The sequence below is a fragment of the Camellia sinensis genome, chromosome 5, assembly GCF_055761805.1.
Source record: "Camellia sinensis isolate YWXY chromosome 5, ASM5576180v1, whole genome shotgun sequence".
Lineage (NCBI taxonomy): Eukaryota > Viridiplantae > Streptophyta > Magnoliopsida > Ericales > Theaceae > Camellia > Camellia sinensis.
In genome coordinates, this window is record NC_138965.1 from 220,159,637 (window position 1) to 220,220,725 (window position 61,089).

At 38.0% G+C, this 61,089-nt stretch overlaps 5 protein-coding genes across 8 annotated transcripts; 4 read left to right on the forward strand and 1 right to left on the reverse strand.

Annotated features, from left to right (window-relative positions):
- The first annotated feature begins 7,923 nt into the window (after positions 1-7,923).
- Positions 7,924-10,743, forward strand: LOC114261521 (cytochrome b-c1 complex subunit Rieske-4, mitochondrial). The gene is made up of 2 exons (XM_028201788.2): positions 7,924-8,410; positions 9,860-10,743. Exons 1-2 carry the CDS (start codon positions 8,215-8,217, stop codon positions 10,501-10,503), a joined length of 840 nt encoding a protein of 279 aa, XP_028057589.2. The 5' UTR covers positions 7,924-8,214; the 3' UTR covers positions 10,504-10,743.
- Positions 10,744-11,798: 1,055 nt separating this feature from the next.
- Positions 11,799-15,951, forward strand: LOC114261520 (putative beta-1,4-xylosyltransferase IRX10). The gene is made up of 4 exons (XM_028201787.2): positions 11,799-12,098; positions 13,977-14,365; positions 14,550-14,791; positions 15,023-15,951. Exons 1-4 carry the CDS (start codon positions 11,987-11,989, stop codon positions 15,534-15,536), a joined length of 1,257 nt encoding a protein of 418 aa, XP_028057588.2. The 5' UTR covers positions 11,799-11,986; the 3' UTR covers positions 15,537-15,951.
- Positions 15,952-25,163: 9,212 nt separating this feature from the next.
- On the forward strand, positions 25,164-38,375 carry LOC114261519 (uncharacterized). The gene is made up of 7 exons (XM_028201785.2): positions 25,164-25,550; positions 35,197-35,368; positions 35,547-35,596; positions 36,161-36,461; positions 37,314-37,502; positions 37,587-37,769; positions 37,964-38,375. Exons 1-7 carry the CDS (start codon positions 25,369-25,371, stop codon positions 38,207-38,209), a joined length of 1,323 nt encoding a protein of 440 aa, XP_028057586.1. The 5' UTR covers positions 25,164-25,368; the 3' UTR covers positions 38,210-38,375.
- An 815-nt stretch (positions 38,376-39,190) lies between these two features.
- Positions 39,191-44,378, forward strand: LOC114261518 (FKBP-like peptidyl-prolyl cis-trans isomerase family protein). Of its 2 annotated transcripts, none has more exons than XM_082871522.1 (10): positions 39,191-39,428; positions 39,609-39,702; positions 39,782-39,940; positions 42,002-42,087; positions 42,195-42,245; positions 42,683-42,763; positions 42,848-42,892; positions 43,183-43,238; positions 43,774-43,849; positions 43,941-44,378. In XM_082871522.1, the coding sequence occupies exons 1-10, from the start codon at positions 39,366-39,368 to the stop codon at positions 44,034-44,036; spliced, it is 807 nt and encodes a 268-aa protein (XP_082727648.1). In that variant the 5' UTR covers positions 39,191-39,365; the 3' UTR covers positions 44,037-44,378. The 2 variants fall into 2 exon arrangements, with proteins under 2 accessions (XP_082727648.1, XP_082727647.1); XM_082871521.1 differs by having other exon boundaries at positions 39,241-39,428; positions 39,803-39,940.
- A 402-nt stretch (positions 44,379-44,780) lies between these two features.
- On the reverse strand, positions 44,781-47,986 carry CYP51G1 (CYTOCHROME P450 51G1). 3 transcript variants are annotated; one of them, XM_028201782.2, is made up of 3 exons: positions 47,819-47,986; positions 46,977-47,558; positions 44,781-46,045 (listed from the first exon to the last, which is right to left on the reverse strand). In XM_028201782.2, exons 2-3 carry the CDS (start codon positions 47,445-47,447, stop codon positions 45,047-45,049), a joined length of 1,470 nt encoding a protein of 489 aa, XP_028057583.1. In that variant the 5' UTR covers positions 47,448-47,558; positions 47,819-47,986; the 3' UTR covers positions 44,781-45,046. The 3 variants fall into 3 exon arrangements, with proteins under 3 accessions (XP_028057583.1, XP_082727644.1, XP_082727643.1); XM_082871518.1 differs by lacking the exon at positions 47,819-47,986 and adding an exon at positions 47,732-47,800; XM_082871517.1 differs by lacking the exon at positions 47,819-47,986 and having other exon boundaries at positions 46,977-47,720.
- Positions 47,987-61,089: the final 13,103 nt, after the last annotated feature.

The following is a 61,089-nucleotide window of genomic DNA, read 5'->3' on the forward strand; positions in this document are numbered from 1 at the left end:
AGGGTTTCACAACGCACACAGCGGTTTCAAACAACCTATAATCGGGTAAGCAACCTGTCCTAGCTTTGGAATGGTCACTATGGATTCCGAATATGCACTAGGTCGAATGGTCAAAAGGGTGCCCCGGTAAAATCGAGGTTTGTGTTCCCGTCGTGGCAGAGCCCGCAACCGGTCAGCCTTATGGCATGCTTCTCGAAGCGAGCCTCCGGCAAGCCGTTCAGGAATAGCATACGGCAAACACGATGTCCTAGGCGCACCAATGCAAATGCAATGCAAAGAAACACACAAGTGTAGTCAAAACCAGATATCATGAGTTCGAGTCAAGTTCTCTAAATCCCCAGCAGAGTTGCCAAAAACTGTAGACGTCCCCGAACGTCCCAAGAGGGAAATCCCGTTTTGTTCGTATGGGCTCACTACAGTTCAGGACTCAAATGTCCCGGTCCTGTATCTAAGCTCGCAGAGTGCAATGCAAGACCAATGAATCATCAAAGAGTCCAAATCCGGTAAATCGTTTTTGAAAACAAATTTTTTTTTAAAGAAGTGTCAAACATGGACTGCTTTGCCAGATACAGAGTCGCCACCTAAATATTTTATTTTGGAGGAATTTAGGAAACCCTGACTCGTTTGCCTAAGGCCACGTGTCCGTCATCACCAAAGTTGCCTCGGCTCGGGAACTTAGGTACGATTGGGGAAGGTCACTTCGTGAGCACCCCCGCTCGCCCGATCAAAGATCGGCCTCTACTAACCATGATATCTAGTTTTAAAAATATTATGCGTTCTTATTCCGGTTATTAGCCTAGATTTACTACGTGATGCGCACAGCATACAAGTACAGACTGGATCGCCTGAATTGGAACAAAACATTTCATGTTTGTTTTTTAAAGCGGTTTGCTACTCGCAAGTAGGCTAAAAAAATGCAGATTTTACCACCCTCGGGTGGGCTTAGAAAAGACGGTTTTGCCACTGGCTAGTGGGCTTAAAACTCACAGTCAATGCATTATTCCAATTCAGATAATCCAACCTTCACCCACAGGCATTCAGGCAGATATATCACATAAGCAAATAGCCTCATGGTAAGCATGCTATCATGGCAGTCACTCACACGCATGCAAGGATGCTAAAGCATAAAACTTACCGAGTACTCCAAGCCAAAACAAAAGCTATGTTAGAAATCCATGCATGATCCTAATTATACAGAAATGTCTAATGCAACACATGTAAAATGCAACTATAGTAGGCTCGACTATTCTAAAGATGGCATGTGAAATGCTACAACTAATAAGTATTCAACTCGGAATTGTAATACAATGCAGTTAGTATGATGCGCCGAGTCCGGTGCATGCAAGACAGATGAATGATGCAAACATGCAAGCATAAGTATGCTAATTGAAACATGCCCTAATCTAACCATCATAAGCTGATAAATAAAAGGGAGAAAGACATGGGGTTGGAAGACATACATCACACACACACACACTTATTACAATTGTGCCCTCGCTCGGAGGGTCCGAATAAATAACAGCTAGAGCTAATTATTACACAACATTAACTAATTAACAAACTAGCTAAGTAAGCATGTAAACTACATGAATATGACTGCCTCGGCTCTGTTTTGGGTGACGATGGATGCATGCATGCTCGAGTCGCCTCATCGGGAAATTTCATCGCGATGCCTTGTCTCGCCTTTGTTTGCAACTGATTTTAGAAACTTGCACAAAGCTCCAGAAGGCTGAAACTCCACCTTGGGAAGGCTGCCCACCAGGTATTGGCTTGGGAGACACCTGCCGACCACCCTTTGTAGTGGAAACCAAAAAAGGTGGTTGGCCCGCTAGAAAACCTGGTCGACCGACCACTTTCTGCCCTTGGATCCTGGTTTTTCTACAACAAAGGCAAGAGGGAGAGAAAGCAACGTATTTTCAACATATGTGTGTATGACCACTCTCCTCGTCCTTGCATAAGCTCAAGGGAGTGTAGACCTCGATCCTCGTGCCACCAATCACGCATCTCAATGCATGATGGCCGAGGAGTCGAATTGCACGACTCAATGGAATGAATGCACATATGAACACAACAAGGCCTAAACTCCATCATGGATAATCCGGAGTGTCGACGACTGGGAATCGAGGCACGTTTCGTCACTTGGAGTGCGAAACGTCCCTCGTTTCCCGTGTTTGGACTAAACCCTACTCCAAACACAATGCAATATGGATGATATGCATGAATGCAATTCTAATATGCAATCCTAGATGCAATGCCACTAAATGATGCAAACATGCAAGGGATGAAATGCAAACATGCACCTAGCATATACAATGCTAACACTACATGGCATGCATAATGCTCATGAACTAAATGCGACTAACAACCTATGGCATACTCAATGCGACTAACAACCTAGCATACACAATGCGAGGAATGACATGGCATACACAATGCTAATAACATAACATGCACAATACATTGCAACATGGCATACACAATGCAAGGTGGACTTAAACCAATATGAGTGGACCTCAGCCACACTCAAATCAGTGGCCATATGATGGAAATGAGACAACCGAAATACATGCAAACATGCACTGATGCAAAGGACCGATCCTAAGGCACAACATGCAACTCTAACTAAGCATGGCAAAAGATGAAGTATGGCATAAAAAACACACATTCTCCAGCTCTGAAACATGATAAACAATGGTCCCGAAACATGCAAACATGGCACACAATACAAGCTAGGGGGGGCCCGGGTACCGAAACTAGTGAAGTGCGTTACACTAAAGATACCCAAACCAATGCACTAATGGAAAAACCAACCCCAAACAGACCCTAGGCAGGTTTGAAAGAATGGGGAAATGGCCTAAAATGATGGCTGAGAATGCAACGAAATGGAGCTCATTCAATGGTCCGAAAACAAGGCATGCAAGTCCGACTCTCAAACACATTTAAAGAGTACAAAACATGGCAATATGGCATTCAAACAAGCTCTAAAATATGATGTATAATGAGTCCAAAACATGAACACACCTCAGTATATGCATGGAATGAACCTTGAAACTCAAAGTTAAGCATGGGTATTGAACTACAAGCATGCAAAACCAACATTATTCAACCATGAGACCTAAAAACAGAGCTAGGGCAGTCCAAAATAAGTACAATATCAGTTTAAGGCATGGCCAAAAAGTGTTAAAATCAAGGGTCAACAAAGCATGCAAAGAAAGCTAGTGAACCATGAGTTACATTACAACTATATGGAGCATATGAAGGCTCACCAAACTAGCCAAAAACAGAAATATGTCATGCCAAAATATGCCCAAATAACCACTGAAACTCAGTCAATGCATGCAAGAATGATGGGCTCATTTGAAAGGCCAATAAGGGGGTTGTTCTACACATGCATGATAGACACACACAATGGCAAAACAACCTCTAGACAAAGGTTCTGAGGGTCCTAAGACCCACTAAAAAGAGCCTGAAATGGGTCTAGGAAACATGCAAATAAAGGTCCCTTTGAAAGGCCTTGAATGGGGTTGTTCTACACATGCATCAAAGACACAAAATATGGCCAAAAAGGCTCTGGACAGAGTCAAGGCAGACCTTGAAACTCACAAATAATGGCTTGAAACAAGACTTCTCAACATGCAAAATGGAGCTCCTTTGGAAGGCCAACAAAGCTAGTAAAGAGAACAAGGGGTGAGAAGGTCACCCCTCTCTGATTTTAGGGCTCAAAAACACATTAAAAGGCCAAACCAAGGCCAACACAAATGCTCTAATGCATAGCTCAAAACATGAGGAAATGAAGCATGCAAAGGGGAAGATGACCCCAAACAGAAAAAAAGTATCTTAAACAAATATGTTTATAAGCTCAAAAAGAAACTTTTTCCATTTTATGTCGAGGTCCAAAAATGCTTGCAAGTATGGCTAAGCAATGAAGCAAAATAATGCAAAAAAAGGAAAAATAGAGGCTTACCCTTGTAGAGCCGACCCTCAGCAACTTCAGGACCAAGGTAATGAGCCTTCAGCCTCAGCAAATCAGTTCCAAGGTGCTTGGATGGATGGTGGAGGTGTTGTGTTAGGAGGTGTAGTGCAAATGGCCAAGAATAATGGAGTTTTGGAGCTTGGAAGAGAGAGATATGGAGGGAAGTGTATGTATGCCCTGACCAAAAGGTTTAACACTAGCAATGGAAGAGAAGGCCTCCCTTTATAGAGAAGAGAGGCCAAAGCTTCTCTAAGAAGCTTCAAACCAAGCTCAAAGATCCTCCATACACGTGTATGGAGGATCACTTTTGAGGCTTCCAGCTGGCACAGCTGGCTTACACTCAAAGAGACCAAAAAGCAGGAAGCAGGCCGAGCAGTTAAGGTGGTCGGCCGGCCACTCCCCCTGGTCGGCCGACCAGGGGTCAAAAAGGTCAAGTTGAAAAGGTGGTCAGCCATACCAGAAAGGTGGCCTCCCAGATGAGTAGAATACAGCTGTATGGTGGGAGACTAGAAAATGTGACCCAAGAGAGAGAAAAACCAGCTTTCTAGCAAGGTTCAAAAGGGTCAGGAAGAAAAGCTGGTCGGCCTACCCATATTGGTGGCCTCCCAGATGAATACAACACAATGGTGGTATGGGAGACCAGAAATTAATGTCTAAAAGTAAGAAAAACCAGCTTTCTGTCAAGAAAACCGGCTGGCGGAGAGAGAAAATGATTTTCAAAATAATTGCTGGTCTCCCACCATCCTACCACCTTCCAAACAATGAAAATAGGGTCCATACCAAAAATGAACCCTAACTGATGCAAAACGAGGGTTCGGGGGCCAAAACACGCGGCCCGGGGCCTCGAAAACAGGCTGTTAGGTACCGGAAGTGGCGTGCAACCACGAAGGTGGTCTCTCGGGCCACAATGTCCCTCAAAAGAGAGGAAACAAGGTGTGTACCAAAAACTGGAGCAAACAGAGATAATTAAGCACTCCCGAACCGAGGCATACGGCCGACGGCTCCAAAAATCAGAAACTGGGCTCCAAACTGGAAGAATGGCCTACGACCACGAAACGTAGCCTAAGGCCACTTAGAGATGGTTTACGAGACCTCTCCCTCCCGTCGGAAAGGGAAAACAGAGAAAACAGGACTTGGTTTGCAAACCGAGGCAAAGCACAAAAAAGCCCCGAAGTCTGGAAGCAAGGCTCGCAACCGAGACTCTGAAACCTCAGAACGAGCACAATATGCATCATCACCGAGCGCTCAATTGGTGACGTCTGAGTCTTAAGGTCGGTTAAAAATGAGGTGTCTACACCTGTCCCCGATCCCCGATGGTCAAATTTCCCCCGGCCCCGGCCCCGATCCCTGACGGTAAAGCCATCACCGCCACCGCCCCCGCCCTCGTCCCCGTCCCCTAACGGGGATCAGGTTTCCCCGACCCCGAACATTCCCCGGCCAAAAAAAAAAAAAACCTTTGAAAAATACAACAACAACTGTGTAAATCAGATCTGAAATTTGTGTAGAGTCCACCAAATCAAATCCAATAGAGAGAATATAATCAATGGAATATTCAAGAAATTAACAAAGAATAGAAATTACATTAGTGTGTCTATATGTACACACCATAACACATTTATTTCCTTTGGTGGACCAAAACAAAAAACTGAAAATAGAGCTCCTTCAGTTTTCTTCTTCAGCTTGCTCAACTGCCTCGGCACTACGATCACTGCTGAATGAGACAGATCTGAAACAGATCTGAAATTTGTGAAACAGATCTGAGACAGATCTGAAAACCAAAAAAAAAAAAAATCTGATCAGCAGTGCAAGACGCGGTGGTGATGAGAGACGCTGTGGTGGTGGTGGTGGTGCGAGGTGGAGGCGACGAGAGGAGAAGCCGACTGCATAGCAGTCTGTGGAGTGAAGAGAGAGAGAGTGAGAGAAGAGAGAGAGAGATCATAGATCAGAGATGCGTTTTGGGAACTTTAACAACTATATAATAGATATAAAATAGATAGGGAGGGGGGGTTTATTATCAGAGATAATATAATAGATATATAATAGATTAGAGGGAGGGGGTTTTATTTCGAGGAGAAACAAGGCGGGGAACGGGGCCAGGGACAGGCCGGGTCCGGGGCTGTGAAAGTGATCCCCGTCCCCGGCCCGAATTTAATCGGGGATTCAAATTTAAATACCATCCCCGGCCCGTCGGGGGTACTTTTCAGGGAAAAACTACTCTTATCGGGGACGGGGGGTCGGGTCCCCGTCAGGCTGGTTTCAAATTGCCATCCCTATGTATAACTAAAAATGCAACGGTATATTTTTACATATGAAACTAATTTGAAAAAACAAATGGCAATGCGATGCGTGGGGTCCAGCTAATAAATTTAAAAATAAAAGGGGAAATTACCCACAGGTCCTATGTGAAACATGTGGATACTATTTAATCCAGCAACTTTTTGAGCAGACCCAAAAGTCCTACTTTCTTCTCTCTCTCTCTCTCTCTCTCTCTGCTTTTTGCCTGACTCTTTACGTTTTCCTCTCTCTTTTTTTTTTTGCATTTTTCTCTCATCTTCTTTGTCATGGACGACTACTGGTGATCACGTCTTTCTCCATTGATTGGGGTTCACCGAAAACCACCAACCATCGAAATCAACTCGTGACTTCACCTTCACTGACGGCGAAGATGATATATTTCCGACGAAGAAGATGAGTGGATCTACTCAGATCTGATGTATATTTGTAATAAAAAAAGGTAACCAACTGTATAAAAAGTTATCATTCTAATGAGTTAGAGTATATTATACTGAATTATAGTATAGTAGTTATAAAGTTGAACATTTGTTCAGTAAATTATAAAATAATCGTGAATAATGAGAAATCGTCTCTTGAATCGCCAAATATCTTTACTTTCCATTATGCCAATCAAATCCATTCTAAAAATTAGAAATCAACAAATAAAAGAAGATCTACATCAGATTTGGCTAGATCTAAACAAAAAATAATTGTCGGAGTACAATCCTCTCTCTATATCCGCCTTTCTCCTTTGATCTCTTTTTTTTTTTCTCTACTATACACTTCTGTTTTTCTGTTCTAATGGAGAAAATTTTCAAATTCTGAACAAGTAGTTTTCGAGTTTTAGTTACAGGCGGTGAAAACTATAAAATTTTGCAGTTTCAAATTTTTTTTGGTACTGGAATGAATCATGGTTTAAAACTGTAAAATTTTATAGTTTCAAATTTTTTTGGTGCTGGAATGAATCATGGTATAAAATTGTAAAATTTTGCAGTTTTATAACATTCTTTAGAACTGTAAAATTTTACAGTTTCATAACATGTTTTTCAGTTTGATTAATAAGGATAAATGCTTAATAGATTTTTGCTTTGAAACTGTAACATTTTACAGTTTCAAAACCTACTTTTCAGTTTGATCAATATTGGATATTATTTGCTTGAACCTTACAAAAATTAAAAAATAGCATATATTTTTTCCATTGTTGCTGTTTTTTGTCGTTTTATTTTTTTTTTCCTTTTAGTTTATCAATATTTAGCACGTTTTGCTATGTTTTTTTTGCTCTAATTTCTCCATTTATTCCTTTTTTTTCGGCAATATTCTAGACATTCTGGTGAGTCTCCAGTGATGTTCTTAACGTTCAGTGAACATTCTGAACATTCTGGCGACTTCTATTAACGTTCTTAACACTCCAGTGAACTTCCGGCGAAACTCCGGCGACTTCCCGATGATACTCCAGCAACTTCCCAGCGATGTTGAACATTCCGACAAGTCTCCGGCGACCGCTTGACGGAAGTCCGACAGTAGTAAGTTGTAACAGTGTTTGTAAAAAAAAAATTTTAATAAAAATAAATTTTTTTAATAACAATTAAAAATATATAAAACTAATTGATATAAATATTTTATTTAAAAATTAACGGAGTCTTAAATTTTGTACTTGAGACTTATCATTAAGTTACTCAAAATAAAAATAAAAGTTGAGGTCGGGTGGAATCTGTCTGTCGAAGTTTAGAGTTCAATCACACGTCGTCGTTTCAAAGCGTACACTCATGCGGGGGGCGTCTAATCGTCTCGTCATTTTTCAACTCGTACATTACATTACATAGGATCTGTGTGGCTTCTCATCTCATCTCATGTCATCTCATCTCATCTCTCTCTCTCTCTCTCTCTCTTCCCGAAGCCGAGAAAGCCAGAGAGAGCCTGTCCCATCACCGTAACCCTAACAAAAGGAAGCAAGGGAGGAGAAGGAGATGTTGAGAGTTGCCGGGAGGAGGGTCTCTTCTCTCTCATGGAGGTCCACTCAGGCATCTCCATCCGCCTTCATGGCTAGGAATCCGATCAACGGTGGCTCTGATTCACCCTCCCATGACCTTAGATCCATCTGTCCACCCCACACATTTTCTATTAGCTCCTCCTCCTCCTCCGTGTTCCTGGATCAAATCAGAGGTCAGTGTTAAGAGATTTCCCTTTCTATTTCTTTCTCAAAGCTTTTGTGCTTTCTGATTTATTTAGGGTTTCCCGTTTAACCTTACCTGCGATCGTTGTATCATCTCAATTGATTTCTCATTTGATCCGGTTCAAAGTGTCACAAATTTAGGAAAGAGGGGTAACAATAGTGATTATTATTATTATTATTATTATTATTATTATTAAAAATCTTTGTGTAGTTGTTTGTACATTACATATGATAAGGGATGAACATTGTTTGTTATTTATTTTGTCTTCCTCAATTTGCTCAGTAAGTAACCAAATGATGGATTAGTTTTTATTCAATTTGTTCACATAACATAACATATTGCTCTGAATAATTAGTTGCTGCAGTCCTTGCTCGCTGTTACTTTTTCCACTCTTTTAACTTACATTAGAAATTTGATTTTTGCATATATTGATTACATTAGAAATTTGAATTTCAATTGTTCATCTGCAATCTGTCTGTCTGTCAAGTCAAATATCCATTTGAGTTTCACATGATCAAAGACCAGAGTATTCATTCATCATTATTCTTTCTTCTCTCAACCAGCTTTGCTTTTCTCCCTTACAACTTGGATTTAATCAACAACTGTGGTGCATTGCTTCTATATCAACTTTTGATTAATTATTATAACTTTAAAACTGGTTGTTTTGTTGTCTACTTGGAGTTGGTAGGTAGGTAGGTAGCATATGCAAGGGGTTACTGATGTAATATTTTTTTGTCCTGTGTTAGCTCTCTTTGGGGTAGCCATCATTTCTGCAGATCTGTAAACTTCAATCAAAGATGGAAATGTATTATTGTACAAATGCCATATCCTGATCTGCTTATTATCCTTGGGAGTCAGTGTTAACTATGTCGAAGATAATGGAGTCCACCACACTTCTTTTGCCATGCAATTGTTATGTGGCTTTTCCTTGCTCATTTGTTTTTGTTGTTGTGTTGCTTTTGCTATAATTATTATCATAACATCATTATTACTTTAAGCTTCTATTGTTTTTGTCTAAATCTTTCTATGACTAGAAACTCTTTGTTTGTTTAATACATGTGTTGTCTTATTAAAAGAAAAAAATATTAATAAAAAAAAAAAAAATTCCTGAACATGCAGTTTTCTTTGACCCTGCAGTTTCCAGTCTAATGATTTTTGAGCATTGAGTTATTGTGCTTCTTGTATTAGCAAATATATGCTCCCCCTCCCCTTTTAGCATAACGGTGATGGGAGGAGTTGATATTTCTTTAAATATCATATTATTATTGCCCTGCAGTTTTACCATGGTGGAAATGTTTTTATAACGATTTTCAGTTACTGTTGACTGTTATTTTATTGTGTTTCAATTTGGTAGATGTGCTTCCAGAGAGTCCCAAACAACACCTCCCAAATAAATAACAAAAGAATATTGTCCACAATAATTGATTTATTGTTTCAGGATTTACTTCTGATTCGCTGGCTCCCACACATGACATGGGCATACTCTCAGACCTTCCAGCTACTGTGGCAGCTGTCAAGAATCCCAGCTCAAAAATTTTGTATGATGAGCACAATCATGAGCGTTATCCTCCTGGCGACCCAAGCAAGCGTGCATTCGCATACTTCGTCTTGACTGGTGGCAGGTTTGTGTATGCTTCCTTGATCCGTCTCCTGGTACTCAAGTTTGTTTTGAGCATGTCTGCAAGTAAAGATGTTCTTGCCCTTGCCTCCCTTGAGGTAGACCTCTCCAGCATTGAACCTGGGACTACTGTTACAGTCAAGTGGCGTGGTAAGCCAGTTTTTATCAGGCGTCGAACTGAGGATGATATCAAGTTGGCTAACAGTGTCGATGTTGCCTCCCTTCGGGACCCACAGGAGGATTCTGTCAGAGTTAAGAACCCAGAATGGCTTGTGGTCGTTGGGGTCTGTACCCATCTGGGGTGCATCCCTTTGCCAAATGCTGGTGACTTTGGTGGTTGGTTTTGCCCATGCCATGGCTCTCACTATGACATATCTGGAAGGATCCGCAAGGGGCCAGCACCATTCAATCTGGAGGTACCGACTTACACCTTCTTGGAGGAGAACAAGTTGATGGTTGGATAAGAATTCAGGATGGAGTTAGTCATCAGCAAATTTATTTCTTTCTTTTTGACGTATTCAGTAATGCTTTATGGACTTGTTTTTTGTATCTATTGCCAGTCCTAGGCAGGGCTATATGGCTCTGAATAATGCAACTGGCTTCTTGTTGAGCATTTTTTGCAGTCTTCATGGTGCTTGGAACGTACTTCACTTAATAATTTTTTTTGAGCAATACTTCACTTAATAATAAGATGCCTTTTTTCAGTTGTTGGATTGTACTTATAATGTGGCCTTCTCCAATAATGCTTGGAGTTGGTGCAGAATTTTTTAGGGTTAATGAGGCTCCCTCATCTTGGTTACAATGATGATTTGTTTTGTGTCTTCCTGGACATGGTTTTCCACGGTATGTGACAATTTTTATTTCCATGCTATCAAACAGTTGGGTGTGAGAGATAAGTTTTGCAGCTCTTTTATTGACATAATAAACAATCCAAGGTAGAAACCAAACGAATGCCAGCAGCTTCCTTTTTATTTAACACTTTCTTTTTTTTTTCCTGTTTCTTTTTTTTTTAAATTCAAATTTTGCTTTTCTCTTTCTCTTCTTTTTTTTTTTTTCCGTGAAAATTATCTGTTTGAAACTAAATTAATATGTTTGGATTTGGCCATTTGTTTCAGGGGAAGATTAAGGGATAAGTAATACATGGACTTCATATTTTTTTATACCATATGATCGTTGGATGAAATTAAGGGTTGATTTGGTGCAACTTATTTAAATTGCTTATAAATTATTATTATTATTATTATTATTATTATTAAAGAGAAGTGTTTGAGGGTTTTCTGATTATCAGTTTTCAAAAAATTATACTACATAGGTTTGTATTTATTTTAAGGATGTGTATTTTAAAATGACTCATTATATATCAGGTAAAATTTTGTGAATTATACAGCGTAAGTAATACACTTCAATTTTAATCTTTTAGAGATAATAATAATAATAATAATAATAATAATAATAAAGATTAATATATGACGGAAGAGGGGGAGGGAGGGGGAGCGGGAGTCGGGTAGAAGGTCCATTTGAACAGATAGCTAAGGTCTATCTAGCAGCAGCTTGTCATCAAACTGGCAAAACAAACAAAAACAGCTTTCAGAGTAATTAACTCGCATCAACTATATTCATGCACACGCCAACTTGTTCGTCTTCTTCAAGCAATCCTTTTTTATTTTACAATTCCTCTGTTTTCTCTTCTCTTGAAAACTTCAGTCTCCTTCTCAAAACCTAAACTCGAATAAAACCCTTCAACTACTACATATATGGAGGGGACATCCCAACTGTATTCCCCCCTCCACACACACACACACACACACATAAGTACACAGCTTTTTTGCACTCAATGAGTCCAAAACCCAAACATACCCATTTCTGTTTTACATGGACTCTTCTTGAACTCAGACTCAGAGATTGGGGCTTTAGCTTGAGAAATTCATTTTAAAAATAAAAATAAAAATGAGGGATTGTATTACGTGGGTCTTTGTGGTTGCTCTCTTTCACGGTTGTGTGTGGAGGATTGCCGGTGTTGAGGGGCTTGGTCACAGTGTACGTACAGAGAGAATTTCAGGTGAATTTGTCATTCATCCTTGTTAAGTTTGGTTCCCAACTGTCCTATATATTGTGCAGTAATTCTCTTTTCCGACATACTCTCATCCGCATTTTATGTTATTGAGTTACCTATTCTGTTTATTATCGGGGATTTGCCCATTTGGGGGGAGAGAGAGAGAGAGAGAGAGAGAGAGAGAGAGAACAGCATAATTCAGGATAGGAGAGCAGAGAAGAGAAAATTCATCCTTTCTTGTTTGGAAAAGAAAACAGAGTTTTGTTATACGTTCAAGAGGGGTAAAATTTGGTGTCATAAAATCCGTAACTACTAACTCTCATTCTTTCCTCCGCAATTTAAACTAGTGACTAGGGAGGAGAGAGAGTCCAAGAGTCTATTTTTCTTTTCTTTTTGAAGGGCTCATACTTGAAAATTCTGAGACTAGTAGCTCACGGGATTTGTATTATAAAGTTGAGTGCTACTTTTTCATTTAGTAATTCCAAATCAGATAGTGCTCTCCAAGTTTTTTTTTTGTGTTTTGTGTTTTGTGTTTTGGTGGCAAATATGCTAGTTTGTATCATCACCTTAAAAGACTAGTTTTTGTAGGAAAAATATCGAACCTTCTTAATTTGCAGCTAATCTAACTATTTTTCATCTGAGTTTCAGCTGCATGGTTTTCATTTGCTTGCGTGCAACCCTCGAATTGTCTTTTTTCCGTTGACAAATATTACCTTGAAGAATATAAAGCTGATTAGTTAGGGTTCAACTCCATAAAAATCAGATACGATACACAGACATGGGATGGTGAACTCATTCAACTTGAGCAAGCTTAGGATGTGATGATTGCAGTTCTTCTTTTCATAAATCAATAAAACCAACTTGTGTGAATGAATTTATTTCCTTTCCTATTTTGCATGTTGAGAGGGTAATTTTTGGAAAAAATTGGGCCGAGCTTCGAGTTGGGCTTTAAGGCCCAAAACACGGAGGATTAAGTAAAAAGGCCGTAATGGATACTTCGGCCTAAGGGGCAAGGTTACTCCGGTCTTGAGGAGACAAAGTTACTTCGGCCCAAGGAGGTGAGGTTACTCCGGCTCATGAAGAGATAGATGCTTTGGTCCAAGGAGAAGTAAAGCTACTCCGGTCCGTAGGCAACTCGGAATTAGGCCGGTCTCAGAGTTAGTCCGGCCGCAGTGTGTTCTGGGAAGGCCGGATTTTGGAATTAGTCCGGTCGTGACGTACTATGGTTAGGTCGGTCAGACCTTGCTACTTGGAAGTTTGAGCTCGCCAAGGTTGAACAGGGACAGCCGAAGTAAGGAATTAGAGGAGAAGACCGAGCTATGGACGGTTCGGCCCTCTGTGGCTCGGTATAGCCAATTTACTTCGGTTACATGGAAGTTCGGCCGTGGAGGAAACCATCCCACTTGGTTTAAGCAGTGGGGGAGGGTGTAAAAGGATAAGCATTATCCTTAGGAGATTGAATCCTAGGAGGACTCTGCATGGAGAAATACGAGTCCTACTAGGATTGTGCCATATGAAACTTATAAAAGCTCACAAGCAACACCTTGGAGGAGGTAATTGAACACAATCTTTCTGAGAACTTAGAGCTTTGTCTATTTGTCAAGTTTTCTGACTTAGGCATCGGAGAGGTTTCCGGCACACACCCGCCGGCTAGCTCACGTTTGTGTTTTCAGGTAACAAAGCGACGTCGTACGGAGGAGCGTGGACTTGGTCAACAGGATTATACGAGGAGAATTATTTCCTCCCCGTACACATGTCAAGACTTTGTTCAGTTGAAATTTTCTCAAATAATTGATCTTTACACTTTTGTGAGTTGTTTTCACAAATTTTATGGAAAAACCCGAAGTATGGATAATAAAAATGCTACGGTTTCACTAAATGTAGGAAGTGCCGGTGATGTCTTGGAAGATGATCCAGTGGGAAGGTTGAAAGTTTTTGTATATGAGCTTCCAAGCAAATACAACAAGAAGATCTTGCAGAAGGACCCCAGATGTCTCACCCATATGTTTGCTGCCGAGATCTTCATGCATCATTTCCTTTTGTCCAGCCCAGTTCGAACCCTCAATCCCGAGGAAGCAGATTGGTTTTATACCCCTGTATACACCACTTGTGATCTCACCCCCAAGGGTTTGCCACTGCCATTCAAATCTCCACGAATGATGAGAAGTGCAATACAACTCATCTCCACAAACTGGCCTTACTGGAATCGAACAGAAGGTGCCGATCACTTCTTTGTTGTACCCCACGACTTTGGCGCCTGCTTTCATTATCAAGTAAGACAAATAGTTTTCTTATCATATTTTCGATGACACCAGTTGCTGGATGTTAGGACTAGAGTTTTCTGTCACAACTTTGTTCTCTATTTAATTGCTATTACAGGACTCACATCTAACTATCGAGACTGTAGCGGGAATTTCTGATAATACAGTGGATTCAATTATTGTTGACATTTTGCAGGAAGAGAAAGCGATTGAACGGGGAATTCTTCCATTACTTCAGCGTGCTACCTTGGTTCAGACTTTTGGACAGCGTAACCATGTGTGTTTGAATGAGGGTTCTATCACAATTCCTCCCTATGCGCCTCCACAGAAAATTCTGGCCCACCTGATTCCCCCCGACACTCCTCGGTCCATCTTTGTCTACTTTCGTGGTTTGTTTTATGATGTAAATAATGATCCAGAAGGGGGTTATTATGCAAGGTATGTTTGTGCTTCTTAAAAGAATAGTATGTTTTGTGGAGTTTCTCAATGTGAAAGGGTAGTACAAATACTCTTATTGAGTTTTCATTTGAATGCTGACTTGTTAATATTTTGCTTTTGTTGTGATGTGGATGAAATGGGCGTGAAACTCAATTTCAACCTGTATCTCAAATTGGGTACCTCATGTGGTAGTAGTATGATCCCTTTCTAACATTTCATTTCGATGTGCAGAGGTGCAAGGGCAACAGTTTGGGAGAATTTTAAGAACAATCCACTCTTTGACATTTCCACTGAACACCCAACTACATACTATGAAGACATGCAGCGTGCTGTTTTCTGTTTGTGCCCGCTGGGGTGGGCTCCGTGGAGTCCTAGACTAGTTGAAGGGGTGATATTTGGCTGCATTCCAGTTATCATAGCAGATGACATTGTTTTACCTTTTGCGGATGCCATTCCATGGGAGGAAATAGGAGTGTTTGTAGCAGAGAAAGATGTCCCACATTTGGATACAATCCTTACATCAATACCAACAGAAGTAATTCTAAGGAAACAGAGGTTGCTTGCGAATCCTTCGATGAAACAGGCGATGTTGTTCCCTCAACCTGCCCAACCAGGTGATGCTTTCCATCAGATTCTAAATGGACTAGCTCGGAAATTGCCACATGATGAGAATGTTTATTTGAAGCCAGGTGACAAAATCTTGAATTGGACTGTGGGACCAATGAAGGACCTCAAGCCTTGGTAAGTGATGCTTGACTATGCAATTCTTGGAACATAAGGCAAAGTGGTATTAGTAGGAATGAAACAACACATGGTGCTCAGAATTATGATTGAAAACTTAGTGGAGGACATGATCCATCGCTTCTCCATAAAACCCATCGGATTTTGAGTGAATTTCATTGTTTGAGGGCTTCAATTTCGCATTTTGCTAAAGTTTTCATCAATTAATTATTTGGTGTATGTGAATTCTGTATTATTTTTGGAAAATTTTCTTTCATTAAAACTAAATTTGAGCATGACTCAAATTTGGCTCTTTGGTTCTTATTATTTTGGCAAGCTTAGGATTCAACAGAATTATACAAAAGTTTTACGGTTACAGATTGTGCACTTAAATGTTTCCAGCACAGCAATAAAGGAACATGCATCTTTTCAACAATAAATTCATGATGTAGATCCTCTTTTTCTTTTTTTGGGGTGAAACAATAATTTGAGAGAGTGATAGAGGATTGAGAGAGAGAGAGAAAGAGCCACAGAATTGTTCAGTGAATGTGTATATTACAAAGAGATTTACACTCTCTTTTATAGAGAGGAAAAGTTACATAGGGTGCCAATTAGCACCGAAAGAAGAAAACAATTGGGGAACATTCATTATGACTATCACTAATAATAAACTAACATATAGCACACTAACATGATACAATAATAAACTATACAATAATACTATACAATAATAAACTAACATCCCCCCGCAAACTCAAGGAGGGAAAGCATCAACCAAGTTGAGTTTGGAAACAAGATCATGGAAGCGGCCAGGAGGATGAGCTTTAGTGAAGATATCAGCGGGTTGATCGACTGAAGCAATAGGGAGAAGATGAACAGTACCACAGGTAACATGCTGGCGAATGAAATGACAATCAATCTCAATATGTTTGGTGCGATCATGAAAAACATCATTGTGAGCAATCTGAATGGCACTCTGATTGTCACAATAGAGAGGAGTAGGACCAGAAGCAGAAACACCCATATCAGCAAGTAGCCAGCGAAGCCAGAGAAGTTCCGGAGTAGTATCAGCAAGAGCTCGATATTCAGCTTCGGTGCTAGAGCGGGCAGTGAGGGATTGTTTTTTGCTACGCCAAGCAAGAAGAGAATCCCCTAAGAAGAAGCAGAAACCCGTGGTAGAGCGTCGATCCGTAGGATCCCCAGCCCAATCAGCATCGGAAAAGGCACGCAGATCAAGAGAGGAGGAAGCAGAAAAGTGAAGGCCATGGAACAGAGTGCCTTTGAGGTAGCGAAGGATGCGGAGTAAAGCAGTATAGTGGGGAGTGCGGGGAGCCGACATGTACTGACTAACAATGTGAACGGCATAGGCAATGTCAGGACGAGTGACTGTGAGATAGACAAGACTGCCGACGAGCTGGCGATAAAGAGTAGCATCAGAGAGAAGAGTCCCATCGAGAGGAGTGAGACGAATCTGATGATCAACTGGAGTAGAGGTAGTTTTGCAATCAGTAAGACCAGCACGAGCCAGAAGATCGGATGTATATTTGGCCTGGGACAAATAGGAACCAGTAGAATCATGAGAGACTTCAAGGCCTAAGAAGTAATTAAGAGTACCAAGGTCCTTCATTTCAAACTGTCGGTGGAGAAACTGTTTGAGGTGGAGAATACCAGTTTCATCATTACCAGTGATAATCATATCATCCACATATAAAAGAAGAAGAGTGGTACCATGAGAAGTAGACCGTATAAAAAGAGCAGAGTCATAGGAGCTAGAGGTGAACCCGAAGTCATGAATGGCAGAACTGAACGTAGCAAACCAAGCACGAGGCGCCTGCTTGAGGCCATAGAGAGCACGCTGTAGTTTGCAAACCTGATGAGGTTGAAAAGTGGACCCAGGTGGAGGTTGCATGTAGACCTCCTCAAGAAGATGACCATTGAGGAAAGCATTTTTGACATCCATCTGAAAGAGCCCCCAGTGGCGAGCAGCAGCAACAGCAAGTAAACTGCGAACAGAGGTAAGCCGAGCAACAGGAGAGAATGTCTCCTCATAATCAATACCATATTCCTGGTTGAAACCCTTGGCAACAAGACGAGCTTTGTAGCGTTCAATAGAGCCATCAGAATGTGTTTTGATTTTGTAAACCCATTTGCAGCCAATTGCAGTCTTGCCAGGAGGAAGATCAACAAGATCCCAAGTATGAGCTTTGTCTAAGGCCTGGAGTTCATCAGTCATAGCTTGCTGCCAAAGAGGATTAGTACAAGCCTCACGATAGGAGGTAGGTTCATAAGTAGAGAAGGCAGCAGATCCAACAATATAATCACGAAGATGGAGATGAGGTGGAGGAAGAAAAGATAGTAGAACTGGAGGTCATATGATTACAACAGGCAGAGTCAAAATACTAAGAAGAGTTACCTGGGATTACAGACAAAGCAGTAGGAGGAGTTGTACCAGAGAGAAGTTGTTTGAGCATGGCCTCTACATCCGTCGGAGAAAAGTGAGGGGTAGACAGAGCAGGTGACTCAGAGAACCCCGCAGAGGCAGAAGCATCAGTGTGAGGAGATTGATTCCTGGAAGCAGCAGCAGCAGTGTGATGAGACTGATTCCCGGAAGCAGCAGTAGCAGTGTGATGAGACTGAGGCCCGGAACGATGAAAGCTTCCCCGGGAAGAGCCACCGCGAGAGGAGTGGCTATTGGAGGATGATCGAGAAGGATTGCGAAAACAATCCTGTTGCAGATGACCAGGACCAAGTTTGTTGCAGTAGCGGCAGGATCTGACGGGGCAGTTGACCAGGAGATGTGTTGAAGGAAGGCCCCGATTCTGACAATAGAGGCAAGCAGTGGTCCGCTGGGGAAATGATGGCCGGGACGGAGGAGTGGCAAGAACAGAGTCCACATGATGAGTTTGAAGTGTACCAAGACGAGTCTCCTCTGATAGCAACTCAGAAATTGCTTGTTCAAGAGTGGGCAATGGATGACGATGAAGCAGAGAGGCACGTACGGGCTCAAAAGAGGAAGTAAGAGCCATGAGAAAGTGCACCAATCTTTGCTGGTTGCGATAAAGAGTAAATAAAACAGCATCTTCGTGGTTATGCCAAGTCGGTTCTGAAAGAGCAAGCTGATCCCAAACAGAGTACATTTGAGAAAGGAAGTCATTAATGGACTGAGTGGATTCTTGGCGCATGCGATGAAGTTGATTCTGAAGTTGATATTGATGGGCAAGACCAGTAGTCTGGTATCGTTCTTTCAAAAAATCCCAGATGTCTTTGGCAGGAGTATTGACAGAGTCTAGCTGAAAGCGACCAAACTGAAGATTGATGGAGGTAATAGAGGTATTAAGAAACCAGGTAATGATTTGGTAATTCTTACTGTCCCATTCCTCAAGTCGGTCTTCATATGTAGCAGTATGAGCAGTAGTTTCAGTAGTGACACTGTCTTTTACTGGTTTAGTCACATCCCCGGTGACAATTCGCCAGAGCTTCTTGCCTTTAAGAAAGGAAGACATGGCTTGGGCCCACAGAACATAGTTTGAACCATTCAGAATAACGGAAATGGGATGGGAGGTATCAAGACGATCCATAATACTAGTTAAGTAGGATTAAAGCAACAGGAAGAGACCTGTAGGAGCAAAATTTGGTAAAACAGAGTGTACCAGTGAGTCCGGAAGGTCGAAAATAGCCAGAAAAGGCTGCTGGACAGAGATGATGTCAGCGATGATGTCAGCGGCGCACGTTAGCAGAGTGCAGGGAGGAGCACGTTAGCAGGAAGGCGGCGGCGCACGGTAGCGAACAGGCGCAGGCGCGGCGCACAATAGCCGTTTTGGCGCACGCGGGTGCAATGTAGTGAAGCGGCGCACGAAAGGCGCACAATAGCAGGCGCGGCGTACGGGAGTGGCAGGGCTGACGTCAGCCGCGGTTGTGTGGGCGCGTGGAGGCGCGTGGCGGAGGTGAGTAGCAACAGATGGCGCGTGCGGGCACGTGTGAGAGTGGTGGCGGAGCTGGTGACGCGCAGAAGGTAAAGGCGGCGCATGTGGGCGCGTGGAGGGTGTTCTGAGAACGGGCTAGGTGCCGTTGGAATCGTGAGAAAATTCCGAGCGATTTGATGTATGCCACTGTGTACGGGACTAAACACCAAAATCGAAAATTGCCAGAAATGTAACACTGGGCTCTGATACCATGAAACAATAATTTGAGAGAGTGATAGAGGATTGAGAGAGAGAGAAAGAGCCACAGAATTGTTCAGTGAATGTGTATATTACAAAGAGATTTACACTCTCTTTTATAGAGAGGAAAAGTTACATAGGGTGCCAATTAGCACCGAAAGAAGAAAACAATTGGGGAACATTCATTATGACAATTGGGGAACATTCATTATGACTATCACTAATAATAAACTAACATATAGCACACTAACATGATACAAATAATAAACTATACAATAATACTATACAATAATAAACTAACATGGGGGTTGCTTCTTCAGTACACAGATCTTCAAAATATTGAGTGTTCAACAGAATGGTGGTAGATAATGTTAATGACCAAGTATATGTTCAATTTTGTATGTGTGAGCGTGTGTTCGTAGAGCTTTTTGTGATGCACCCAATCCATGCTTTTCGTTGAAGAAGAATGATGGATGTTGAAGAACAAACAACAGAAGAGAAGGTAGTAGAAGTGTCTTTTTTGTGCGCTGTCTGTCTGGCAAAAGGGCTGTTTGGTTTGAACCAAAAACATAATTAGAAGATTTGATAGCTTAGAAAGGAAAATTTATATTCAAAAGCCTACCCAAACCAATTACAAATGTGATTACAGGAGTTCCTACTTGTTGAAAATTTTGATAGGAGTGATCGAAACAGTCCAAACAACATGGGTTATTGCAATCTAAGGAATCCACAAAGGCTCCTCCCAAAGACTATATTAGTGAATGCAAATTTGTTTACACATATGTAAATGATGCATAATATCAATAGATTGATTGAAGTGTAAAAAAATAAAAAGAATGATGTAATTAGGTATTTTGTCTTTTTTATTATTTTAATAAAAAAAAAAATTCTTCCCAAATGGATTGTCTCACCAAAAGTTCAAAGTACTTTTTACCAAACCATATTTTATGAGATTAGTGACCCTACTATTGCTACCTTTGCCACCCTATCATATCACCGCACTAACTAACCAACACCACTATTATTACTACCACAAGTAAAATATTAATTTTAACATCATAATCAAACATTATAAAATACCTTTTACAAAAATAATAATGATTAGTAGTCCAAAAAATTATGACTCGAATGACTCAAAACATCCAAAACGACGTCGTTTTGACACATTTGAGCCATTCGAGTCACAAAAATTCGGATCACCAAACATTTTCCTTACAAAAAATATCTTTCATAGAGGGGATTTATTTTTTTTGCGAGTCATAATTTATTTATTTGCAATTAATTTATGTACTGGTCTTTTATCTTATATTTTTCCCAAATTATTTATGATAATTTGTCAAGAAATTTAAAAAAGAAAAGAAACAAAAAAGGAATTTTTGGTGAAACCACCCCTTTTGGGCTTTTTCTAGGATAAAAGACAACCTTAACTAATTTAGTTTCAAATAGTCGTTGAGAAAGATGAGAGTTATCTCAGGAAGGACGTATCATAATTTTTTCTTCTTTTTATGGACAATATTGCCCTTTCACACACACACACACATATATGGTTTCGTTTGGCAAGTAGTGATTTTAGTCAAAAAGTTACTAAAACTAAAAAGTCAACAATTTATATTAAAAGTCAAATATTCTATTTTCTATGCAATTTTTACACATCTTTTCGTAAAAAATTAAAAAGTTATCTAAAACATATTAATTTTTTTACATCATATTTTAGCTAAAAAGTCAAAAAGTTACTAAAAAAACCTTTTCCCAAACAAGACCTATATATCATATATTTGAAAATCTAATCAGTGAAGATCTTGTAAAAACTCGATCTCAAAATCTGAAGATCTCTCCACTAACAATCTCGTCGTCGGTCAACAATAGACGATTCGCCGCCGACGATCTAACCATATTTGCTTCGATTACGTGTTCTTCAACAATCTCGAAGTCTGTATCAATAAGAGCTTCATATTTCAAATCTGTATCAGATTTTGAGAGTTGCATCAATATTGAGAGTATAGATCTAGTTTTAGAGGTTTTGCTTCGGTCGCGTATTTGATTATTGTTTAAGTTTGATCAAGTATGTTGATTTGTTAATTAGTTGTTTTGTTTGTTTGTTTGTTTGATTTTTTTTTTTTTGATTAGTTATTTTTGTTTAATAGAAAGAGAGTAAAATTTTATTCTGGTACTATGTGTTCTGTTTTGTTTAGAAGTAAAATTTTACTCTGGTTCTATGTGGTTTGTTTTTTGTTTGAGAGTAAAATTTCACTTTGATACTATGTGCTCTGTTTTTATTTGATAAAATAAGAATAAAATTTTATTCTGCTATTATGTGCTCTGTTTTTGTTTGATAGAATGACAGTAAAATTTTACTCTGGTATTTTGTGCTTTTGAGATTTGTTTTTGGACTCGTAGTGACAGTAAAATTTTACTTTGATTGCCAGTAAATTTTTACTGTAAACTGATTGTAGATTTAAAAAATGGTTCCAGCACTTATGTTGTTATGCAAGTAGATCCAACATTACTGATGATGAAATGGATTTAGTTCCTATGTTTAAAGGACTTTTGTTGTCTTTTGGATGGTGAATGAAATTATTCATGTAAGCCAAAGATTTGTTGGAGGTGCAAAGGATTTCCGAACTGCGTTATGTAAAGATGCCATTGAGATAGGATTTGAGTTTGTGTATGTAAAGAATGACAAGTGTTGGGTTACTACTGCGTGTTCAATAAAAGACATTTTTACTATATTGTTGAATGGTTGTTTATCCAAATTTATGATTTTGTTGAATTTGACATTTTAATTTTTTTTTTCCATGTGGTTGAATTAGTTTCATGTAAGTGAACTTATAATGGAGTTTTTTAACATGAAGATTTGAAGTAAAATTTTAGTCTTAAAAATAGTAAACATTACTTTTCTTAACATGAAAGTAAAATTTTACTCCTATTCAGAGTAAAATTTTACTCTATTTCAGAGTAAATTTTACATTGAATTAAAAGTAAAATTTTACTATGTTAGAGTTTGTTTAATATGAGTGAAATTCTAGTCTAAAAGATAATAAAATATTAGTTTTCTTAACATGAAAGTAAAATTTTACTTTATTTCAGAGTAAAATTTTACTGTATTGCAAAGTAAAATTTACTCTAAATTGAAAGTAAATTTTACTGTGTTGTTGAATATTTGTCTATGTAGTTTCTTATTTGTTTTTTGAATTGAAAGTAAAATTTTACTTTAAAGTATGTGAGTTCTATAAGAAAACATTTCCAACCTGCACCAAAATTTACAACAATACACAAAGTCCCTGCTGCTCATAACGCAATCTTTGTGCAAAAATAATATAACATCACAACTACATCTATTATCAAGTGACAAAATATAAACTGTATCATTGTATTCTATCCATAACAATGTTCCATTCTAATCCATAACAAGTATAACATGTATCACTGTTACTCTTTTAGCATTCTTTCACCTACAATTACTCTTTCAACATTCCTTCATTTACAAAAAAGCAAAATTACATTCATCATTCACATCAGATACAAAAACACAGTTCTCAAAAGTTGTCCACATCGTCGTCCTTGAAGTCTTATTACTTGGCTATTTTTCTTTTGAGGTTGAACTGTTTCTCACCTCATGCTTTTGAAGAATCATTCAAAAAATCAATGCACTATTAATGCTTGGAAATTGTTCATTTCATCATTTTTCATAGACTTTGCAATATGCTCATCTCTCATGATTTGACGCATGATGTAATATACAATAATTCCGCAATCAACACTGTTAATAGAAATCAAAATCTTGTTAAATTTACTCAAATTTGAAAATCAACAAAATCATAAAGCTTACCATTTCTAATATATAAACAAAGAATATTCATGAAGCCAAAGAAAAAAAAAATAGGGAAAAATAAACAAACATTGTAATGAAACAGTAAATTTTATTGTGCAAGTAAAATTTTACTCTGTTTAGAAGTAAAATATTACTCTCATTGAAAATAAAATTTTACCCTGATTGATTAGCAGTTTTGTTTGTAACATAAATCAATAAAGGCAGCAAACAAGCAGGCAAGCATCTACACTATCACTTACTTTTGAAATTAATGCAATTAAATTACATAAAAGCAACAAGAAAAGCAAAATCGAAATCAACCAGGCACACCAAACTGCATCAAAATCGATCGTTTCTAGGGTTTCAGTTAAGGTCAAAAGCAATAAGAAATGAAATGAATATCGAACAAACTCACATTATAATCCATATATTGTAATAAAAAAAAATTCCACTATTATCAACACAAAACAAAGATAAAATCCATTCATCTGACATTTAAGCAAATTAAAACATCACAATGCCAAAAAAAAGCATACAAAGAGTATAAGAGAATAAACTTTATTTTTCATTAATTAGAGTAAAATTTTACTATTACGAAAACAGAGTACATAAATGAATTATAGTCGAATTTTACTTTAGATATATGAACAAATAAACATAAAATCCTCAATTTTTCATTGTAATATATCAATTTATTATTTTTTTGACATATGTAAAGTCATTTTATCTCAGATATCAAGTTATTGATCTTAAATATGAGTTCATAGGCATCAAATCTGAAATAGTGATGGTTGACAGTAAAAATGATGGTCACCAACCAACGGTGAGGATGAGTGATGCCAACCGATGATAGAGATGGTGGAGGCGATAAACAACCATTGAATGTGGAGTTCTTGGAGAAAGAAAGAGAGCTGTAAAAGAAATAGAGCTTCTCTAACTTGTGATGGTTGATTTGGAAGTAACGATCGGTAGAAGATGATGAAATTATTCAATAACTTTGAAGTATTCGATAATGGCACTTGAAAATCTCTTATTATGCTTCAATTTTTGCTTCAATTGACAATTTTTGAAGGAGGGTTTTCAAATTAAGGGTTTTTGAAATTTGACAATTTTCAAACGAAAAAAAACAAAAGAGACAAACAGTTCAATTGCTTAGTATTACTCATATATATGCAAGGATATTTCTATCTTTTTAACTTATTTTTTAGGGTAAATTACACTTACACCCCCTGAGGTTTGGGTTTAATACAGTTTACCCCCCAATATCTGGGAAATTATACTAACCCCACTATTATTGTAATTATTTAGACGAAACGAAGATATTGAACTCATGCACTCTTTTTTTTTTTATTTTGTTTTACTTTCTCATTTTTTCCCCTTTCCTTTACTTTTTTTTTAATTTAATTTCATTTGTTTCTCTACTAGAAGTTGTTGTCTTTTATATAAGCAATGAAATTTGTAAAATGAAACTATTAACCACAGAGATGAGAATGTAATTTTCAAAACATCAGTGAGTAGTAATTGAATCAAATCTCAAAGAGTATCAATATAATTTATCCTATTTTTTAATTTTGAGAAATTTTGACCACATTAATTTATTTCATATCTTTTACGCGAAAAAAAACAAAAAAACAAACAAACAAAACGCCAATAAGAAGGGGTTCTCACTAAAAAAATAAATAAAATAAAAGGTTGGTGGCATAGTATCCGACACCAACCCCAAACCAAGTCCAACCAAACCAAAGCAGCAGCCAGTCACCCACCCACCACCGACTCTTCCCATTTCCCTTTTCCATCCCTTCTGCACTCCACTCTGTTTGCTGTGCGTCTCTCTCTCTCTCTCTCTCTCTCTCTCTCTCTCTCTTTCCAACCTCAACATCAACACCATGTCTTCCATTTCCAAGCTCTCAAATCCAAACCCTACTTATTTGCCGACTTCGTTTAATCCCAAATCTTTCCTTCCTAAATGTTTGATCGACATCAATGCCAACAGCAGTGCTTTTACTAAAAGAGTTTCATCATCCAGGCTATCTGTGTCTACTAATCATGCTTTCAGGGGTTCCTTGGTGTAAGTTTCTCTACCATTATTTATAATATAAGCATAAACATATGATATTCTTTCAACACATTTGGTTCGATTTGGTGGGTTGGTGAACTTTGATTTGCTTACTGATCAATAGTAATAATAGTGATAATAATTTTAAATAATAATAATAATAGTAAATAATACTAAGAATGATTGCTTGATCTTTGTCAATGCTTGGATCGTATGATATCTGCTTTGACGATTTGTGATGTTCAAGTTTGTCCATGGTGAGTGATAACTGTTGTTCTTTTTAGCTCAGAAAAGACATTTCTGAGTGTGCCTAGCTCAGTTCCTCTTCAGTTTTCCAGTGACTTTCTTTTTCCTATTTTAACGAGTAATGCTAGGATCATGAAAAAAAATATTATGAAAATAATCATAAAAGATTCTTCACCTTTATAGTATGGGATATTTTTTTTAAGGTCCCTGATATTATGATTTTATAGTATAAATGATATCAAATATTTTCATGATGTCTAAGGTCTTTCAACATCAATCCAGAGAAGTCAGAGAAAATTAGTTCAGAGAAAATTCAAGTCAGAGAAAATTGGTCCAAAGAAATTTTGAATTTCTCTGGCCTCCCCAGACCCAGAGAAATTCTCAGACAAAGGGGATCTTCAACTCCTACATTTGAACTCTCTTCCACCTAAGCTGTTAGAAAATCACCTTCAACAAGCAGTTATGTCCCATGAATATGTCTGTGAACAGGTGGGGCATCAAAAGTTTTAACCACTTCCATCCATGGTTTGTCTACGATCAACACAGATTTTTTTGAAAGATGTCCAACAAATAAAACAGGGTCTCTGAAAGCACAAAATTCAAAATTCTTTCTACCATTGTGTTTCATATCCAATTCATGGCCTTTATATTTCCGCTTCAGTCTTCCATTAATGGGAGAGTTTTGCAACTTCTTCAGCACCGGATCATGACCATTTGCCAAGTCATTGTCATCATCTCGATCAACTGGTAACCCAAAGTCATTGCCCTTTATTTTCAGAGATTCTCTCACCCAGAGAATTTCTCTGGACTCCACAACCCAGAGAAAATTCCCGAACATATTTCCAGAGAAATTCTCTCAACCCAGAGAATTTCTTTGGACTCCACAACCCAGAGAAAATCCAGGAGCTTGCTTAATCCACCGAATAATTTCTCGTTGAAGAAAATCTGAGTAATCAAACCTCAAACATGACTAGTCTCTTACCAGGAGGAGGAGAACCCAGCAAATGGCATCACTGGCCATCTTCTCTATTCCAAAAATACCATGCAAAACCAGATCCTCATACCTGACTTCATTTTCTACACAAATGCAAAGCTTCGTCTAACAGCTGACTCGGGCCGAAGATTCCAACCAAATTCGCTCAGTATACTGTTGTCTCTATCGTTGCCGAAGAAGTAAACACTGTCCGAGTCAGCATTGAATGTCCAGCTCGACTCGGTAATCGTTGGATCGACTCTATCCTTATCATCCTCATCAATGCCGAGTTTGGTGGCGATAGGGGACAACCAGTGAGGAGCAAGGTCGTAAATGATCCAATCAGGTGCGGAAGCTTGAAGGAAGCCAGCCAACCCAGTCTCGAGTTCGTCGAAGGCTTTCTTCAGGTAAGGAATATGGTCGGAGGGGACGTCCATGGTGGCCTCTGCGTTTTCATGGAGGTGGTCGTCGACGCGGGTCAGATGATGAAGATAGTATAAAGGACTGAAATTTCTCTGATATATGTTTAGGGACCTTAGACATCAAAAAATAATTTTGTAGATCTCTTCCATTACGAAAAGTGGAAGAGGGACCCTAGACCGATTTTCCCTTATATTATACCTATAATAAAATACCACACATTAATCAAATGATGAAAAATTTTCATGACACATTTCATGGTATTTTTTTTTTCATGATTCCTAACATTATTCACAAAGAACAGCTATAGTACGCAAATTTGGTTTTGAGGTACCATACATGAAATTAATTACTAGCCATTAGATGCACTCTTTCAATCTGGGCCATCCATTCAAAAGCTTTATAACCGGTTGTAGCCTGTAAAAAACCAAATGGAATTAATTGAAAACTGCGGTAACATGATAATGCTTCTACTTTTTCATTAAATAAGGATAAGTTAATTTATGTAATAATCCTAAGTTTTGGAAGAAAAAGAACAGTGGTAATTAATTGATTACTTTTTTTTTATTATATAGATTTGATTCATATAAGATATTATAATGAACCCTAATGAATTATAATCATAATAATGAAAATCAAATACGAAGTCCAATTACTGCATGAAGAATAAGACCTACGCTGGTGAGAAAATTCGAACTATTGACCTCCTATTGAGGTGTAGAAATTTTGGCCAATCAAACTAACTCTATTTATTTTGCATCTAATTAATTGAAAAAAATCAGCCATTACCCTTTCAATTATATATCGCCTTATTCCAAATTAACTTCAATTTAATCAAATTAAGTTCAAAGTAATTATTTTATTATTTTAATCAAATCAAACAATTTAAGTTAATTGTCTAGCCATTATAATTAAATCAAGGGGTATTCTAATAAATCCTATATCCATGACTTATGGATCATTTAGTCCTATAAATATTTTTATAGACTTATAAGATTAAAATCTCTCAAATGAAACATGCCCACATTTTGAAACATAATAAGACAATAAAACTAAATCAATTGAACCAAATTCATGAGACTTACTTTTTTTATATATGATTTTACTTGTCATTCATTTTTGTTTATTGAACCAAATCAATCATTTGTCCACTAAATATGATTTTACTTGTCATTCAAATTTTTTTTTTTGGTGCAAAAAATAGATATGTAAATAAGTTACTCCACATATTCGTCAAGGAGTATTGCCTCTTTAACACCCCAAAACACATCTATAAGAGTATAAGAAAATTAATTAGATGAGACTAAATTCTAAGTAATATTAGAATTATTGTAAGTTTTGTCATACTAAATAATCATATCAGTGTTTTAAAAAGCGCGCTTAGGCGCGCGCCTAAGCTCAAGGCGAGGCAAGGCGCAGCTTTGCGCCTCAGGCATGGTGAGGCGAGGCGACATAGGTGAAGCGCTGCCTAGGCGATGAGGCGAGCGCTTTATTACGAAGCGCAAGGCGAGCGCCTTGTGCGCCTCGGCTTTCTGAGTGGATACCCATTCGGCGTGTCCCTTTGTTTTTTTTGTGCAGGTATGGGACACGGCAAGGGACACAGGAGAGAAGAAAGAGAGAAGAGAGGAGTACTGGATATGAAGCTCCGACCAGTCGAGTTTGCCCTAACCAGTCGAGTTTGAAGCTTCGACAGTCGATTGACAACCTTCGACCTTCGATCGACCTCCGACGAGCTTCGATCAACCTTCGACGAGCTCCGACGACCTCCATCGACCTTCGCCTTCGCCTTCTCTCTCTCTCACTTTGCCTGTTTCTCTCTTCTCTCTCTCTTCGACTCTGTTTCTATATATATATATATAGATATATGTATAGTATAAATTATAATTTATATTATATTATAATTTATATTATATTATTATAACTTTTTATTTTTTATTTTTTATTTTTATTATATATTTTTATTTATATATTATATATATACCTTTATAAATTATATATATGTTTTAAAATAAATTATATATATGTTTCAAAATAAATGAAATAAAAATATTTATAAAAAAAAATTTAAAATTTAATAAATAAATAAAATACTATATATATTAAAAAAATTAATGATTTTTTTTCTTCTTCTCTTCTCTTCTTATTAAAAAAAAATTAATAATATACATATTAAATATTTACTTATGTTAAAAATTGTGCTATATTAATATTTTGCTTAACTTCTATACTTGCGCCTCACTTTGGCTCGGCGCGCGCCTCGCCTCGCGCCTCGGCGCTTAAGCTCCAGGTGACCTTGGCGCCTTGATGCGCCTGAAGCTTTTTAAAACACTGAATCATATTGAGTGACAACTACGTACTATAAACATTCCTATCGCTGTTCTTCTTATAGTAAATATACAAATATATATATATATATATATAATAAAATAGAAGTGATAAGTAGAATTATAATAAATAGTAAGTGGAATCAAAATAAATGACAAATATTGTATTTATAAATGAGAAGTATTCAATGAAACTCTACTTACTATTCAATCATATTCCACTTATTATTGAATGATAATTAAGATGAAAACGACTTATAAGGAGAATGAGTGATAAGTAGGTTGAAAATAAATTATAAGTAGATTTAGAATGAATGGTTATACAAAAAAATAAAAATGATGAAATATTAAGTGATAAGTAGTGTTACAATGAATGCTAAGTAAAATTAGAAAATATTTTGTTTAGTAAATATGCACCCTATCACAAAATGTGTAATTTTACCATAAAATTTCGTAATATCAATTACAAAATGTGTAACCTCGCTACAAATTGGCTTACTATAGACTTTACTTACTACTCAATCATACTCCACTTACTATTTAATCAAACCCCACTTACTACTCAATGAGCTTCCACTTACTATTTCATTACACTTCACTAACTACTCAATTTAGGTTTCACTCACTACTCAATGAGCTTCCACTTGCTACTTCACTATACTTCACTTATTACTTAATGAGCTTTCACTCACTACTTTATTACACTCACTTACTACTCAATGAGCTTCCACTCACTACTTGATTACACTTAACTTACTACTCAATGAGTTTCCATTAACTATTTCATTACACTTCACTTACTGCTCAATTTTGATTTCACTTACTACTCAATGAGCTTTCACTTGCTACTTCAGTAGACTCTACTTGCTATTCAATGAGCTTCCAATTATTATTTCATTACACTTCACTTACTACTCAATTTTGGTTAATGAATTTCTACTTACTACTTCACTAGACTTCATTTATTACTCAAATGCTATTTCAAACACATCTTTTTTAGTTAATTGATACATGCACTTAAAATCTTTTTCGGTTGGTAGATCATCGGAACTAACGATATTCTCTTGATTTCCAATGTTGTACTCACCAGTGTCAATATTATTGTCATCATCCCAATATTGTCTTTCATCTATGTGAAGTGGGGTGTTCACGGGTCGAGTCGGCTCGGGTTCACCCCCTAACCGCTAGCCGAACCGAACATGTCGGGTGAGAATATGAATCACCCGCTTTCGACCGCCATACTAGTCGAAATCGTTCGAACCAAGCGATTCGGTTTGACGGTCAGATCGGAGGGATAATACATACAAACCAATTTTTTTTTTTTTTTTCACATTCAAACAAAACTCAAAATAAAAAATATATACAATCCAAATACATAAATACTGATCTAGACCAAATCTGAAAAAGTGATATTGAAAAAAAAAAAATTAATAATAGCGAGGCTATACCCACACATCATCGCACAATTATCATCGTCACTTGACACCATCGCCAAGCATGAGTGTTCAAAAATCAAGAGTGAGGGAGAGAGAGAGTTATAACTACAATTGATCAATCATCGTCATCAATTTTAACAATCCAAAGCTTGCACTTCACTAAAGGGCTTTGGTAGAGCTTAGATATCCATTGCCCCACTGTGTGTATGAAAGAAAAAAAAAAAAATTGAGAGAGAGAGAGAAGAAACGAAATGGTCAAGAAAGAGGGAGAGGCAGACGAGAGGTTTATTGAGAGACAGAGATATCATTGTGCAAGAGAGAAGGAAAAAATTGAGAGAGAGAGAGAGAGAGAGAGAGATGAAACGGTCAAAAAAAAAGGGTTGAGAAGGAAAATGTAGACGAGAGAGAGCTAATAGAAATTGGTCAGGTGCATTGGTGATGAATAAAGTTAGAAAGACATTCTTGGGATATGGGAGGACAGAGGAGAGAGTTAGATAGAGGATGGAAAAAATATATATATATTTGAAATATATTAATTTATTATTTTTAATAAATTTTAATTTATCAATTATTTTATTATGTAAAATTTAGTTTCAATGTAATATCATTAAAAATTATTTAAAAATAACAAATTAAAAAGTTATAGCATTAAACTTAGTCAGAAATTGTATTGGTAATATAATAAATTTAAAATTATTCTAAGGATGTAGGTATAAGTCTTTGAGAATAGGGGATACAGGTCATTTCTTGGGAAGATAACCTTGGGAAGACAAAAAGCTTCTTGGGAAGGTAAAGGTCTCTGTTGGAAATTGGTATTATATATGAACCTTGACAAATTCATATCTACTGTATAAAAATAATTCGGACGGGTCAGGTTTAGCAATTTTTTATTTATTAAGACTGACACTCGACCGACACCTGTAGAAATTTCAAAAATCTGAACCGCAACCGACCGAACTAATGGTCGAAACCGTCCGTATTGCCTTCGGATCGGGTGGTTCGAGTCGGATTTGTCGGGTGATTCGGATCTATGAACAGCCCTATTAAGTATAATAAAATTAATTAGATCAAACCAAATGGTAAATGATATTACAATTAGTTAATGAGACTCTACTTATCATTAGACTTCACTTACTACTCAGTTAAATTGTACTTATTACTTAATGAGCTTCCACTTACTATTTCATTAGATTTTATTTACTATTTCATTAGATTTTACTTACTACTCAATTAAATTCCACTTACTACTCAAGTAGTAAGTGAAAACTCATTAAGTAGTAAGTGCAGTGCACTGAACTAGTAAGTGGAAGCTCATTAAGTAGTAAGTGAAACCAAAATTGAGTAGTAAGTGAATTGTAATGAAGTAATAAGTGGAAGCTCATTGGGTAGTTAGTGGGGTTTAGTGAAATAGTAAGTGAAAGGTCATTGAGTAGTAAATAGAGTCTACTGAAATAGTGAGTGGAAATTCATTAAGTAGTAAGTGAAGTGTAATGAAATAATAATTGGAAGCTCATTGAATAGTAAGTAGAGTCTACTAAAGTAGCAAGTGAAAGCTCATTGAGTAGTAAGTGAAATCAAAATTAAGCAATAAGTAAAGTGTAATGAAATATTTAGTGGAAACTCATTGAGTAGTAAGTGAAATGTAATGAAATAGTTCATATATAATGTTATTCTTGTTTTGCTCAGTGTTGTCTTCCATCTGCAATAAGCATAAACAAATTAATTAAGAAAAAGAAGTGAAAAATGGTAAGTACAATACTAGGTGGTAAAATGGATGATAAGTGATAAGTTGAGTCACAAAGAGTTGCAAGTAGAATGAGAATGAATGGTAAGTGTTGTGTTTTTGAATGGTAATTAAACTCATTTAAACCACACTTATTACTCAATAAGACTGTGTTTACTACTTTATCAGACTTGACTTACCACTCATTTGAATCACACTGACTACTCAATGAGACTCTACTTACTAGGTGGTAAAATGGATAGTCAGTGGTAAGTTGAGTGACAAACAGTTACAAGTAGAATGAGAATGAATAGTAAGTGTTATGTTTTTCAATGGTAATTAAACTCATTTAAACCACACTTATTACTCAATAAGACTGTACTTACTACTTTATCAGACTTGACTTACCACTCATTTGAATCACACTTACTATGCAATGAGACTCTACTTACTACTTTATCAAACTTGACTTATCAGTCATTTAAACGACACTTACTACTCAATAAGACTCTACTTACTATTTTATCAGACTTGACTTAACACTCAGGCCTCGTTTGGGAACATGCTTTTTTAGTAACTTTTTAGCTTTTTGGCTAAAATATGATGTAAAAAAAACTAGCATGTTTGGAATGACTTTTTGGCTTTTTACGAAAAGATGTGCAAAAAGTAGAGAGAAAATGGAATCTTTGACTTTTTTGTATAAGTTGGCTTTTTGGCTTTTTTAGTAACTTTTTGACTTTTTGGCTAAAAAAATCACTTGCCAAACGAGGCCTCATTTAAACCACACTACTCAATGAGACTGTACTTACTACTTCATCGGAATCACACTTACTGCTCAATGAGACTCTACTTACTACTTTATCAAACTTGACTTATCAGCCATTTAAACCACACTTACTAGTCAATGAGACTAGGCTTACTATTTCATTAGACTTGACTTAGCACTCATTTGAATCACACTTACTACTCAATGAGACTCTCCTTACTACTTTATCAGACTTGACTTGCCACTTATTTAAGCCACACTTACTAGTCAATGAGACTGAGCTTACTATTTCATTAGATTTGACTTACTACTCATTTGAATCACACTTATTACTCAATGAGACTCTTCTTACTACTTTATTAGACTTGACTTACTACTCATTTAAGCCACACTTACTACTCAATGAGACTACATTTACTATTTCATCAAACTTGATTTTTTTTTTTTTCTTACCACTTGAATCTCATAATTTTTCTTTTAATTGGGTGAAATGTTGTTCCAACAAAACATAAAAATTTATAAATTCAAAATATAATGGAAGTGAAAGTAAAAAGAGAGAGACTTACCTAAGGAGTTCCGAATCAACAAAAATTCTATCTTAAAATCTTCAAAAGTTTTAGAAATCAACATCAAATTTTGTTTATGGAATCCTCAAATGAATTTGAAATTTTCCTTTATTTTGTTAATCATATTTTTTCATTAATTGCATTTATTATTTTCAAGTGTAGGGTTTCATTTATTGCCATTAAGTAGATAAATAAATAAATAAAAATCATATTTCATAAAATGTAATAAATTATAATAAAATGTATAAAATTCACATTTATTTTGTATATTTTTTTCTTCAATTCTATTTTATAAATTTAATATTTATTTTAGAGGTTTTGAAAATATATTATAACTTAATTTTTTAGTTTACCTGTTACCTGAATAGCAGGTTAAGTGTATTTTATTAATAATTGAATGGTAAGTATAGTTATTAAAAATAGTAAGTATAATCATATCAAATAGTAAGTGTACTTATAGCTATTGTGGTAAGTTGAAAACCACTTTTTGGTTTCAAAACCATTGAAAAACTACCTTCTTTTTTTACGAAACTACCTAGATTTCTTAACCTGGTTTTAATTATTACCAATCAGTGGTTAGATTTATTTTACTTTTAGATCTAATGGTCCAAATTTATTTATGTATGATACATGAAAACCACCTTCATGTATCATAGAAAAATCCTTCGTTAAAAAGACAGACAAGGTGGTTGGAAGCTTGTGACTTCTTCTTCTTCTTCTTCTTCTTCTTCTTGTGAGTGTCTTGACTTCATCATAATAAACCATAAATAAATCATATGCTGATTGCATTGAATTGCTTAATACAAATGTTGTTCCATTCCAATTCTTGAGGCCTATTTGAGTTTGATGCCGTTCTAGATTACATGTGGAGATTTCCAGCTCCTTTTGTTGGAAATAAATAAGCATAATATGACATCTTTTTGAGTCACATCACCTTTCTATTTTTTGCACATCTTTTCGTAAAAACTCAAAAAGTACACTTATTTAGATCATCCCAAACCATCCATTAATAAAGAAAACTATATATATATGTATTATTTATTTATTAAAAGGATTGTTATTTTCTGCTTCTGTTGTTACCTTATTGTGGCAGTTGTGGTACTTCTTCACTTTTTTTCTTTATATCATATTCTATTTCTTGTGTCCTTCCCCCTGTTGTAAAGATGCATAGTTTGTACTTTGTATTGAATAAGTTATTATATAGTGTCAGATGTTCCCAACTTGACGGAAATGGAAGCCAAATCAAGAGAACAGTTCTTCATGATCTTTATGAGAAAGAAGGGCAGAGTCCATGGTATGATAACCTGTGTCGCCCTGTTACGGATCTGCTTCCATTGATTTCTAGTGGTGTCAGAGGTGTAACCAGCAACCCAGCGGTAATTACACAATTAACCTTCTTTTTTTTTAAACATGAAAGCAAAAAGGAAAGCGGTAAATTGAAATAAAGTAATCATGGTTAGACGAACAAAGTTGTTTTAAACGCATTTCTTTGTACTCTGCGTTCATGAGTTGTAAGTTCATGTGATAAGCTGTTAAATATATATATCATTGCAGATTTTCCAGAAAGCAATATCAACATCAAATGCTTACAATGAACAATTCAGGTATTGTTGATTATATAATTTATTGTCAAGTATCTTGTTTATAACAGGAGTGGATTATATGATTAATTGCACTCTCATGATAACCTAGAGGATCCTTAAGTCAGGGCAGAGGTTATTACTTGGGTGAATTGTTGTGAACAGAAATCCCCCTGCAGTTGTAAATGCTTAGGAGATGATAATGGGAGGGAAGGGTACCGTAGCTTTAGGCTTTGTGTCACCACAAGGTCACTTTTGTCTAAAACAACACATGTTGGAGGTGGTTTTAAAAAATTCACAAGGTTAAAGTGTTTTGTTTTACTATTTTAATTCAAGATTCTTTTAAATATGTGATTAGTGGAAGATGGTTGGTTTGTAAGTAAGGGGTATTAGGATTAATTATCCAGAAAAGTAGTTAAATGTTTGTTGGGAATGTTTCATTTTTCATCAAAAAACTCAGTTGGGTCTGTTGAGTGAAGCAACTTCACATATCTAGATTTTGGGTCAGTTTTTTGTTCTCTTTGTCACAAAACCAATATCCCAGCTTAGTCCTCTACAATGTTTTTAACTTAATGGATGGCTTTGCAGAGAACTTATAGAAGCAGGAAAAGACATTGAAAGTGCATACTGGGAACTTGTGGTGAGGGATATTCAAGATGCTTGCAAACTTTTTGAGCCAATCTATGATCAAACAGATGCAGGTGATGGCTATGTTTCTGTTGAAGTTTCTCCCCGACTTGCTGATGATACTGAAGGGACTGTTGAGGCTGCAAAATGGCTTCATAAAGTGGTTGATCGTCCCAATGTCTACATAAAGATTCCTGCTACAGCTGAATGTATTCCTTCAATCAAGGAAGTTATTTCACTTGGCATAAGCGTCAATGTTACTGTAAGTTGATTCTGTGCATCCGTAATTTGGCTAACTATACAATCTATTAAATGGGAAAAATAATTAGTTCTTTTGATAACTATGTTACTCTTTGGTATGTAGAATTATTAGTCATTACATTTTGTAATAACTTAACTATAAAATTGAATGATTTTCAATTCACAGAATGATCCGGAGACTTTAATTCGTAGTCCTTTTTTATTTTGTTTTCTTCCTCTTATTTATTTATATAGGGTGGGTGAGTGTGGGCAGGGGAATGAGGGATATAAGTCAGATTATTTTTTGTTAAATTGTTGTCTTGGGAGTCACACAACTTGGATTTTGGGTTGCCTCATTAATTAGTGAAGGTTGTGTTCTAAGAGCAATCACATCATTGCACTCGAGCATCAACTGTGGGAAGTAGGATTGTGAATCCAGCCTTGGGATTTCTGATGTATTAGGATTTTGATAAATAGTTCTGTTTGTTCTGTTAGCTATACATGGCTGAAAACTACTGACCAAACAACAATTAGCACTAGCGTGTTTCTATGCCTTATTTAGCCTTCGTTTGGCATAAGCTAAAATGGGGCTTTTTGGCTAAAATAGCCACAAAAGGACAAAATAGGTTTTTTAGCCCAATAAGACAATATGTCACATTCAAATCATAATCATTTAATTTTTTCTTTCACAAAAGTCCAAAAAGCCAAAAAGCATATCCCAAATGAGGTTTTTTAGCCCCGGGCTAAAATAGCCAAAAATCCAACCCACATCTCAAACGAACCTTTAGTTTGAAACGTCCAGAAAAATGTTGTAGGCGGTTTTATTTTTTTGGTATTGTCCTAAATTATAAGCTTCTTTGGTGTATATGTGCAGCTCATATTCTCCCTCGCTAGATATGAAGCGGTAATTGATGCTTACTTGGATGGCCTTGAGGACTCTGGGCTAAATGATCTCTCCAGGGTTACAAGTGTTGCTTCCTTCTTCGTTAGTCGGGTAGACACACTTGCTGACAAAATGCTTGAGAAGATTGGAACACCAGAGGCCCTTGATCTCCGAGGAAAGGTAACTAAAATACATAGTTAAAATTCCTCTCTCCAGAGGCCCTTCATGATACGCTTCTGTCATGTAACTTATTTACTGTTCTAGGCTGCGAATGCTCAAGCAGCTTTGGCATATAAGCTCTACCAGAAGAAATTCTCTGGTCCCAGATGGGAGGCTCTGGTGAAGAAAGGTGCCAAGAAGCAGAGGCTATTGTGGGCATCCACCAGTGTCAAGAACCCCGCTTACCCTGACACTTTATATGTTGCCCCTCTCATTGGACCCGACACAGTGAGCAATTTTCTTTTTCTTTTTCTTTTTGTTTTTTAATGAAAAAATGAAATAAAATAAAAGAAAAAACTTTTCTCTCATGCTGGTTAGTAATTGTCCTTGACACTGAGAAAAGGTATGAAATTCCATTTCTTTAAACTGCTTCAAGAATAATGTTATTTGTTTTTGGTTTTCTGTCAATTGCTATTGGGTAGGTTTCAACCATGCCTGACCAAGCACTCCAAGCATTTATTGACCATGGGATTGTGTCGAGGACAATTGATTCAAATGTATATGAAGCTGAAGGCATCTATAATGCCCTTGAGAAGTTGGGGATAGAATGGGGATATGTTGGTTCTCAGCTTGAAGTTGAGGGAGTGGATTCTTTCAAGAAGAGCTTTGAGAGCCTGCTTGATAGTCTTCAAGAGAAGGCAAACTCTCTTAAACTCGTTAGCCTGTAAGCAGTGTGGTTTCTGTTGCTATTGTCAAGACAACTCAATAAAAGAAATTGCAGGGTTCTTTCTCCTGCTGTAGAGGTTGTTGATAGTGTGTATGCCATGTAAGAGAATATTGATGTAGCATTAATGAGTTTGATAAAGCTTCTATGCAAGTGAGAACTTCTGTTTATTGTGGTCCCTTTATGATTTTTTTTTTTTTTTAACTCCTTTGAAATGTTTTTTTTGGGGTGATATAAATGAGAGACAAAATCATCTATGGGTGATATCAGTACGTGGTGACAGGATGGAGAACATTCAAGTGTGAAAATGGTCTTTGCTGGAATTTCACTGTTGGTGGTGGTGGAAATGGGTATCCCATCCCATCCCAGTCCTAGTGTATTCTCCGGGTGAGCACAGGTTTGATGAGTTAATTGACTGGATGATCATGTGTTCTTGGCAGGACTTTAAAGGGTTCGTGAGTATGATATTGACTGCTTACTATTTCCTTCATATGACTGTGAAACAGAGATGAAACTGTCAAGCATATCTACCAATCTGCTTTGCTGAATTGTTGTCGTTGAAAACACGGGGCAGCTTCCACAGTTTTCTTTTTTTCTTTTATTTTTTGTAATTATTATTTTAGGATGTGGAATGTCTAGAGATAGAGAGGTTCAGTCAAAATATCAGTGACTGCCAACTGCAAAATGCATGGCTAACAATTTTTTTTTTTTTTTTTTTTTTTTTTGGGGGGGGGGGGGGGGGGGGGCTACGTTTTTGCATTTTCTTTTACTATTAAAAACTTTGATTGGAAAATATGAAATGTAGTGATAATTTATTCAACTGAATTTTCTTATCCTGGAATGGAATTTATTGTAAACATAGACATAGTATTAAAAAAAAAAATAGTTGAGATTTAACTGTTATATAATGAAATAAAAAAGAAAGAAAAAGAAAAAGAAGTGAAATATGTGTGGCTTTTTTAGTGGAGTGTACTGTGGGTGGAGGGGTAAGACGGTCAATTGAGAGACAAGTGCAGATTCCAGAAACAAAAGCTGAGGCCGTTATCTTTCCGCGCGAAACGCTGCCCGTCCTCTTCCACTCCCTGGAGCCTTCTCTCTCTCTTCCCCCGCCTCTGTGTGCGTGTGTGTGTGACAAGAGTAAGAAAGAGTTGAATTTAGTGATGGCCTCAATTTCAGCAATCGGATCTTTGTCGGTCGGAAAAGCTAACTACCATTCTACAATGGTTAGTCCTCCTGAGTCTCTCTCTCTCTCTCTCTCTCTCTCTCTCTCTCGTAACCCATTGTTGTAGGAATAGTTGTAATTAATCTATTTTGCATTTGTGTGTGTATGGAATGGAATTGAGGCATTTCCTGTGCTTCCATCTATTTTTTGATTGTGTTGAAGTTTCTTTCCCAACATTCAGATGTCAAAAAACGCTAGATGCTCTCATGAACCGGCGTCCAGGAGGCTGCATGCTGATCCTAATCCTAGTATTGATTCATCATCCAGCTTCTGCGGTCAGTCACGCTTATAATTTACTTACAGCACCACTACATCCACGAATTTACTTAATTCTGTTTTCTCTGTTGTGGAAAGATGATGCAAGTGTCCTCCCAGATTGTACTAGACCACTTCTCAATCGAAGATACATTCTTCTAATTTCATCATCCTCTGTTGGGTTGCTAGCACCAGTCTTTTGGAACTCTTCTTCTTCTTCAAAGGATGCCGTAGCTGTGGCCTCTCAATTTGCTGACAGTAATTTCCACACACCCCCCACCCCCTTCTGTTTTCTCTTACTTCAAATTTTGTGAAAGCTGTTTCCTTTTCGCTTGCAATTTTCTTTGTTTAATTTATTTTTTATGTTTCTATGTTTGGGTGTTTGAATTAAAAAATAAAATAAAAAATGCGGCAAATGACACCTCATCTACCTCCAACTAATGACGTTGGAGCTCTGTCTTTCCACTTTGCATGGATTTTGATTCTCTCTTTTTTCTTATGCAATAAATAATAAATTCACAGTTAAACTGGAATTCTGAACTTCCTCAATCCCAACCTCTCAGGCATGTGTTAGTGGTCTGGTTAAACCTGTCTTTTTAACTCCCTACCTCAGCACATTTGGCTTGGTTTCTTGGAAATTAAGCTTCATGTTGAGGTACCATCCCTTGTGTGCATGGGGCCTGTTGTTCGGAAGCTGCATTGATCTTATGCTATTGACCCAGAAATTCAGTATCAGACCTTTTTGTACATCACTTTTTTTTTGGTATCAAAATTCAGTGTCATAAACAGATATAGCAAAATTGCACTTCAGCAGAAGGGACATTCCCCTAACACAAACAAATTGTTGCCAGAACAGCAAAACTGCAAAACACAGCATCCAAAGACTGTTAGTCTAAAAATAGTACTCTTTCTAACCACCATGACAGTATTGAAACCATGTAGCAGATATACTAAAGACTTGCCAAATCTCCAATATATCATTAGCAATATCCCACTGTAAACACATCTGTCCGTCAATTTGCAACTGCACTCTTAACCTTTCTCCAAGTACTAACTCTAAACCTCACATCTTCAATAACTCTCATAATCAAAGCAGTTTTCTTTTGTGTGTGGGTGGGTGGGTGGGGGGTGGGGGGGAAGAAGATTCTGCTAACAGCCGTAGAAAGCTTGAAAGCAGAAGTTAGAATTATCATTCTTGCAATATTGGTCTGTCCAAAGAAGCTCCTCAGTCCAGATTTGAGGAGGTGTATTGATCTCATTTTCCTGAAGCACATTTGTCCAAATGAGAGAAGAAAATGAGCATTCAAAAAATAAGTTCTGGTTTGCAATGTTACACAGAACACATAAAGAGCCCCCAAATTATGCCAATTGTCAATCATCCATAAAAAGGTTTCTTCGCCATCCCCCATTATATATTTGATTAAAGGTTGCCCTGTCTCTTTTAATTTGAATTTTTTTCTGTCCTCGAAGATTCAGCAGGAAATGTTCATCCCCCACAGACTGTTTCACTTTATAATCCCATTTAACCCACAAAGAATCGTACTTACTTTCTGAGTGCACGTAGATGCCTAAGCTAAGAAGCACGGACATTTCTAAGAAGATGACCTATCTATGTCGTGTCCGTGCTCAACACTGACACTCTTTAGATACTTCCCTGACACGTGTTCAACACTCTTCAAAATATATCATATTTTTAATTTTTTTTTTAAAGGCCCAGATACTTTTTGGACACTTTGAGGACACGTGTCTATCGATTAGACATAGGTGAAACTAATTATAAATTTGAACAAAATAACTTCAGATAGAATAATAAAACAAAAAACATATAACTGTATAGAAATTAGTATCATATTGCATTTTTTATTATCTTTGAATGAAATATTTATATATATAACATATAATAAATATATAAAATTATATATTTCATGCGTGTCTCTCATGTATTGTGTTTTGCATTTCTTGAAAATTGACGTGCCGGCGTATCCGTGCGGTGTCGCATGTCTGTATCCATGCTTCTTAGTGCCTAAGCACGACTCCAATTGTGAAAAGAATCTATCTTGCTACTCCTCCATTTCGTATAATTATTCTTACACTTCGCCACTTGTTTTTCCATTGATCCATGTACACACCGTGTTCAGTGTGGGGAAGCTAGGTGAGTACTAATTTAGTAACCACAGGGATTTGCTTGCTGCTATTCCCCCATGGTTGTTGTTCAGGACCCTTGATAGTGCCTTCTTTTAAGATTAGCTTATTAACACATTCAGCTTATTATAGTTGTGAGAACTTATTTTTGGCGCTTTGTTTCATTACACATTACAGTGCCAGCAATTAGGGGAAAGGATTATGGCAAGACAAAAATGCGGTACACAGATTACACTGAAACAGAGTCGGGTCTCCAGTATAAGGTCACCTATTGGGATGAACATTTGGGAAACTTCTTTGTCTGATTATCTTCTTACATGGTCGTGATCTAATTACCTTGTTGTAATTCCAAACTTTAAAAAGAGTGCAGGACTTGCGACAAGGAAGTGGGCCTACGCCAAAGATTGGAGAGACAGTAGTGGTAAGCTAAAAGTTATGTTTGTGCATGGCTTTACAATTTGTAAGCCTGATTGTTTAACTTGAACAAATTTCTAATAAGACAAGGTGCATCAAATGAACTTTGAATGAATCCAGATTGAAAAGAATTTGTACCTTTAATGTTGTCATAGTTTCTCAGCACAACCCCGAAATTCCACTTACTAAAATCTTATTAAATGACTGTCCTTTATACTTCTGTGTTTTTTTAAATGAAAATTTGGAAATTCTGACAGAATGATGGAAACTTTGCTTGTCAAACATTTGATTCTAAACATGACAGTCTAGACTAGACAGGTGGATTTGATCTTTAAAGAGGAAAGAAAGGGAAGAATCTTTATAAAAACTTGGGTGCTTGCTCCATGGCAATGAATACATAGGAGCAAATTTGAAACAATTCCTGTATTGTTAATGCATTTTTAGGTTGATTGGGATGGTTACACCATAGGATACTATGGCCGCATATTTGAAGCTCGAAACAAGACAAAGGGTGGTTCCTTTGAGGTATTGCATGCTTGCCATTTTATGAACAACATTGTTCTATGCTGCTTGATCTAAGATTTATATTTACTGCTTATTAATGTGCAGGGGGATGACAAGGACTTTTACAAATTTAGAATAGGATATCAACAGGTGAAAATTTTGTTCCCAATGTCAAACATTGAACAATTTTGCCCTTTTCAAATGATGAATAGGAAAAAAATAATCCTAGTCAAAAATCTAAATAACCTTTTATCAATCTTAGTGTGCATTGATGCTTGCCTGTCTCATATGGTGTTTTAAAAGTTTTTTATTCGTTACTTTTTTTCCTTCTGTACTCTGGGATTCAGTTGGGGGAGTGGTCACTAGCTATGTTAATGTCGTGATCTTGGAAATCACAATGTATCCTTGTAATATTGTGCTTTAATTCCTGGAATGTTCAGGTGATACCAGCTTTTGAGGAAGCTATTTCAGGCATGGCTCTTGGTGGCATTAGAAGGTGATTTATCTGTCTTCCCGAGCTCAATAATTTGTAGTATGGATCTTTGAGCAATTTATCAGATTAACACACAATGCAGAACACACAAGCATGCATGCATTTCTGTCATGGTGGTGGAATGTTTAAATGGTCCCACTTCATATGATGATATAATTCCTTCATGAAACCTAGCAGAAATGAGAAAGGAAACAGAGTAAGGGTGAACCCTGAATGTGTAGGCGTTGATTCATGAACATCTAAGCTACTAGATATAAAGAGTTGACAATGTTCCTGCTTCTATTAGTTAGTTTGTGTAGACGCTGATTCATGAACATTCAAGTTTACAGGTTCTAGTCGATCCTGTTTCATGAATTGGTGTTCTCTTTTTCTTAAATGAAATTCTCTTGGGGTAATCATAATTGTTACGAGGTTCTCTTTTTCATCCAACATCTGAATTGAGGCCTGATTATAAAATTAGAATTGCAAACTAGTACACCTGTAGAATGTGTCTGTAATGTATGCATGGAATTTCACAGTTAACTGGGTGATAGTGCAGGATCATAGTGCCTCCAGAACTGGGTTACCCTGATAATGACTACAACAAGATGGGGCCAAGACCAACAACATTTTCAGTAATGTTATTTTTATTTTATTTTCCTGGTAATGGATGCAGCACTTTATCTATGGAACTTTCCTTTGATGCTGCTTAATTGTGTTTCACAGGGCCAGAGGGCCTTGGATTTTGTGCTGCGAAACCAAGGATTGATAGACAAAACTCTTTTGTTTGACATTGAGCTCATAAAGATCATACCAAACTGATTGCCTGTCAATTTCAACTTGCATTAGTGGGAATCACCATCTAAAGCTGAGGAGCTCTTTTACTATGCAACAATAAAATCTCGTCTGATCAGAAGTTTTAGCTTTGTCTTTCGATTTTTCAGTTCGAATTTCATCCAGGGAGCAGGAAGATCACAAATATGGAGGGTTCCATTTTCTAAGTGTTAAACATTTATATTAACCTAGACAGATTCTGCATGTGGTTTTCTCCATCTCCCCACCACACACGCAGACACATTATTTATGAACTGAAGCATGGATAGATGCAAATCGCAATTTTTTTTTTACGTAGACTGGTATGTACTACCTCACTTCTTTTCCCTATTTGTTTTCTGCTTTTTTAGTGGGTAAGTGGTTAGTTTTGTACAAAATATATAGATATGTATACATATTACAATGATGCTTAAAACACGATCCCAAGAGTTAACAGAATTTAAGAGAAAATGAAACAATTTTGTCATGCACAATTGGTTCAGAAGAGGTGCCACTGCATGCCTGGATTAAAATGTAAAGCTGAGCATTTGATTAATTGGTCAGATTACCATCCATCCCCTGGAAGTACTTCTGCTTCACCACCAGGATGAACAAGTAGAGACTTTTTTTTGAATGAGAACTAGTAGAGACTATGTTACAGTGATCTCAGTCATTTATGAGGTTTCAAGTACTGTATATGGATTTAGTTCTGGACCTAGTAAATTTTCATTCTCTACAAAGATTGCCAAGATATACCAGAATGGGAATCAAAGTCTTACCCAAAACCCCTATATGCATGGGAGACAAAACAATGTGCTCCAAATTACAAAAATCTGATAAATAGATGAAAACTAGACAATCACAATTCATCAGAAGATGTGAAAGACTACTTCAGACACAGATAGATAAGGGTGACAACACTAACAAAATCAAGACAAACAGATACTGATAACAGAGAGAACAATTTAAACCTGCCTCATTCATGGAGATCTTGCAGGCTTGCAGCAAGGTTGTCCGAGCTAGTTAATAGGAAGTTCTCGGCGCTTGTACCGCACCATAACCTTTCCTTTCACACCCACAACCATGGCATTCCAGTCAATCTCTGGAAAAGGCGATATCAGTTCCAGCTCAAAATTTCTCAGCAAATGGCTCCAAATTGCTTTTATTTGCAGATACGCAAATGGCTCCCCTAGACATCCATGCCTGCCACCACCAAAAGATATATATGAGAATGCCCCAGCTACTTTGTCTTCTTCTCTACCGGGAGCAAATCTGTCCGGATCATACATGTCGGGATCCTTATAAATATGAGGGAGACGATTAGCAAAAGCAGGTGATGTGGCAACAATGTGGCCCTTTGGAATATCATATTCTTTCCCTTCCCTAGTTTTCACACTGAATTCACTGTGGGAGCTACGTAAAAGCATTATCAGAGGAGGGTGCAGTCTCAGGGCTTCCTTGATACACCTATACAAGACTTCCATCTCAGACAAGATATCATGATCAACATTGTTCCCATGCTTTGTCATCAAGTTCTTCTGCTCATCCAACACAGCCGATAAGTACTTCTTGTTACTAAGGAGGTAGGCTCCGGTCCAGGTGGAGGTGATGGAACTGGTGTGCTGCCCAGCAAAGAGAGCAGCAATTAGCAGGCCAGTGACCTCAGACTCGGTTGTTTGGCGACCATCTTTGTACTTTGAGTCCATGAAGCTCTGCAACATGTCATTCTCTGACTTGCCAGTGGATTTACGGGCAGCTATGATGTTTTCAAATATTTCTGCAAGCTTCTTGCGAGCCTGGTCACGACGGCGGTGGGCTGGGATGGGCAGGTATGGGAATATAACACTAATGGGGAGCATCCCATTGTCGAGGTCATGGAAGAGAGCAGACACATCAGCAAAGAGCTTATTGCGTACTTCTTCACCTAATAGACATCTACTGGCTGTCAAGATGATTAGATGCTCCAACTCATATTTCAAATCCACCTCGCCACTATCTCCCCATTTTGAGAAGTATTCCTGCACAGTTTCAGCTCGCATAAAAACAAGGGACCAAAAAGTTTCTACTCTTGCTAATTGAAAAAAGAAAAAGAAGGAAGAGAACATCATTTCAAGATAATAATTTGAGGATGTCAAAACAAGAATACCCCCTTTTTATCACTAGGGAGATAGATGAACCGAGCTTGATCAAAGTTAAACAAAATTCATGGATATGCATGGGACGTGTTGTGTAACTGAAATATAAATGACTACCCATCAATTGTCCCCCTTACCAACAACATCGTGAAATTTATATATTAACTGCTTGAGTCCCTGAAATACAAACATCCAATTGAGGTAAAGATCATTCAAGGCTCTGTTTCTCTCAGAAACAAGCTTACTAGGGAGGCTAAAATTAATGCAGATGGAATTGTGACTGAACCACAAATTGTATATCTTAGCATGCTGTGGTCTTAAGGTATCATTTTGAACAGAGAATCAAATAAACGAAAGTAAAGGGCCTTCCAAAGTTATTAACAGAGGAACCAAGCATCAAATACACAGATAAATAAACAGTAAAATTCTGATGGATAACAATAAGCAAGAAAAGGATGAGCTATACCACAGTAACTTTGGATTTGAGATAGTTCAAAATAGTTTTATAAGAGATCAAGTAAGAGCTTGTAAATAACCATCATTAGGAGAAGGGACAGTTAAATTGAGTTCATTTACGCTTGGCATTGTAATTTTTGCACCACCAATTTACTCAAATTTTACGAGGAAAAATTCCAAGTATCATGTTGAAAGTTCAAATCAAGGATTTTCAATAAACTCCAAAGAGAAAAATTGTAAACAGTTTTTAAACCAATCAATGAAACAAACCAGAGAGAAATAATTATGGGAAAAAAAAATCCTAAAACTCGTAACTCAGATTCAAAAATAAAGAGAAACTACATATATATACACACACCTGAGCTTCCATAACCATCTGATCCACATAGCCTTTCAATTTGTTGACTCGGAGAGACTCGGTGAAGAAGCGGAACTGCTCCTGTCGGACAGAGTAATCAACATCGAAGACGACGCCGGGGCCGAAAGTAGGGACGTTGAACTGGTAGACCTCTTGCTGGCTGAGATCGGACTCCGAAGCCTTGAAGAAATGGGCAGATACCTCTGGTCCTATGAAGAAAGTGACGTTCTTGTTCAACAACTTCAAGGTGAACACACTCCCCTGCTTCGGATACTCCTCCCTCAGCATCACCACCGGTCCTCCCAAGAACCGGACCAGCCCTCCCACCACCGGCCACCGCGTTTTCACCACCGGAGGGAGCCGCCGTTTTCCAGATCTCGGAATTACGAATGCAGATATCAGTTTTGCCACCACGATTGTCGCAACAATCAGCACACCCACATTCAACAACTTGTCATTAACTACTTCCATTTCTATTTCTATTTCTATTTCTATTTCTATTTCTATTTCTTTCTTTGTAATTTGAGTACCAATCAACGATCCCGATCTCGATCTCGATTTCGATTTCGATCAATCAACCACCTGTCAAAAATCAAACAAAACAAAAGCATCAAATTAATTAATTAGAACAAGCGAGAGACTGTCCTGTGTGTGAGAGAGTTGGGACAGTGAGTGAGTGAGTGACATGACAGTAGTCATCACTTCATTCATTATTCAGATCTGAGAGAGAGGTAGAGACAGACACACACACACACCCATCGTAGTGTAACATCGAATTGAAAGCATTGATTGTATAGTTAAAGAATAAGAAACCTAGATGATGCATTATAAGAGTGTCGTACCAGATTCGAGAACCAGAGGGAAGAGAGAGGATTATCGATCGATCAAGGACGACAGTGATAATAACGTGATGAGAAGAGAGAGACACCCTCAAAGTGGGGTTAAGGTTGCGCACTAATATACACACGTAGAGTAGCCATTTCTATTTATCTATATTATATATTTGGCAAAAGGAAATTTTTAACCCCAATTTTATAGAACCTTTAATCTTTCAATTTAAATTTTTTAATATTTTGATTTAAAAAAAAAATCTTAATATTTATTAATTTCTCCCAACTTCCAAGTGTTACCCTCATAATAACACTTTAATACATTAAGAACAAGCATAAAAAAAAAATTGAAAAGTCCAACACATATGATTATTATCAAAATATTAAATTTTAATATAATATAATAAAAAAAAAAGATATTTAATTTTTAAAAAGTCCAATACATATGATTATTATCAAAATATTAAATTTTAATATAATATAAAAAAGGAAAAAAAAAGACATTTAAAAAAAAATATTTAAAAATTGTAATTCACATATATAGATAATTGTAAATATATTAAGAAAAATGAGGTTTCTAAACCCCAAGCTTTGTGGGAGCTCCAATCTCTCAATCTTAATTTTCTAAATTTTTGATTTAAAAATAAAAAAAAACTCAGCATTTATTGATTTGGTCAAAATTTCCTGATCAGCATTTATTAACTTTTTCCAATCCACATGCCTGCATTTATTGATTTGATCAAAATCCTTGATTAGCATTTAAAATCCCATCACACAAATAATTATAGATACAGCCCGTGCATAGTTACTGCAGTAACCTTTTTAATTTCTCCTGTATACTATAGTTAGTGATAAGATTGTTAAATTATTTTTATAAAAAATCTTTAAAAATATAATTTATATATTAAAAAAATAAAATAAATATAAATATCTATAATTATCCCGTGCATAGCACGAGTGATAGACTAATTTTATTATAATGAAAAGGGATTTAAGCGGTGGCGGTGGTGATGATGAGCCCAGCCCTAGTGTGCCTTTCCATTAATTAATTTAAAATTATAATTTTTATTAATTAATTTAGATTTTACATATATTATTGATAATTTTTTAAATTTTACAATTAATAATACAAAATAAAAAATATATTAAGATTATATATCTATTTCAAAACAAAAGGATTATATATTCTTCTAATTTAGTTGGATAATCAATTTCACACTAGGCATATAAATTGTTAATTTTTTTATTATTAATTTTATAATAAAAATGTTCATTCAAAAACTTATTTATATGTATAAATTTTATTAACACGCAAAAGAAATTTAAAATGATTGTTTATGCTTTAACAAGTTTATCATTTTTTTTAAAAATCATCTTTCATAATATAATAACGAAATTAAAACAAATTATAAAAACAAAGCTCCAAAATTTAATGATTTTTTAATTGAAGAGATGAAAGGATAATCGTTCATAATTTAGGGAGATAAAATGTAATTTACGGAGCGCTTTCTAAAATGGCCGGCTTAAGTTTTATATATATCTATATATATATATATATATATTGCTTGGCTGGAGTTGGATCAGAAAGTGGAAGTAAAACAGTGGGCCTATATGGAGCCGGTTGTTTTGTGGACAAGGTTTGTTTGATTTCACAGCTGATCAGCGATGGAGAGAGAGAGAGAGAGAGAGAGCCCCTCGTGAATAAGCTGTGTTTGTTTGTGTAAATGAATGAATAATATATATCTGAATTTTGTTAAGGTCTAGGTAGTTGGAGATGAACAAATTTGTTGAGCATGTCATTTATGTAAAAACTTAAAGCAATTGGATAATAGTAATAATATGTTTGAATCAATTTTGTATAAAAATAAATGAATGGTAAAAAAATAAATAAAAATAAACAATTCATATAAAATTGATTCAAATACGTAATGTTTGTTATCCGATCGATTTAATTTTTTACATGAATGATGCACTTAACAAATCTGGTGGAGTGAGATGGTTTCGGCGTGGCGAGCCTCTAATCTATGACTCATATAGATATTGCCCTGGAAGGTAGTTGCTTTGCTTTGTTCTACCAGCAAACCAATTTTGCCACAGAAAAGACTACCTTTTGGATTTGAAACCCCATGCCATCAAGGCTTTTTTTTTTTTTGACAACTAGTTAAAAATAGTTTTTTTAAATTTTTTTTTAAAAATCATATCACTCCTTTACTGTTTTTTACACATATTTTTTCAAAAAAACTAAAAATAAAAAAATCAGTTTTTAACTTACTCTCACTTTCCAAAACGAGCATAAAACAAGCCTATGTAAAAAAACATCTTCATAATGATACAAATGTAATTAAACAATGAAAAATATAATTTTTATTTTTTTGGTTAGAATGAAAAATATAATGAATTTTTTTTCAAATGTAGGGCCATCTCTAATGTTGCACCAACTCTCACTTTCCGAAACGAGCATTAAACAAACCTAAGTAAAAAAAACATCTTCAATAACAATACAAATGGAATTAAACAATGAAAAATATAATTTTTATTTTTTTTGGTTAGAATGAAAAATATAATTATGAGTTTTTTTTCAAAGGCCATCTCTAACATTATACCAAATTCATCACCAAATTCAAATTTAGAGAAAAAGTTCTTTTTTTTATATTCCAATGGTTTCATCAAACTTGTATTAAATTGAGAATATAACAAATGTTTCACCAAACTGATAATGTCTTGCACTTTTCAACAATTTATTGTGCATGGCCGTTGAGTGTTGACCCACCAGACGACCGGACAGACATTCGGCCGAATGTCCCCTCGGATGACCACCTTAAGGCAAAATTTGTGAAAAATTTACATTGACTGGTCGACCCCGATGACCACCTTTGCATCTTTTTTTTTTGAGCTGCCTTCTTTGTTGGTTCAAAAATATGATTTGGGGCAACTTCTAATGAGGCACTTTAATTTAAGGAGGACTTTCATAAACAATAAAAACTAGATTCTCCAATACAGAAAAACAATTTGATCAATATATATATGCAAATCAGATAATCTACTCAGCAAATCCCAAAGAAAGTCTTGTATAATTAATTTGTTATAGTCCATAGTGTTATTGTGGGGACATATTTTCTGAATACCAACACGTGGCATGGTGACGCCGACGTGTCAGCCGAGGTGCCACGTGTCCTGGTAGTTAAGCCGAGGTAATCCCGGATAAGCCGAGGTCATCTCCGAAGATGTCGGAATCCGAAGATAAGGGACAAGAGTCCTGAAGCAAAGAGGGGACTTAATTAAGATAAGGATAAACCTCTTAGGGAGTTTATCTCTATCTCCTAAAGAGTCCAGAGTAAGTACTAAGATTGGGGTACACAGAAGTCATATTTCTAGTTGGACTTGGATTAAGTATATTATAAAAGAGAGGCACCCCCGTGGGTCTAAGGTATGTAATTCATATCTTGAGTATTCAGTTTAATACTTGATTATCCTTGAGAAACATACTGACTTGATCGTCGGAGTGCCCCCGGGTGGAAGAACCACCGCCGGAGCTTTTTCTTTCTGTTACAGGTTGTTGGAGCCATCTATTCTGCCGGTGCTTTGCTGCTGATCACTAAACGGGCAGTGTGGTCAGATTTTTACCCACACAATTTGGCGCCGTCTGTGGGAACGAAGGAAGAATAGATGGCCACTAACGGACAACAGGAAAATATTGGGGATGACGCTCCCACTGGGAGTGGCAGACCAATTGGCCTCGACATTGAAGAAGACAACCACAATTCAGAAGCCCGTGGCCAGGGCCACAGGGAAAACGACGTAAACCTAGAAGGCGACACGTCAAAAAGAACAAACCAAGGAACGTACTACAATGAAGATAACCTCCAGATATGGAGGGACAGGTGCCTACGGAGGGATGAGGAAGTAAAAGAGTTGGCGGACAAGTTGGCAGACCTTCAGTCAGTCGTCAACTTCATGATGCAAAACAACGTAATGCAGCCACCATACCCGCTGCAAGATACGCCGATACCAGCGACCAACACCCAAAAGGACGGAAGAAAAACAATCCCCGAGGTTCCTCAGCATACCAGGAGCGGAAGGCACTCTCACCGGCCTTCCGGGGAAGTCGGGCGAGAAAAGCCGAGGCAAGAAGAGTCCCGAAGGACGCAACACATAAAGAATCCAGACCCCAAAGAACATCGACATGTTCAGGGGCAAATACTCCACTTTGACACAACCCATGAAGAAAGACCCAAACGGACCCACCTCGAGGCCGAAAGCAGTGTGCCAAAAAGATTAAAATCCAGAGACAGCCGAGCTCCAGGGAGGAGCAAGGAAGACCTAAGGGATTACCTCAAGAGGAGGCAACAGAATGGAGAAGCCGAGGTAAACTCCCCAGTGAAACCAAAGACAGCCTTCTCGGCGGAACTGGACAAATTTGAACCACCCAAAAGATTCAGCATGCCGAGGTTTCAAATCTATGACGGTAAATCAGATCCGAACTTTCATGTTGGGTTGTACCTAAATTCAATGGCACTATATAGCGGAAACGAGCCGTTGCTCTGCAAAGTATTCCCCTCGTCCTTTGGGGAAATTGCATCTGATTGGTTCCACAAGTTACCAAAAGGAAGTATAAAGACATGGGAAGGCTTGGCCGAGATGTTTGTGGCCAGATTCGTGACCAACAAGCTGCAACCCCTGAGGGTTGATGCTTTGATGGCTCTACGAATCACCAAAGAAGAAGGCCTCAGGGCCTATGCGAAGAGGTACTACGAGGTGTTCAACCGAATACCTGAATGCAACCAGGAGGTAGCAGTCGTATCCTTCAAGAACGGCCTGAAAGATGACTGCCCACTACGGAAGTCTTTGGCAAAAACATTGCCAAAAAGCATGGAAGAACTCATGGCAAGAATTGAGAAATACGCCAGGGCCGAGGAAGATACGTCGGGAAACAAAGAGGTGAAGCAAGAAAAGGGAAACGGCTCGCCAAAGCGAGGCCGAGTCAACAATGGACCCACCAGGCAAGAAATAGAACTAAGAAATAAACAGGCGGTAACCACGGTATTCCGGATCCCAATCCATAAAATCTTGGATCGGATTCGAAATCAACCATATTTCAAGGTTCCGGAAAGAGCACCAGGGGAATACATGGGAAGAAACGTCGGCAGACGTTGCGCATACCACAATGAAGAAGGGCATCCAACTCAAGGTTGCAGAGCCTTAAAAGCACACTTGGAGGACCTAGTAAGGCAAGGCCTCCTGAGGGACCTGGTCGATGAGGCCAGAACAAGGGAAGAACAGGCAAGGTTGCCTCAAGCACCAGCAGCACCCCCTCCCCCAGCACAGCTACCACAGGCAGGAGAACCAAGGGTGGTCAATGTAATCCACTCAAGGGTCAACGAAAACGAAGTCAGAGGAGAAACCCAGAGGGTAAGACATCTACAGCATATCTACCAAGTTGGGGACAAGAGACATCGGCCAGAAGAATGCCAAGGGCCAATGATAGCCTTTACCGAAGCCGACCTAGAATTGGTCCAACATCCGCATAATGTTGCCTTGGTAGTATCCCTCCAGGTTGGGGAGTGCCAAGTAAAACGCATCCTAATAGACCAAGGCAGCTCCTGTGATATCATGTACGTCAGATGTTACAAAGAGCTAGGCCTTCACCCCGATGACCTAGAGCAATCCAGCGGCCCAATGGTCGGCTTTAATGGAACGCCGACATGGCCACTGGGTGCAACAAGCTTGGAGGTACAAGCCGGCACTAAGAAGATCAGGACAGAATTCCTGGTCATTGACACACCCTCACCATACAACATCATCCTTGGAAGACCGTGGTTGCATGCAATGGGGGCAGTTCCCTCGACGTTGCATTAACTACTCCGGTTCCCAACAGAGCATGGGATTGAAGAAGTTAGAGGGGACCAACTACAAGCCAAAAATTGCTCCATGGCAGCAATAAAGTCCACCTGTAGTATACGAGAGCCAAAGAAAGCAGAAGTTGAAGATGAGGACGTAGAAGTCCTGGAAGATGTTGGGAAAGAACCAACCGAGAAAAGCGAAGAGGCGCTAAAGAAAATCCTCGTCCAGGAGGGCGACGAAGAACGATTTTTTCTTCTCGGCTCCGGCTTAGCCAGAGAAGAGGAAAAGGAACTGGAAGATTTTTTAAGGGCAAACATAGAGGCATTCGCCTGGACACCCTATGAAATGCCTGGCATTGACCCCGAGGTCACTTGCCACAGTCTGAACGTCGACAGATCGGCAAAACCAGTGATTCAACGAGCCAGAAGGCCGACGTTATTGCACGTCGAAGCAGTGGAAGAGGAGGTAGACAGACTCCTCGAAGCCAGGGCCATCCGAGAAGTTCAGTACCCGACATGGCTGTCCAACACAGTAGTAGTAAAAAAGAAGAATGGCAAGTGGAGGGTTTGTGTAGATTTTACCAGCCTCAACAAGGCTTGCCCAAAAGACAGCTTTCCTCTACCCAAAATCGACCAACTGGTAGACGCCACCTCGGGACATGAAAGGATGAGTTTTTTAGATGCGTACAGAGGGTACCACCAGATTGCTATGTACCCTCCAGATGAGGAGAAAACCGCATTCATCACCCCGAAAGGCCTGTACTGTTACAGGGTAATGCCTTTCGGGCTGAAAAACGCAGGAGCAACCTATCAGAGGTTAGTGACAAAGATGTTTAAACACCTGATTGGCAAAACGGTGGAAGTTTACATCGATGACATGGTCGTAAAGAGCAAGAAATCAGAAGGTCATCTTGCCGACCTAAAAGAAGTCTTTGACATACTCAAACGATATCGGCTCCGACTCAACGCCTCGAAGTGTGCCTTCGGAGTTGGGTCAGGTAAATTTCTAGGGTACCTGGTAACAAGAAAGGGCATTGAAGCCAGCCCAGACCAAATCAAGGCCATCCTGGAACTACAGAGTCCAACATCGGCAAAGCAAGTTCAGGTGCTCACTGGAAGGGCCGCAGCCCTGAACCGATTCATCAGCAGAAGCTCAGACAAGTGCAGACCCTTCTTTAACCTAGTGAAAAAAGTCACAGACTTCCTGTGGACGGAAGAATGTGAAGCTGCCTTAGCCGACCTGAAAAAGTACCTGACCACAACCCCAGTCCTTTCTAACCCAGTCCCAGGGGAGGAATTATTTTTATACTTAGCAGTCTCTGAGCACGCAGTCAGTGCAGTGCTAATCCGAGAGGAAAAAGGGAAGCAGAAGGCTGTCTATTATGTAAGCAAGACTTTAGCTAACGCGGAAACAAGGTACCTTCCACTGGAAAAATTAATGCTAGCCTTGGTAATGGCCTCAAAGAAATTGAGCCATTACTTTCAGGCACACAAGATTGTGATTCTAACAGAGCACCCATTGAAGTCCTTATTACATCAAGGAGACTTAACAGGAAGGATAGCAAAATGGGCAGTAACACTGGGCCAGTTTGACCTGGAATTCAGGCCAAGAACAGCAATAAAAGGCCAAGTTTTGGCCGACTTCGTCGCAGAACTCACACCTGAAGCCATCACACCTCAGGCTCCGTCGAGCCGAGATAAGCATCACCCCGACAAACAAAAAGAAACCCAGTCAAAGACAAAACAGCAAGAGAAAGAAAAATTCAGACCATGCAGCATCTACATCGGCGATTCATTCAGACTATTTGTCGATGGAAGTTCAAACCGTCAGGGAGCAGGAGCAGGAGTACTACTGATATCTCCAGATGGAGAAATTGTAGAACAGTCCATCCGGCTGGGGTTCAAAGCCTCCAATAATGAAGCGGAATATGAGGCATTAATTGCAGGACTAAAGCTAGCAGCAGCAGCAGAGGCAGACGAGGTAATTGTATTTTGTGATTCACAATTAATTGTTAACCAGTCAACAGGAGAATTTGCAGCCAGAGACGAAAGAATGTCGGCATATGCAAAGGAAGTCATCCGACTGGCGGCCCTATTCCAGAACTGCAGATTACTCCAAGTAAGCCGAGATGACAACACCCACGCCGACGCGTTAGCCAACCTGGCCAGCTCAATTCAAACTGGAAAAACAAGGACAATAATGATCGACTACATGTCGGCCCCGAGCATAGATAAACAAAACATCGAACAAGAAGCAATGTGCGTGGGCTTTGGACCAAGTTGGATGGATGCAATCATTGCATTCCTAAAAGAGGGGAAGCTGCCAGCAGACCATAAAGAAGCACATAAAATTAGGCTGAAATCGGCCAGATTCAGTCTAACAGCGGAAGGCCATCTCTACAGGAGGTCCTTCACTGGACCACTTTTAAGGTGCGTACACCCTTTACAGGTTGAAGATTTTCTTTATGAGATTCATGAAGGAATTTGCGGAAGCCATACTGGGGGCAGATCGTTAGCCCATAGGGCCATTACCCAAGGGTATTGGTGGCCCTACATGCAAAAGGATGCCGAAGCCTATGTAAAGAAGTGTGAGCAATGTCAAAAGTTTGCACCTCTGATACATCAGCCAGCTGCCGACCTAAACCCAGTATCCAGCCCTTGGCCGTTTGCCCAATGGGGCATGGATCTGGTTGGACAACTTCCCCAGGCAATTGGGTAGAGAAAATACTTGTTGGTAGCAACAGACTACTTCACAAAATGGATAGAGGCAGAACCTCTTGCCAAAATCCGAGATGTGGATGTCAAGAATTTTATTTGGAAAAACATAATCACCAGATTTGGGATTCCAAGAGCTATAGTTGCCGACAACGGAACACAATTCGACAGCAAACTCATCAAGAACTTTTGTGCAAAATTCAAGATCAAGAATTATTTCTCAACACCAAGTTTTCCTCAAAGCAATGGGCAAGCAGAGGCATCCAACAAAGTAATCCTGGATGGAATAAAGAAGAGGCTCCAGGCAGCAAAAGGAAAGTGGGTGGACGAGCTACCCAACGTACTTTGGGCATATCGGACTACGCCGAGAAGATCAACAGGAGAATCCCCCTTTGCCATGGCCTATGGCACAGAAGCAGTCATCCCATTAGAGATCGGCATCCCAGGGATCAGAACCCAGGGAGTAGAGAATGGCACCAATGACATACTCTTAGCCCGAGACCTGGATTTACTAGAAGAACGAAGAGAGAAGGCTGCAATTCAGCTTGCAGTATACCAGCAACAGCTTGCCAGAGCTTACAACAAGAAAGTTAATCCAAGGGATTTTCGAGTCGGCGACTTAGTCCTAAGAAAAGTCGTCGGGAACAAGAAGGATCCCAGGGAGGGCAAGCTTGGCCCAAACTGGGAAGGACCCTACAGAGTTACTTCAGTATTAGGCAATGGAGCATATCGGCTTGAAGACAACGAGGGCAAAGCATTGCCCAGACCTTGGAATACTTGTAATTTGAAATTTTTCTACCATTAGAAAAACATCATTGTTTGGCCGATGCTATCAATAAAATCTTTTCAGAATCCTTTCAACATGATCGATTGATAAAGTTATGCATGGATGTTTTTGAAGGCATATCAAACTCAAAGATAAGCCGATGTTATTCCTTGATCCACTTGTTGAAATTTGTAGCAATTTACAAGTTGGAATCAAGCTGATTCCTTATCTTCACTTGTTGAAATTTGTAGCAATTTACAAGTTGAAGATAAGCCGATGTTATTCCTTGATCCACTTGTTGAAATTTGTAGCAATTTACAAGTTGGAATCAAGCTGATTCCTTATCTTCACTTGTTGAAATTTGTAGCAATTTACAAGTTGAAGATAAGCCGATGTTATTCTTTGATCCACTTGTTGAAATTTGTAGCAATTTACAAGTTGGAATCAAGCTGATTCCTTATCTTCACTTGTTGAAATTTGTAGCAATTTACAAGTTGAAGATAAGCCGATGTTATTCCTTGATCCACTTGTTAAAATTTGTAGCAATTTACAAGTTGGAATCAAGCTGATTCCTTATCTTCACTTGTTGAAATTTGTAGCAATTTACAAGTTGAAGATAAGCCGATGTTATTCCTTGATCCACTTGTTGAAATTTGTAGCAATTTACAAGTTGGAATCAAGCTGATTCCTTATCTTCACTTGTTGAAATTTGTAGCAATTTACAAGTTGAAGATAAGCCGATGTTATTCCTTGATCCACTTGTTGAAATTTGTAGCAATTTACAAATTGGAATCAAGCTGATTCCTTATCTTCACTTGTTGAAATTTGTAGCAATTTACAAGTTGAAGATAAGCCGATGTTATTCCTTAATTCACTTGTTGAAATTTGTAGCAATTTACAAGTTGGAATTAAGCTGATTCCTTATCTTCACTTGTTGAAAATTGTGGCAATTTACAAGTCGAAGATAGGCCGAGGTTATTACTTAGAGAAGATGCTTAACACTTGTTGAAATTTGTAGCAATTTACAAGTTTATGTTAAGCCGACGTATGATCACCCACTAAGGTATACAGAAAATTAACGGGTTGAAGCAAAGGTTAAGTATATTGTTTAGACGCTTGTTGAAATTTGTAGCAATTTACAAGTAGATTAGAACGAAATCATTATTTAAATACTTGTTGAAAACTTGAAAAAAAAAGAAAGATGGCAAAAGTATACATTGAGTAGTATATGTTTTGTGCTTATCAAAATTTATACAAGGTTTGCAGTTCAGTATCTTGCCGAAGTAAAAGCTTTGCAGTTATACCCGAGGTATGTAACCCCGAGAAGATTGCACAAAGAAAGCAGAAAGCAAGCAAAAATTTCTAAGTATAGAACTACGCAGAAGCAAACAACAGAACATCATAAGATTGACATATCCATAGCAAGAACAATTGCAAATACATACTGAAAAAGGCACATCGGCCATAAGAAGGAATATACATTGTCCGGGAATTGAAAGACAAAACAAAGTCCAAAATCCAGAAAAGAAAGAAGGGAAAATCAAGACTCTTGAACATCAGCAGCAGCAGGAACTGGAACCTCGGATGATTCAGCTGGAATCTCCTCGGCCACCTTCTCCGCTTGTATTTCGGCATCTATCTCTGCCAAAGTTGTGTCAAGACTTCTTTCAGTCAGGAGGAGGTCAGATGATAGACACCCTGGAACAGACTCCTTGAACACTTCCTCAGCATCATCACCCCCCTCATCTTGAGTTAAGTCCATAACCAGTTCAGCGGGAGGAGGGGACTTGACTTCGGCAGCATTCTTGGATTTTCTCACCAAGGCCTCACCATCATCATTTTCTTCATCTTCCTCCTCGGCCTCGGACTCTGACTCACCAGCAGGAAGAGGTGGAGGAAATGGTAACGGAATAGCATCGGCCTGACGCAATGGCGAGTCAGCAGGAAGGTCAAGCTTCTTTATCAAGGACATCCAACCAAGGGAAAATCCCCTGTTGCATGCCTGCCTGACTTGAAGCTTGTAGTCTTCTGCAACGTCGGCCATACCTTGAGCATAGGCCTTTTCATCGGCCTCTTTGATTTCGGCCTCCTTGGTGGCCAGCGCTTGTTGAAGTTCTTTTTGCGCTTAGACCTTCTGAGCCTCGGCCTCCCTTTTCTCAGCTTCAGCTACTTTTTTAACGGCTTCAGCAGCTTCGGCCTTTTCAAGAGCTAAGGTTTGGTTCTTCGTTGCAGCCTCGGCTTGATCCTCTAGTTTTTTCATTTTTACTTCAAGGGCCCTTAATTCTCTCTTCATTGAAGTTGCTTCCCTCTTCATATCAACCAATCTTTGACGATTCTCAAAGGATTGCATTGAAAATGAATGGGCATGTTGGATAGCCTGAATGAAAACAGAAGTATCAGAAAATTTTCTCAGAAAGAAAAAGAAAGAAGAAACATAAATACAAACAGAAAAACTTACTTGAGCATAGTGTTGGAGCATAAGAGCATAATTTTCATACTCACTAAAACTGGCATTTCGCTCCAAGTCATTCGGTAGGAGGAGAGCAGTGCTAAGAGCGACAGCAACATTAATGTCGTCAGCACTCTCGCTAGCCATAATGGGCCTGTCCTCCAGAGATAGATCAGGGGCCCATGGGACGTCGGGCTTCTTTGAAGCCGAGATCGTCGCAGACGATGACCTTGGCCGCTTTGTTTGTGTAGACCCTGAGGGTTGACCCTCGGCAGATCTCTTGGTGGAGACAGAGGCTGATTTCTTGCTTTCTGCCAGCTTTGAAATAGGCACAGTATCTTCAGCTTCGGCATCTGTAGCCTTGGCCTTAGGCTGAGCCCTTTTTATTCTCTTTTGTTTGGGTGGGAGCATTGTTTGCGCTGGTGCGGCTTCGGCGTCAGTTGGAATGTCGGCAAGAAGATCTTGGACGACAGGCTTTGAACGAACCATTTCGGCTGTTTTTACAAGCTTTCTTCGGCGTCTACGTTCGGGAATTGGAATTAAGTAGGGGGCCGAAGTTGATGGAAGATCGGCTGGGGCAGATGTGGATTCTTGATCCGTTCGGGATGTAGAAGCAGTTAAGGTTGTAGCTGTAGGTGGAGAAAGGCTCTTTTTCCTTTTTCTTGGGACGTCGGGTAAGGTGGATTTGTATGTAGGGATGAAGTTTAGTAATACTGGGGCTTTTCGTTTATGGATTGGGAGGCCAAGAAGTGTTTTCAGATCTGTTCCTGGGAAGAAGGATTGACGAAAATTTTTCGGTGGTTGATGAAGATCTGCAAAGAATCAGACGTCAGAAATAAAGTATTAAAATCTTAGGTAAAAACAACTAAGTGTTGACTCAGGGCTCTTACTCTTGCCCTCTGTAAGTGTTCGAGGAAGAGGGTAGAGGTGGACATCTTCATCTGGGCCAAATTCCCAATTTCCAGAGGCAATAAGAAAGTCATCTCCAGCCCCCTTGTTGGAGTCTGGAAGGTCGGCTATAATCTTGTACTGAGTGGATCTCGGCTTAAGGTAATAGACAAAACCCCTATCCTTCAGATCGAGAGGACACATGGTATAACAATATTGAAGGTCGGCTAGGGTGATTCTAAGGTTTTTGTAACGACCCTCATACTGTTTACTGATTAAGGACTGATTGATTACCGATAATCACCGATTACTGTTAAACGAAACGGATAATGACTGATAACTGACTGATAATCGAACTGAATGAAATACTGAACCGACTGACTGAAATTGGAATCTGAATTAACTGAGTATATGATGGTTAATTGCATTCTATCTGTTTGATTGTCTGATTATCTGTTCATGTTTATATGTTTAAACTGCTAATTGAAGGCCTTATCGGCGGCCGAATTAGAAACCGATTGATGTTCCGTGACCCTCATAATTAATGTGATTTTATGGTATATTTATCTGAAAATTGATTAGGTATGATTAAATTAGATAAAATAAGCTAATTAAAGAGTTTGTT

Bases quoted from the DNA above. Each gene is read 5' to 3' on its own strand.
- LOC114261521 (XM_028201788.2), top strand. From the start codon at position 8,215: ATGTTGAGAGTTGCCGGGAGGAGGGTCTCTTCTCTCTCATGGAGGTCC. The intron at 8,411-9,859 runs GTCAGTGTTAAG...TTATTGTTTCAG, and splicing joins GTTCCTGGATCAAATCAGAG to GATTTACTTCTGATTCGCTG.
- LOC114261519 (XM_028201785.2), top strand. From the start codon at position 25,369: ATGTCTTCCATTTCCAAGCTCTCAAATCCAAACCCTACTTATTTGCCG. The intron at 36,462-37,313 runs GTAAGTTGATTC...GTATATGTGCAG, and splicing joins GCATAAGCGTCAATGTTACT to CTCATATTCTCCCTCGCTAG. The intron at 37,770-37,963 runs GTGAGCAATTTT...GCTATTGGGTAG, and splicing joins CTCTCATTGGACCCGACACA to GTTTCAACCATGCCTGACCA.
- LOC114261518 (XM_082871522.1), top strand. From the start codon at position 39,366: ATGGCCTCAATTTCAGCAATCGGATCTTTGTCGGTCGGAAAAGCTAAC. The intron at 39,703-39,781 runs GTCAGTCACGCT...TGTTGTGGAAAG, and splicing joins TTCATCATCCAGCTTCTGCG to ATGATGCAAGTGTCCTCCCA. The intron at 43,850-43,940 runs GTAATGTTATTT...TGTGTTTCACAG, and splicing joins CAAGACCAACAACATTTTCA to GGCCAGAGGGCCTTGGATTT.
- LOC114261520 (XM_028201787.2), top strand. From the start codon at position 11,987: ATGAGGGATTGTATTACGTGGGTCTTTGTGGTTGCTCTCTTTCACGGT. The intron at 12,099-13,976 runs GTGAATTTGTCA...CACTAAATGTAG, and splicing joins ACGTACAGAGAGAATTTCAG to GAAGTGCCGGTGATGTCTTG. The intron at 14,366-14,549 runs GTAAGACAAATA...GACATTTTGCAG, and splicing joins GCGCCTGCTTTCATTATCAA to GAAGAGAAAGCGATTGAACG.
- CYP51G1 (XM_028201782.2), bottom strand. From the start codon at position 47,447: ATGGAAGTAGTTAATGACAAGTTGTTGAATGTGGGTGTGCTGATTGTT. The intron at 46,046-46,976 runs GTGTGTGTATAT...GAAACTGTGCAG, and splicing joins AGATGGTTATGGAAGCTCAG to GAATACTTCTCAAAATGGGG.